Source organism: Elephas maximus, chromosome 16 (assembly GCF_024166365.1).
Source record: "Elephas maximus indicus isolate mEleMax1 chromosome 16, mEleMax1 primary haplotype, whole genome shotgun sequence".
Taxonomy (NCBI): domain Eukaryota; kingdom Metazoa; phylum Chordata; class Mammalia; order Proboscidea; family Elephantidae; genus Elephas; species Elephas maximus.
In genome coordinates this window covers 25,554,376-25,621,753 of record NC_064834.1, presented here as the reverse complement: position 1 = coordinate 25,621,753, position 67,378 = coordinate 25,554,376, and the positions used below count along the sequence as shown (strand labels likewise).

The 67,378-nt window shown below is 40.2% G+C and overlaps 1 protein-coding gene across 1 annotated transcript; it reads left to right on the top strand.

The window, feature by feature from the left end:
• The first annotated feature begins 11,285 nt into the window (after nt 1-11,285).
• Nucleotides 11,286-41,532, top strand: ZNF365 (zinc finger protein 365). Its single transcript, XM_049855587.1, has 5 exons — nt 11,286-11,369; nt 13,226-13,981; nt 28,084-28,264; nt 37,636-37,673; nt 38,594-41,532. Exons 2-5 carry the CDS (start codon nt 13,239-13,241, stop codon nt 38,853-38,855), a joined length of 1,224 nt encoding a protein of 407 aa, XP_049711544.1. The 5' UTR covers nt 11,286-11,369; nt 13,226-13,238; the 3' UTR covers nt 38,856-41,532.
• Nucleotides 41,533-67,378: the final 25,846 nt, after the last annotated feature.

The window sequence follows — 67,378 nt, the reverse complement described above, 5'->3', positions numbered from 1 at the left end:
GCATTTAGATATTCCATGTCTTTATTGAGCTTCTTTCTGGGTGTTCTGTCCTTCACTGAAAGTGGTGGGTTGAACTCTCCTACTATTATTGTGGAGCTTTCTATCTTTCTTTTCAATGCTGTTAGAATTTGTTTTATGTATCTTGAAGCCCTGTCTTTGGGTGTGTAAATATTTAATATGGTTATGCCCTCCTGGTGTATTGACTCTTCAATCATTGTATAGTGTTCTTCCTTATCCTTTGTGGTAGATTTTACTTTAAAGTCTGTTTTGTCAGAAATCAATATTGCCACTTCTGCTCTTTTTTGATTGTTGCTTGCTTGATATTTTTTTTTCCATGCTTTGAGTTTTTGTTTGTGTCTCTAAGTCTAAGGTTTGTCTCTTGTAGGCAGCATATAGATGGATCATGTTTTTATATCCATTCTGTCAATATACTGCTGCAAGTCCCTTTGAATGATCTTCAGCAAAATTTTAGTTGCCTGTGATATTGATGATATTGTATGATAATTTCTGCATTCTGTTGGACCACCTTTCTTTGGAATGGGCACAAATGTGGATCTCTTCCAGTCAGCTGGCCAGGTAGCTGTCTTCCAAATTTCTTGGCATAGATGAGTGAGTACTTCCAGTGCTGCATGTTTGTTGGAACATCCCAAATGGTATTCCGCCAATTCCTGGAGCCTTGTTTTTTTTTTTTTTTTTTTTTTTTTTTTTGCCAATGCCTTCAGTGGAGCTTTGACCTCTTCCTTCAGTACCATAGGTTCTTGATCATATGCTACCTCTTGAAATGGTTGAATGTTGACAAATTCTTTTGGTATGGTGACTCTGTGTATTCCTTCCATCTTCTTTTGATGCTTCCTGCGTTGTTTAGTATTTTCCCCTAGAATCCTTCAATATTGCAACTCAAGGCTTGAATTTTTTCTTTAGTTCTTTCAGCTAGAGAAATGCCAACCATGTTCCTCCCTTTCAGTTTTCTATTCCCAGTCTTTGCACATTTTATTATAATACTTTACTTTGTCTTCTCGAGATGCTCTTTGAAATCTTCAGTTCAGCACTTCTTAATTTTTTCCTTTCAATTTAGCTACTCTGTCTTCAAGAGGAAGTTTCAGAGTTTCTTCTGTCATCCATTTTCTTTCTTTCTCATCTTTTGAATGACCTCTTGCATTCTTATGTATGATATCCTTGATGTCATTCCACAACTCATCTGGTCTTCAGTCATTTGCATTTGATGTGTCAAATCTATTCTTCAGATGGTTTCTAAATTCAGGTGGGATATACTCAATGTCATGCTTTGGTTCTCATGGACTTGTTTTAATTTTCTTCAGTTTCAGCTTGAACTTGCATATGAGTAATTGATGGTCTGATCTGAAGTCGGCCCCTGGCCTTGTTCTGACTGATGATATTGAGCTTTTCCATAATCTCTTTCCACAGATGTAGTTGACTTGATTCCTGTGTATTCCATATGGCAAGGTCTCTGTGTATAGTCACTGTTTATGCTGTGGAAAAAAAAGGTGTTTGCAATGAAGGAGTTGCTGGTTTTCCAATATTCTATCACGCAATCTCCAGCATCATGTCTATCTCCAAGGCAATATTTTCCAACTACCAACCCTTCTTTATTTCTAACTTTTGCATTTCAACTGCCAGTAATTATCAATGCATCTTGATTGCATGTTTGATTAATTTCTGACTGTTGAAGTTCAATTTCTTCATCTTTAACCTTAGTGGTTGGTCTGTAAATTTGAATAAAAGTTGTATTAACTTGTCTTCTTTGTAGGCACATGAATATTATCCTATCACTGATAGTGCTGTACTTCAGGATAGGTCTTGAAATGTTCTTTTTGATGATGAACATGTTGCCATTCCTCTTCAATTTGTCATTCCTGGTGTGGTAGACCACATGTTTGTGTGATTCAAAATGGCCAATGCCAGTCCATTTTAGCTCACTAATGCCTAGGATATCAATATTTATATGTTCATTATTAATGGATGTTTATAGCTGTTTCTTCTTATTTTGAGTTGTGCCACATCAGCAGATGAAGGCCTCAGAAGCTTGACTCCATCCACCTCATTAAGGTTGACTTTACTTTGAGGAGGCAACTGTTCCCCAGTCATCTTTTGAGTGTCTTCCAACCTGAGGAGCTCATCTTCTGGCACTATATCAAACAACGTTCCTCTGCTATTCCAAAGGTTTTCACCGCCTAATTTTTTTCAAAAGTAGACCACTAGGTCCTTCCTAGTTTGTCTTAGTCTGGAAGTTCAGTTGAAACCTGTCTCTATGGGTAATCATGCTGGTATTTGAAATATCGGTGGCATAGCTTCCAATATCATGGCAACATGCAAGCCCTCACAGTACAAGAAACTGACAGATATGGGCGGGGAGGGGGGGAAGCAAACATATAACTAAGAAAATCAGCAATGGCAACAATTGGTTCTTTGTAAAAATTAATAAGATTTATACAACCATGGCAAGATTGTTCAAGAAAAAGGAGTGATGGCACAAATTGTTATTATCAAAAATAAAATAGGAGACATTAGTGCAGATCCAATAAACATAAAAAAGATGATAAGGTAATATTATGGAGACAATTTTACACCAATTTTTTGGGCAATCTGGATTAAATGGACAAATGGGCAAAATATAACTTACCAAAATTGTCAGTAGAAAGTCCAAATAGCTCAATATCTATTAAAGATATTTAATATCTTTTTAAGAAAGAAAATTGTGGACCAATTTCTCTCATGAGCATTGATGTAAAAATATTTTTTAAAATATTAGAAAATTGAAACTATGTAAGTTATCTTTATATATATATATATATATATAGTGTTTATTCTAGGAATGCAAGATTGGCTTATTAATCCAACAACATTAGAAGGGAGAAAAAAAGGTTTAGAAACACCTTTATAGATACAGAAAATAATTTTACAAAATTATTATTATATATTTTAAAAAACCTCTTGACCCACTAGGAATAAAAGGCAACATTCTTAAATAAATAAGGAATATTGCAAATACAAACAAACAAGAACCCATAAAACATCATACTCAATGGTGAAATATTGAAAACTTTCTTTCTATTGAACATATTACTGGAAGTTCTACCCAGGGTAATTTACAAAAAAGAATATTATGATTGGAAAGTATTAAACAAAGCTGTTATTATTTTCAGACTTCACGATTATGTCCCCAAAAAATCCCTAAGAGCCTATGAACTATTTGAATTAATAACTTAATTTACAATGTTGCTGGAAATAAGGTGATTATTCAAAAATCAATTTTATTTCTATATACCATCCACATGGAGAAAATTATATTAAAAACAGATCATTGAGAATATAATCAAAATATCTAACAAAAATGTACAAGTCTTCTACAATGAAAACTACCAAACATCCTTGAAGTTAAATATCTAAATAAATTTAGAAATATACTTTTAATACTTGTTGTTGTTATTGTTAGGTGCCGTCGAGTCAGTTCCGACTCATAGCGACCCTATGCACAACACAACACTGTCTGGTCCTGAGCCATCGTCACAATCGTTGTTATGCTCGAGCTCATTGTTGCAGACCCCCGCGTGTCTGTCAGTTGGTCGTACTGTGGGGGCTTTCGTGTTGCTGTGATGCTGAAAGCTATGCCACCGGTATTCAGATACCAGCAGGGTCACCCATGGAGGACAGGTTTCAGCTGAGCTTCCATACTAAGACAGACTAGGAAGAAGGACCCAGCAGTCTACTTCCGAAAAGCTTTAGCCAGTGAAAACCTTATGAACAGCAGCGGAACACTGTCACATTTTAATACTTAGCAGACTCAATATGACAATGATGTCAATTCTTCCCAATATTTTAATGATGTCAATTCTTCCCAAATTAATCTACACAATCCCAATCAAAATTCTAGCAGAATTTTTTTTACAGAAATTAGCAAGCTGATGCTAAAATTCATATGAAAATACAAAGGGCCCAGGATAAACAGGCAACTGGAGAGGAAGAGCAAAGCTGGAAGACTTGTTCTACCTGAAAACAAGACCCATCATAAAGCTACAGTAATGAAGACCATGTGGTATGGCACAAGGACAGATAAACTAAGCAAAGAACTACATGAGAGAATCCACACATATGTGGTTATCTGATTCGAGACAAAGGCAACAGTACTGTGATGAAAGAACGGCATTTTCAGTAAATGTAGCTGAGTTAACTGGATAAGTGGGAGAAAAATGTACCTGGACCTTCCTACATCATTATTCTAAGGTCATTTCCAAATAGATCGTTGATCTAAGAAATGTATGTGGTGGTGAAAGAACAGATTTGCACTTTGCTAGAAATAAAAACATAAAGAGTTTTATTCAAGGACAAAAACATTTCGAGAAACGGGAGACACACAAGCACCCAGGCAGGATGCTGCAATGTGTTCCAAAATGCAAGGAGAGTGATTTTTATCAGATGAAGCAAACAAAGGGCTGTCACAGACAGGGGCTACATGGCAAAAGTTGCAAGGGGCTTATTAAATTGTAACCTTAAACAATTTTTGTGATGGTTAAGATTGTGTGTCAACTTGGCTGGGCCATGATTCTCAGTGTTTTGGCAGTTGTATAATGTTGTGATCACTTCCCTGTTGAAATTTGATATGTGATCACCCCCATGATGGAATCTGCTGAGCGGTACCAGCAGGGGTGGGGCCTGTGGTGGCTCACTGCCCCCTCAGTCTTCATCTCTCCACCTTCCTTCACCTGCTTCTTTCCTGCTTGCCTTAAAAATGTTGTTGGCTTATTCTGGATCCAGCAGCTGTCTCTTGTCTGACCTCTGGTTCTTGGGACTTGAACTAGCAGCTTACCTGTCCATCTTGGGATTTGTCGATATTCAGGGCCTGTGAGCAAGAGTCTACTCCCCAACCTGCCTATCTTCAGTTCACCAGCCCCTGCAGCTCCATGACTCAGGAGAAACCTTGCGGTCTGCCTGCTAACCTTGGGGATTCCTCGACCTTCACAGCCTGTGAACGGGAGCCCTGCTCTCCAGCCTGCTCACCCTGGGTTCACCAGCTTCTGTGGCTCCATGAATTGGGAGAGGCCTCTATCCTGATCTAAGGACTTGGGACGTTCCAACCCCTACAATTGCATGAGCTGTTTCCTTGATATAAATCTCTCTGTGTATATTTATATGCTTTACCGGTTTTGCTTCTCTAGAGAACCCAGCCTAAGACAATTTTCTTAACATCAGTAAGTCTATTTGTTTACATCCTGGTGTTTGCTTAACAAAGCATTGTCAGGAATAATTGAGTCAATTTTCTGTCACAGCAGCAGGTTGATTTTTTTTTTCTTATCATAAATCAATAAGCTTATGTTTCTATCTTAGTTACAGGTTTAAGAGGAGTCAGCAGAAATGGAGCAAAAGTCTCAGCGAGTGGTTTAGGATGGACTCTAAGTGAAAATGCTCTAATCTGAGGGAGTCAAAATAGAAAATCAGGGTCTACAGGGCTAAATGTTGGTTACAGAGTTATGAGACAATAGCAGACCTCATCTTTGACTTAACGTTGTCAGTTCTATTTCCTAACCTCTGGAAACATGTTTGAACAAGGTATTCCTTGCAGACCAAGCTGGCAAGCATTCTTAACAGACTCCTTTTAACAAACAATTCCTTGTACAAGCTAAAGTCTTAACCTTTGCTCTTTGCTGTGCTATGAGCAGTTGAACTTTTATGAGAATCTGACTTGTCTCTTCAGAACGGTAGAAGTGAAGTTTTCAGTTTAATTCAAAATGGAGTTTTAATTTGGGCTTGAGATCAGTCCTTTTTAAACATGCTAAGTGCCTCAGTTTTAAGGTTTGCTTACTCAACCAAAAGAATAAAGCTTTGAGAGAAAAACATAGGAAGGCATCTTCAAAACTGTGGAGTAGGCAAAGGTTTCTCATACAAGACATAAAAGGCGCTAACTCTAAAGGAAAAATCACTATATGTATATCTGAGAAAGGATTTGTGTTCTAAATAGATGCACACTTGTAATCAATAAGAAAAAGATAACGCAAGAGAAAATAAGCAAAAGATTTGACCAAATACTTCATAAAAGAGGGTACCCTTATGTCCAAAAAAACATATGAAAACATGCTCAGCTGCATTAGCCATCAGGGACATATAAATTAAAACCACAGTGAGATACTAGAACAGGTAAATGAAAGCCTAATTCCAAGTTGGAGAGGATGTATGGTAACTAGAACTCTTATACATTACTGTTAGATTTGTAATTTGCTGTAACATTTGGATAACTATTAGGCAGAATCCACCAAAACGAAATATATACATACCCTATGACCTAGCAATTTCACTCCTGGGTGTATACATCACAGAAATGTGTGCGTATGCTCACCAAAAGACATACTAGAATGTTCATAGCAGCTTATCACGATAACCCAAAACTGAACACTACCCAATGCTCATCATCAACAGAATGCATAAATAAATTTCACACAATAAGTCCCTGAGTGGGTTTGCACTGGACTAGTGACTAGTGACCTAAAGGTTGGCAATCTGAACCCACCCAGTGGCACTAGGGAAGAAAGGCCTGGTGGTCTGCTTCCACAAAGATCATAGCCAAGAAAACCCTATGGAGCAGTTCTATTCTGTAAGGCATAGGGTAGCCATGAGTTGGAATCAACTCAACAGCAACAGGTTTTTGTTTGTTGGTTTGTTTTGTTTTGAAGTCACACATGAAATATTATACCGCAGTGAGAATGAGCGAACTACAACTACACACAACAGAGGTGAATCTCCCACACAAAAGAGTACCCACAATAGGATTCCATTTATAGTCATTTATACGAATAGGATTCCATTAGTAAGAAAAGCCAAATGTAATCCATGCTGTTAGAAGTCAGAATGATGGTCACCTTTGGGGGAAAGGGAGAAAAAAACGATTGACAGCAATGCAAATGAATGTTTGGGGAATTGGTATTACTCTGCTTCTTGATTTGGTGTCAAATTTGTGAATTCATTAGGTTGACACGATATGAGAACTTTTTACATGTATATTAGTCTTCAATAAAAAGTTTAACAAATAAACTTTAGAGACGACTTAAACTAGAAGGCAGAGACCAAAGAATACTATGTATTTTCACCTTTTGACAATAATGTACCAAAGAACCTACCTTTTTAAATCGCCTATGATCTTAGCCAAGAGCCAGCTAGTAAAATTTATCTCCTGGCATATTTAGGAAATCATTCCTGTACTCATGAGGGTAGAGGAGGTGCTTTTTTCTTCTCAATCAGAAGAATTATGTCTATACCCATAAAAAAAAAAGAAGGGTAAAAATGGCTTCAATTAAATGACTCAAAAGTCTGCATTTGAGTATAATGTTAAAAAAATGATTCCTATTATATTGTTGGGTTATGCGTGAGGTTAAGGGTTCAGAGTATACCGTGTGCTTCCTTTATATACAGGAGAAAGGTCTATATATTTTTTATTTTCAGGGTCAGTTCTCTTGATCTTTGGCTATAGTCACAAATGTTCCCTTTCTCCTCTTTGCTTCTAAAAATGAATGACATTTTTCACCTAAAATAGTAGAATAAAATTTCTGATGTATTCTGTGTCCTAGAAAACAGGCCCTATTTTGACAGAACATCAGTTGCATAGTTCATTCTTCACATAATTACATAATTCAAACTCATTATTTAACAGTTCCCATATTTTAACTGTGTCTTTTTTTGTATATTTCCTTCCATAGCAACATGCTTTCTAGCTCTCCCACACCCATTTCTCTGAAGGAAGATGTCTCAGAGGTTTTTCTCTGCATTTTAAACCACCAAGAAAGGAAAGAGCTGGAAGCTTTATGAACCATAGGTACTGAAAACCTTCTAGTATAGCCACCATTCATCCCATGGTTAACAACTGGTTTTTGAGGGCTCGCAGGGTACCAAGCAATGTTCTAGGCACTAAGATATACTGGGATAATGGTTCTAAGTTTAGACAGCCTGGGTTCAAATCCTAGCTATATTATTTACTATCTCTGTAAACACGATCTGTTTTTATTTAACCTTTCTATGCCTCAGTTTATGCATCTAGGAAATATGGATACCAGTAATACCTTTCTCCTAGCCTTCTTCAACTCGAAACCAAAACCGTTGTTGTCTAGTTGATTCTGACTCATAGCAACCCTGTAGGAGGGGGCGGCTGGTGGATTCAAACTGCTGGCATTTTGGTTAGTAGGTGAGCTCATAACCAGGCCTCCTCTAGCCTTCTTGTTGTTGTTGTTAGGTACCATTGAGTCCATTCCGACTCATAGTGACCCCATGTACCACAGAATGAAACACTGCCCGGTCCTTTGCCATTCTCACAATTGTTATGCTTAAGCCCATTGTTGAAGTCACTGTGTCAATCCATCTCGTTGAAGGTCTTCCTTTCTTTTGCTGACGTTCTACTTTACCAAGCATGATGTCCTCCTTCTGCAGGGACTGGTCCCCACTGATAAAATGTCTAAAGTATGTGAGAGAATTCTCGCCACCCTTATTTCTAAGGAGAAGTCTGGCTGTATTTCTTCTAAGACAGATTTGTTCATTCTTCTGGCAATCCATGGTATATTCAATATTTTTGCTTGGACCCAAGTTCACACAGCTAATTAGAGGCAAAGCTAATATTAGACATTGGGTCTCTGTGTTCCTTGTCCAGGCACTAGGCTGGATAAACCTGCAAAATGGAAGATTAGCCTGTCCTCTTGGTCTGACTGACGTCTCATCTCACTAAAGGGCCCAAATAATTCACAAGGCTTCTCCAAGCTGGGGGGCCCCCTTCGCCACAGGTTATCTATTTTTAACCTCCATAGATGCCCTGCTCCCTGCAGGCTCACTCTGGCTAACAGGATGCTGTAGGATTTAAGGCACTCTTCATGGTGGGTAGCTTTCGTTGGTTGCCATGCCGATGAAATCAAACAAAAATAGAGTTTTCTAGCAGATTACTCTGGTGGAGGCTTTAAAGCCAGATTATAGTTCTGACTGTGAACCTTAAATGATGCAAGTTATAAGGACTGGCACATAGTAGGCACAGCATAAAAACTTGTTGAAAGACAGAATGAATACATGGATGAGCTCGGTGGCATCAGGGAGCTGGAAGATGTAGCACCAGAGAACTGATTGGCTACTTTAAGTCATTTTGAAGGAAGTTTACTTATATCCTCCTTGGGAGGTGGCAAAGTCCTGAATTTTAATAATTATCAGTTTGTGGATAAAATGATTTGTCTGATTCCATCAAGCTGCCTCTGATCTTCAAGCCACTTACTAGGCCTGCAAACCAGGGGGAGACTTCCACAGAGTCTCCACTTCACCCAGAGGTGTGTTGCAGGCATGGAAAAGGTAACAGGAATCTGACCCTGGGCCCCCATTGAGGACCTTTTATTTACACCTTAGTGGGTCTGTTTTTAGTTCCTCTAGGGTAGATTTTTGGAGCCCTGGTGGCACAGTGGCTAAGAGTTCAGCTGCTAACCAAAAGGTTGGCAGTTCGAATCCACCTTGAAAACCCTATGGGGCAGTTCTACTCTGTCCTCTAGGGTCACTATGAGTCAGAATCCACTTGACACCAACAGTTTTTTTTTTTTTTTTTTTGAGTAGCTTTTTGGCAAATTTAATCAACACATTTAATAAAATGGATTAAAAAAAATTTAAACAGCCAAGACGTGGGTGGCGCAAACAGTTAAGTGCTTGGCTGCTAACCAAAAGATTATAGGTTCAAGTCCACCCAGAGGCACCTCAGAAGAACGTCCTGGGATCTAATTCCGGGAAATCAGCCACTGAAAACCCTGTGGAATACAGTTTGACTCTGGCACACACAGGGTTACCGTGAGTCAGAATCCACTTGACAGCAACTGGTAGGCGTGTATGCCTGGGTCAGGTTCTCATCTGTTCAAAAAAAAAAAAAAAGCTACCACTCTAAGATAATTATGGAGTTATTTACAGTTAAAATAAAATCAGTGTCCAGGAACAGATGGATGTATAAACAAAATGTGATATATTCATCCAACGGACTATATTATTTAGCCGTAAAAAAAAAAAAATTTAAAGAGAAGTGAAATTCTGACACTTGCCACGACAGGGATGAACCTTGAAAACATTATGCTGAATGAAATAAATCAGACACTAAAGGACAAATATTGAATGTTCCCACTTTTATGAAGTATCTAGAGTAGGCAAATGCATAGAGACAAAAGTTGTTACCAGGGGCTGGAGGGAGGAGTGGGGATGTGAGTTATTCCTGAAGGGCTGCTGGGTTTCTGTTTGAGGTGATGGTAGCACAACACGTGAACGTAATTAATGTCACTGAATTGTACACTTAAAAACGGTTAAAATCACAAACTTTTGTTATACATGTTTTACAACAATAAAGTAAGGAAAAATCAGTGTTGAAATAAGTAATATTAAGCCTCTGAGAACAGAGACACCTTGAGCTCAAGAAGAGGCATCAAATAACTATGTACAGATGAACAGAACAGAATCTCACTTTTGACAAGAAAACCCAACAATTTTCATCCTGTTGTCATATTCCAAGAGTTGGACTAGGAGTTTCTGAAAACTTTTTTTTTTCTTAGAGCTGAGTCATCAGGGTCCCTCAGATGGAAAGAAACATGCTTTAGAACGGGAATCTCCCCTTCTCCAGGGGAAAGGGGCGTGCCCTTCAGAGATGGGGGTGTGGGTGTGGAATCTCGTTGTTTAACTATTTAACCACAACCCATGCACTTCATTAGATTTAGTTCTGCCGGTTAACTTAGCGACAGGTCACTCAAGACGAGAGTAGGCTCCCTAGGTTAATTATTTGGGCGCATCCTCTCTCGGTGGCTTAGGATGAAGGGCTCCTAACATAAACACTGGACCTTCCTGCCAGCCGATTTTCAAAGATGCCCAGCCATGCTTCATCCACATCCGCCTCCCCGCTCGCCAGTAACTGTAAAGTGTAAAAAGCTTGCCAGGGCCTGCAGAAGCGCATCTCCGAGGCTGGCACGCTTCTCCCCTTCCTCCTCCGGGAACGATCAGAGCATCTCTCCCTGTGATGTCAGCGGAATCCTGAGCCAGATCCCGCTCCACGCCAGGGCGAAAGCAGACGGAACTCGCGGCGGCTGGGCAGAGCGGGGGTGCCAGCCCCGGGGTGGCGACCCCGGGACAGCGCGCCCCAGCACCCCCAGGGGCGCCCGCGGAGCCCCGGGTCCCGGCTGCCGCGGCACCGCCCCCGCCGTCCCGCGCCACGCTCCGCCCCGGCCGCCGCTGGGTCCCGGCGCCGGGGTGCGGCGGGGTGGGAGCGGGCCCGGCTCAGGCTGATTTACGGCTCTGCTGAAAACTGCTTCGCTCCCGCAGCATCAGCACCGGCCGCGGCGGCAGCAGCAGCAGCTGCAGCTGCAGCAACAAGTCGGGTAAGTGGTGGCCGCTGGGCATCCGCGCTCGCGGCCCGGCTCCGGGGGCGCGACGCGGCGCAGGGCAGAGGTCCGGCTGGAACTGCCCGTGTTGAGGAAGGGGTCCCCGGCCCCGCAGCCCCGCGGGGAATTGGGAGAGCCAGCTTCTCGGCCCCCGCCTGCAGGAACTCCTGTGCGCACGTATCCACTCTGGCACCGGTGGGCTGGCACGCAGCAGGGGGAAGTGCGGAGGGTTGGGACCCCTGAGGCTGGGTCACTGCCGCGCTGTCCTGCCCCTGCGGAGTAAATGAGGGCATCTCCACCAACCCTGTGGATTGGGGTTTCCGGTGGGCCCATGAAAGCCTGCGTGCCCCGGAGTGCGTGATTCCCCATTTCCTCATGCAAGGATGCTACCCCCCTTTCCCGTTGCCCCCTAAAATCCTGACCGCCCCTTCTTTTACTTCTTGCCAGTGTTTTTTAGTCCTGCGTTGGACCAAGGTTTGCATCCCACCCCTAGAAAACAGCGGTTAAACAGCCCGGTGTAGCACAGGAAGAGGTTCCCCTCTCTGGGGCCCGGAGGCTTACTAACCTGGAAGCTTTGCCCGCGCAGCTAGCTGCATGGGGACTGTTGGCACTTCTGCTTTTAATGAGTTGAGGGCCCAGTGACAACACTTCCAGCCTGAGAGCCCCAGCTCTTTTGGGGGCCAACATTTAAGTAGAAGCCATTCCTGGAGGGACTAGACCTACACTGCTTGCAGAATTTAGTTGCTGGCGGTAGTCATCTGTTGCTAGGGCTGAGATAATAGATTCTTAAAAGGAATCAAGAATTTCCTGTTATTGAAAGAACTATGTTGATACCTACTCGGTTGAAACATTGGCCATCTGTAGAGGTTATCATGTTAAAACAGGATCAGAAAAAGACAAGTGCACCCAGAACTCTCTATTACAATAAAATCTTGGCCATAGCCATTGCCCCGCTTATGTCAAATGATATTTGCTACATTGGGTCCCCAAATTTCAGTAAAGCTACAGTGTAACCCATTGCCAGGTCGATTCTAACTCATAGCGACCCTATAGGACAGAGTAGAACCTTCCCATAGGATTTCCAAGAAGCGGCTGGTGGATTCAAACTGCCAGCCTTTAGGTTAGCAGCCTTAGCTATTAACCACTGCACCACCAGGGTGGCCATTATTGGTATGATAATACATCAACCTGTGTCATCACAGAATAATTAAAAGACAAAATGAAAGGTAAAAATATCTCAGGCTGAAGAATTTTTCATTATGCTTGATGTCCCTGTGCCTAACTTATACTTGAAGAAAGATCACAGAGCTTGCTCTCTTAGGGCCTATTTTGACAATTCATGTGAGTTGTCCACATTTTTTGTATTCATATTTATCAGGGTTGTATCGGTAAAATAGGCCACAATTTTGCATTCACTGTGCTGAATTCTAAAGGGCTGGAAACTTGAATTCCATCTCACCTTTGATTAATGCTTTTACCTCCAGACTCTGGTTTTCTCATCTCGGAGTGAATGTTACCCACTTTTCTTATCCTAGGCAGAGATTGGAAAACTTTTTTCTGTGGAGGTCAGATAATAATATTTTTGACTTTTCGGGCCATAGAGCCCCTGCCTCAACTACTCACGTCTGGCCTGATCGTGCAAAAGCCGAAGCAGACAATACAGAAATGGATGGGTGTGGCTGGATTTGGCTCATGGGGGCTGTAGGTTTTAATTTTAACATATTATATGCAGAAGTCGTTTGAAACCCAAAAGCCTCAGCCCACATGGAATTAAGCATCAACGGTCATTTCAGTGAATTTTTTAAACAGACATGTAAACTACATGATTTTTGTTTCTTTCTCTCCCTGCCCAGGACTTTTAGAGTGATGCAACAGAAGCCTTTTGAGGAAAGCAGATACCCCTGGCAGGAGTCCTTCGAGAATGTTGCTGTGTGCCTGCCATTCCGCTGCCCGAGGTGTGGAGACCATACCAGATTTAGAAGCCTGTCGTCCTTGAGGGCCCATCTGGAGTTCAGTCACAGCTATGAGGAAAGAACCCTCTTGACAAAATGCAGCCTCTTTACTTCCCTCAAAGACACAGACCTAGTCACTTCCTCCGAACCTCTGAAGCAGGGAAAGTGGCAGAGCAGTGGCAACGTGGTCAAGCAGAAACCGAGCTATGTGAACCTGTATAGCATTTCGCATGAACACTCAAAGGACAGGAAGCCATTTGAGGTGGTGGCAGAGAGGCCTGTGTCCTATGTGCAGACCTTCACTGCCATGGACCTGCGTGCAGACTCGCTGGATGGACCACGGTCGAGTCCCGGGCTCCCCACCTCCGACACCAAAGCTTCTTTCGAGGCCCATGTCAGAGAAAAATTCAATCGTATGGTCGAGGCTGTGGACAGGACCATCGAGAAGCGAATCGACAAACTCACCAAAGAGTTGGCCCAGAAAACTGCCGAACTGTTGGAAGTTCGGGCGGCTTTTGTGCAGCTGACACAGAAAAAGCAGGAAGTTCAGAGACGAGAGCGGGCCCTGAATAGACAGGTGGACGTGGCGGTGGAGATGATTGCTGCACTGAGGCAACGCTTGACAGAATCTGAGGAAGAGCTTCTTAGGAAAGAAGAGTAAGTGGCACTGAAACAGGACGGTAACCCTATTGCCTTAGGCATTCCTCTCCCCACCCCCAACCATACACACATCACTAGTATGTGTTAAATAGGGTTCAGTCCTTGTTGCAGCATTTCCCATTGCTATAGTTAAACCCAAGAGACGTAAGGCTTTTGATATTATTTACTCTCTCTGTGCCTGGTCTGAGGTCTACTTCCCAAAAAGCAGCCATTGAAAACCCTGTGGAGCGCAGCTATACTCCGACACACGTGGGGTTGCCATGAGTTGGAGTTGACTGGGGGCAACTGTGGTGGTGGTGCGTGGTCTGCAACCCCGCCATGTGGAAATCAAAACATCTTATTCCTTCTCATCTTGGATAGTGTAAGCTACAGATGTTTTTAGACAGAGGAGTTGGACAGTCTACCTGTAATGGGGTCAGTTTTCACCACCAGCTGGTAAGCAAAGGTGAATGGAGTGGTATGGCAGATAGGACATCCTGGGAGATCCATTCCTTCATTGACAGTCTCCATGTTATAAAGTCCAGAACGTGAGATGTTGCCTTATTCAGTTCTAAAAATGTGCTCCAAATGCAAATAATTTTGACTTAACTCATCTGCCATATTGGATTATCTGCCCATGCTAATTAAATATTCATAGCTTGAGAATCCATTAAACTATATGTGTAGAAGAAACAAACATCAGGAAACCCAGATGAAAGACTTTCTGATATTGTTGTACTATGATTTAGATTTCTGAATTTTCTACTTTTTACAAAATGATGTGTGATAAGTCTTACCCCCTTGCAAAGAGTTGACACTGGTTTCACAAGTTATAGAAGCCATTACTTTAAAAATCATCATACCTGGATGAGCATGCCCTCATCAGTAAGAATGGATTCATCCCAAACCAGAAAAGTATACGTAACAACACCATGTATTTCCCAAATGCAGAATGTTGGATATCATTTTAAATAAAGGTTCAGAATTAATGGAACCAGAGGATTTGAAAATTGATAGACCAAAACATCCTAGAAGGTAGGTTTTCAAATAATTTGAAGTCTATTATGGAGATTGATTTAATTTCATACTTTCTTTGCCCTCTGGCCCTCTTCTATCTCGTGTTGTCTCTTAAAAGGTAGTAATTAAAGCTTCCTCCATTTAGTATGAGGATCAGAAACCCTATATATTAAAGAGATCATCACTCGCTATCACTAAATACTCATATTCTACCTAGAGGGAAAGTCGGCCCTGCTCAGACTAGACATTTTTTAATTACATAGTTAGGACGGATTTGAATAAGCCACTGATTTACTTTTCTCCTAGGGAAATGATCTTTAATGAAAAACGTTTCTCTCTCGGCTTCTGGTGCTTGCTGGTAGGAAGTGTCTTGACACATTGTGGCCAGCGGGATAACCAACCCATCACCACTGGAAAATGGCAGATGAGCTGCCCTGTGTGCAGAGAAAAGTCTAGAATTCATACTTTGGTTCAACAGCAGTGAGCTTAAAAGGCAACCAAATTAATCTCTTGTATTTACTTGTTTTATTTATCAGTTGTGAAAGTAATAATAAACATGGGATTTGGGATTGTGATTGCCAGGGTTTCGAAGAGTCAGTACGAGGATGGGAGGACCATATGGTTAGATCTAGGCTATTGTCAAGAATCTGTTTTTCATTTTTGGTCATGGATCAAGGTGATTTCATGTTAAAAGTAACTGATTAATGAAATAAAAGTGGGCCCCACATGTACCAATAATGATAGTGTGTCATGAACCAGTGGTTATGATTAATACAGTGCTGTCATGTGAGGACCAATTAAAAGACATTGTATGTGTTTTAACACAGAGACATGGTCCCCTCTCATCCTCTAGAGTTCTGTGAATGTCTTTCCAGACATTTCCTCTGCATATAAAATCTTGTGTAATGTATGGACATATATAACCAAAACCAAACCCAGTGCCATTGAGTCGATTCTGACTCATAGCGACCCTACGAGTAGAACTGCCCCATAGAGTTTCCACGGAGTGCCTGGTGGATTCGAACTGCCGACCCTTTGGTTAGCAGCTGCAGCACTTAACCACTACGCCACCAGGGTTTCCCACGCACATATATAGAGCTGTTTTTCTTTCCCAAATGAAATCACGACACATACTTTCTGGCACTTGTGTGGAGTTTGTAATATATCAAAGGCATCCTTCGCGTACTGACTGGAGAAGTATGCCATTCCTTTTGACTATTGCATAGCATTTCATGGTACAACTGCACCTGGATTTATTTAACCAGTGTGCAATTGACGAATACTTAGTTTTGTTCCATTTTCTTACTATTAAAAATAGCACCTCAGTTAACATCCTTGTACTTATCTTTTTTTTGTTTTGGACATATATATCTTTGTGCGTGTTTTTGTGAGTATATCTAAGGGTAAATTATGAATTGATTTTTCATATACCATTTTTGGGTTAACAGAAAAACACAGTAGAAAATACTTTGTATAGAAATAGAATGAAATTATTTAAATTTTTAAACGTAAAATAAACAAAGTCTTCATTTTTTTAAAGCCTTCATTTGGACCCAGCCCATTCATTTTGTGTTCAAGCCTCAAATAATCCCTTTTTCTGTACATAAAATGGGACTGAAAGAGGCTTATTTCTAGTAAGGACACTGAAGCTCTTGGTCTGAGAGAGCGACAGTGGACAGTGCCCTCAGTGTCTAACCAGCCCCACCCCACATCTAAATGGGGGCGCAGAGAGAGCCAGCTGCCATCTGCCACTCTGTCAATAGCTGGGTTGATTTGACTGAGCTGGTTGGCTGGGCCATACCCTCCCCTCCTTACCACTCCCCTGGGGGCCCTCCTAGAGCTGTGCCTCCACCAAAGAGGTGACATTCCCAGAAAACAGAAGACTGTGTTTGGCCAAGGATGTATCAGGAGCTGGTCTCCTCTGCTAAACCAGTTGCCATCCAGTTGATTCCGACTCATGGTGACCCCGTGTGTTGCAGAGTAGAACTGTGCTCCATAATGTTTTCAAGGCTGTGACTTTTGGAACTAGGTCACCAGGTCTTTCTTCCAAGGCACCTCTGGGCAAACTTGAACCTCCAACCTTTCTGTTAATAGACCAGCACTTAACTGTTAGCGCCACCCAGAGACTCCACTGTCCTGCTAAACACCTGCAAATGAGCCATCAAGGCCCATTGAGAGAGAAAATAGGTTGTTAAAGTCTCATTTGAAATTGTGTTAAACTCTGGAGACCCTTTGAAACACAGAGGATAGTTTTCGTTAAACAAAAAAAAAAAGTGCATATGTCTAGTATTTTAACATTTTCATAAGGCTTTCTTGCTTATGGATCCTTTCCTCAACTTTAAAATCCCTTCTTTCAAACTGAAATAAAAGACTCCAGGGCTAATTCTGCCCTGAGCTGTCTATATGCTGAATCACCTCTGCTAGTACATACTCTGTTACAGAGGCGGTGTTTTGAGTTGGCAGTATTTTCCGCTTTGTACTGGTGAGCCTCGTAGCTCAGTAGAGAGATATTTATATGTTTATGTAGTGCAAATCCAAGAAAGAAGTTGCTTATCATCTTTCCAAAGTCAGTGTAACTTTGAAAGTCCTATTGAAACAGGTATTTACTTATTCAAGGGTATTCAGAGCTGATGGGTAGCACTGCCTGTAATCAAGTAAATCAATCCTAGCCAACCTTGCTGCGAGGTATCCCTTAACAAGAAAGGACATACTTAGATCGTAGCAGAGTTCTGGCCAAGTTGATGTCCTGGGCTTTGGAGAACTTCGGAGTAATAATAAAACCAAAACCAAACCCGTTGCTGTCGAGTCGATTCTGACTCATAGTGACCCTATAAGGACAGAGTAGAACTGCCCGTCTAGGGTTTCCAAGGAGCAGCTAGTGGATTCGAACTGCCAGTCTTTTGGTTAACAGCCAAGCTCTTAATGACTATGCCACCGCGGCTCCCACAGTAATAATAGTAATCCAAAATTTGCTTAGACACTCTTCCTCTGGTAAGATTGGAAAATCTGTGATGTGACCAGCACTGTGCTAGGCTTGGGTAGGTGGGTGGAGGTGGGGCCATAAAATTCTTTTTTTAAGGAGTTTATGCTCTAATAGAATAAAATACCCTTGAACATACCACTGTTCCGACTCAGGGCACTTTGAACAAATGCTTAACGCTAAGCCACTGTTTCAAGATGGTCAAGTGTTAGAGAAGAGATTTTTCTGTGGAGAGATTGTACCAAGGGAATGAGGAGAAGGGTGCGATTTGTATTGGTGGCAAGTGGAGGGTGATATTGAAGGGACAGTAGGGAGGGGCTGTTAAAGATGGCCTCTCTGGACCGTGTAACTTTAGAACTGGACGACATCCCTGTCTCCTCAAGATAATACACTTATCTTCCAGCCTGAGAGCCCCAGATGAGGAAAATAAGGCCCAGAGCAGTGGAATGACTCACCCAAGGAAAACAATTTAGTAGCAAAGCTGAAACTGGAACCCAATTCCCTGTCTCTCTGCTGAGTGCTTTTTTTCCAGTAATTCGCTACTTCCCAAACAGACTTTTGAAAATGTGATATTTGCCCAAAGCATAAAGTCTTATGTAATGCTGAATCTGGCCCATTTTGGAATGGGCTGGCTTCTTTGCTATTTTGAGAGTCCTACCCTGGTGACATCATTTATTTTTCAGATGTGATCAAAGAAGATGTCAGCTGGCATCAAAGGTGTTGTGAAATGGGGAAATGGTGGCGTCATAAACACAGTCATGATATTAAGTTTCCAGAACACCCAGCCCAGATTTTGGCCTGGTCTTCCAACAAGGGCTTTTAACTTGACTGTCCGTATTCATGCCCAGTCAGGGTAGGGCCCGTTCCACTGCCAGCCTGTGATTGCATCAGGGGCCTCTTTGTAGTCCCATCTCTAATTTCCATCCTACTCCCTTGTGAGCTACGATATAATCTGTTTTCCTTCTTTCATTGTTTGCCCTGTGGCCAGCCCCGAGTCAGCCAGAAGGAAAATCTTTATTGCGTGCCTGCTGAATGTCAGGTACTATTCTAGGTTCTGGTCACACAGTGCTAAACCAGAAGAGTCTACTTCCTGCCTTCATGGAGTCTACAAACTAGAAAGGAAAGTAGACATTAGACAGATTGTCGTTGTTGTTGTTACTGTCGGGTTGGCTCCAACACGTGGCGTCCCCATGTATAACAGAATGAAACATTGCCTGGTCCTGCACTATCTTCATGATAATCGGTATGTTTGAATTCATCGTTGTGGTTGTTGTGCAAACAGATCACTGGGGGTGTGATAAAAGAGACAAATAGGGGCAGCCTGAGCTGAAAATACACATTTAGGTTTCTTTCTAAAGCTCCCTGTGGAATGTTGACCTTTAGCAGGCAAGTTTGACTTGGTAACTTGTTTTGCACAACTAAACCATCTTGCTATTTAATTGCATCATTTTCCCATTTTTGATCAGCTAAAGCAGTGAATGGACAACCTGGTGTCCAGACTGATCCCTAGCTAGGAGGCAGGAAAAGAAAAATTGTGTTAGATGTAGAGCTTAGAGGAGCAGGGAGAGGCCTGTTTGCTCTACACTGTTAATGCAGATGGGGTCCTTTCTTTCCACACTGTGTTCCATACAGGCTTACAAACTAGTGTAGGATAAAACCAGATGTCTAACATGCTCTCTTAGGGATGGCACCTGGATTTTTGGAGATGCAGGAAATTTTTCTGCTTACTTCTCTTCTCCTCATCCACCCTCCTTCCCTTCCTCCTACCCCTCCCTCCTCTCTTTCCTTCTTTATTTTTTCCAGGCAAAATAACCAATAAGGGTATTTTGACTTTCCCTTTAGAGTTAATTTTTCTTATCGAGAGATGTATACGTCTTGTCAAACAAGCCAAAAAAGAAAGATGAGGCAAAGGGCCAGCAAAAGTCTCTAGGTGACTTGGCTCCAGACATGTGGCTGGGACACAGATTCCACCCCATGGGGCCCTGCGGAGGGCAGGAGCTGACTCCAAGATCCAAGGTTGCAGCCAAGCTCTTGGGGCTGGGAGAAGGCTGACTCCAGCTTCAAGATTTGCCTCATGGCTGACATTACAGTCTGCCTGAGGAGCTCTGTGATCAATAGCTAGGCTATTTTTAGCTGGAGATATTTTTACCATTGCATATACCTCTGAAAAGGTTCATACATCAGTAATGTAAAATGAAATTTAAATATCTTGGTAGAGATTTGCCTTTGGAAGAATGTCAGAGTGTTGTTTAAGAATAGAAGAGAGACATCAATTTTAGATCCCACCCCCAACCCTATAGGAGGTACCTTGATCCCACCCTCAACCCTATTAGAGGTACCTAGGTTATTCATTGATTTTACGCCCTAGTACTTGCCTGGAAAAAAGAAAAAGGAAAAGAAAAAAAATCTACCGATCTTTTAGTCTGTTAAAGATTTTCAGCTAGAGATGAAGTCGTACATTGCATGCATGCGGCAGAAAGTTGTTGAACGTTTATGTGTGTTAGACTCCTGTAAGTTGCTGGGGCTACCATAGTCAGCAAGCAGGTAGGTACCTGAATTCACTGACTTTGCAGTCTAATGGGGTAAATGGCAAAGCTAGTCCTCTGCAGAGTGCTCTGGGAAAGGGTCTGAGGGCTATGGGAGAACACAGCAGGTCATCTGACCCATACTTGGGAGCCCCACAGGGAGCCCTGAGGTTAGAGGGATAACTAAGGATGGGAGCTTGGGAAGGGCAGGGGGGACAGCATGTACAAAAGTAAGAGTATGGCTCCGTGGAAGAATGAAAGGATCTCATTGTGACTGGAGCTCGGGAAGGGGGCGCTGATGTGTGAAGATGTGGCAGGAAGGGAACATGAGACTACAGGAGGGCCGTGAAAGTTAGAAATATGGGTGAACTGACGTGATTAATGGTTTATTGATATACCATCACAATATCTGACATATTCAATGTGTTGTCCTTTGTTAACAATGCATCATTCAGTTGGTTTGCAAAGTTATAGCAAACACGATGCATTAATACACATTTCCATCAATCCCTGTACGTTCCTCTATGGTGTGTTGCTCTTTTGATTTGTGAGTTTGATTTTTCTGAGTAAACCTGTGCCTTCGGGCAACCCCAGAAAAAGTCAGAGAGGTGCTTCAATCTGTATAAAATAAAATATGTTTCAGGCTTTATGGCGACTCGGTAAATGAAGAGTGCCGAGAGTGAATGAATATTTTTCCTAACTAAAACTTTAATTGTACTGAAGGGGCTTTTTCATTCGGTGTCCCCTTCTATTTGTGTTGGCTTCTGACTTCCCGGAATGCCCCTAAGCCTCTGGGTGCTAACAGATTTCCAGGTCTGCAAATCATCCTGTATGATAATGAACTTCAAGACCAGTTCAGATTCTTTCCTTATAATACTAGTATCTTTTCCCTTTAGTATCAAATATTGCTTTAAATAAGCATATTTTCAGTATAGCTTAAAATCTTGGATTTAACAGTAATTGACCTGTTTTATATCTTAAATAAGAAGTCAAAGGTGGGGCCGGAAGTGACCTAGAATCAGTTAAAGATAATTTCCCCAAACTCCAACTGAATTTCACTCTGGTTTGCCCTTATCTTTTCGTCTGACCTTGCAGCTCTCACATTGTATTCTGACTCACAGAGCTGAGAAAACTAAATAAAACCACATGAGTCTTTTACTGTTCTGCCTGATATCATCATATTATTCTTCATAGCATTGAGCTCAATTTTGTAATTATATATTTGTTTTTATAATCTCTGCTTCTCCCACTGCAGTAGGGGTCAGCACACTTTGCCCAGAGTCCACATCGAACCCACTGCTTGTTCATGTACAGCTTTTACATTTTTAAATGATTGGAAAAATTGAAAAAAAAAAAATTTGTAATGTGAAAGTTACATGAAATTAAAATTTTAGTGTCTATAAATAAAGTTTTATTGTTACACAGCAATGCTCATTCATTTACATATTGTCTATGACTGCTTTCATGCTACGATGGCGGAGTTGAGTAATTGTGACAGAGATCACATGGCTTGTATAGCTTAAAATATTTACTCTTTGATCCTTTACAGAAAGAGTTGGCTGATGCCGAAGCCGAACAGTAACTTTCTTGAGGATAGCCATGGATTTATCAGTGTGCCCCCATCGCCAAGCCCAAGACCTCATGGTAGTTGTGTTGTTAGCTGTAGTCAAGTCAGCCCCCAACTCTTGGTGCTCCCTGGTCCTGTGCCATCCCTGTAATCGGCTGTGGTTTGGACCACTGTAGTCCAGACCACTGAAGAAGTAGATCACCGTGCCTTTCTAGTCCACCTTAGTGTAGAAGAGCCACTGAAACCTGTTCAGCATCATAGCAACAAATAAGACTCTACTGACAGATGGGTGGTGGCTGCTCATGAGGTGCATTGACTGGGAATCAAACCTGGGCATACCCAATTGAAGGCAAGAATTTTACCACTGAGCCACCAATGCCCGCACCAATTCCCCAAGGCCTGGTAGCATTTAGTAAATGCTTGTCGAATTAATGAATAATGGAATCTATAAATGAATGGATTGTGCTGCCTTTTACTGGAATTCTAGCCCACATTATCTACCCTCAGAGTCCTCAGAGCTCAGGATCACTCTGGTACACATTATGGCTGCTGACTCAACCTTTTTTTATTTTTTTCCTTTCTTAATATTTTATTGTGTTTTTGGTGAAAGTTTACACAGCAACTTAGGCTCCCATTTAACAATTTCTACCCAGTTTGTTCCATGACATTGGTTACATATTACAGTGTCACCTTTCTCATTATTTCCGTTCTGGTTGTTGCGTTTCCAGTAATCTAGTTTCCCTGCTGCCTTGCCTTCTTGTCTTTGCTTTAGAGTAAAGGTTGACCCTTTGATCACATATAGATGACTTTTTAAAGGAGCACAGTACTCACGGGTGATATTGTTTATTTTATGAGCCAGTCTTTTACTTAGCTAGCTAAAAGATGTCCTCATGGGATAGTTCTGGTTCAAGGTTTAAAGAGTATCTTAGGGAGATAGTCTCAGAGAGTCCTCTAGTCCTCTGGTCTAGTAAGTCTGGACTTTTTAAGAATTTGAGTTCTGTTCCACATTGTGCTCCCATTCTATCGGGATTCATCTATTGTGTTCCTCATCAGATTACTCAGTAGTGGTAGCTGGTCACCATCTAGTTTTTCTGGTCTTAGGCTAAAAAAAAATGGTCAATTCTCAAACTTTTTGATCTCACTTCCCTTTTGCACTCCTAAAAAAATTTGATGACCCCAAAGAGCTTTTGTTTTTGTGAGTTATATGTATTAATATTTACTGTATTAGAAATTAAAACTAAAACTTAGAAATTCAAAAAAAATACTAATTTGTGTAAAATTAACAATAATAAACCAAGTACATGTTAATATAAATAACAAGCTTTTTATGAAAAAATAACTGTTTTTTCCCAAAAACGGTGTAGTGAGAAGGGTGATGTTGTTTTATAGTTTTACCCATGTTTTTAATGCCTGGCCTAATAGGAGGCAAACCCATTGCTGGTTAGTTGATTCTGACTCACGGCCACCCTGCATGTGTGAGAGTAGAACTATGCCCCATGGAGTTTTCAATGGCTGATTTTTTGGATGTTTATCACCAGGCCTTTCTTCTGAGGCCAACTGGATCTTACTAGCTCTTCTGCATTCAATTGCAAATGCATTTTTTGGTCGAAGTATATGAAGAAAATCCAGCCTTCCATAGATACGTAGTAGGAAAATGGAAGAGCAATTTAATACCCATTTCAGGTCATCATGGATATTCTTATTTGATACTGCACCAAAATTCAACCAGTGGTAATTTCTTAAAGGTTAGTTGCCATGTGGAATCTGGAAGCATATCAATGAACATTTTGTTCTCTCTTACATTTTTCTGTTGAAATCTATCGGTCAGTCTTGTACTTTAAATGGATGTTTTACCGGAGTATAGGCATGAAAGATGGGGTACAAACGCAATGTGGTTAAACCTCTTTTCATTTAGATAATTTCCAAGACTTGTGGGGGGGGAGGGTGCATAAGAGGTGTTTCTGGGTAGTGATCATCCACATTGAATAGGATGTAAAAAAGGGATCTGAAGTCACATACCTCCTAATTCTATAGTTAGTCACCTGGTTTTGATATTGTTTTCATCTAACAAGGATACCCTATGACAGTCTCAGAATGGGGAACTTCTCCAGCTCTTGTGTGTCTTCTCCTTTAAAACAAAATCACACTAAATCATTAGGACTGTTTTAACTGCCATTTTTTTGTTTTGTTCTTTTAGCTAACGTGAAACAGCCACAAACTGAAATTAGGTTAGCATTGGTGCCAGGTTGGCTGAAAAATACAAAGGGTATTAGTGTTTCAGCTTCAGGGCGCAAGATAATTGCATGAAGGATGCCAGGAGAAGATTCTTCTCTTCTACAACATAACACTTCATGAACAGCTAGGAGCATTAATATTAATTTTTAAAAGCTTTATATGGAACCAGTAGCAAAACATTACATGATTTAAAAATACAGCCACAGTCAAATGTGTTGCATTCGGATTTGTTCTCTTGCTTCTGTGATGTTAATCCTGTGAGATTAAGCTGTCAAATGTTGCCATCTTCTTATGTGCTAGACTGTATATCCAGAGAACCCAGGAATGGTAAGTATGCACAGAGAAAAAAGACTGAAAAAAATTCACCAAGATGTTAACGGTAGTTGCCTCTGGCTGGCGGGATTATGGGTCATTTGTGTTTTCTCCCTTAACCTTTTTGAACATTAATTACAATACAAACTTAGGAATATTTTTTTAGGTGTCAAGTATTGTACTCAGCCTTTTTGGGCATAGGGTAAAAAACAAAAAGCTGACTCAGCTCTCGCCTAGTTGGAGCCTCCAACAGCTCAATTTTTATATTATAATAAATGTGAACTGCTTTTACAATAAGATAAAAATGTATAGTAAATATTATGAACCAGTATGAGTTTTTTTTTAAAAAAAAAACAGATCTTGCTCTTTCTTATTTTTGTTTTTTAGGGTAGGGGTTTTGGTTGTTTTCCTTGTAAGAGCAGTTTGGAGACTGTTTCATGAGTCATTCATCCTAAATATCATCCAAGATACCTCTACCATGGGCTTGATGCCAAATGAATTGAAGCTTTAATGTTAGAACGGTGAAGTAAAACCATTTTCCTGGGCTGTGTTTTCAGTGGTGCTTTTGAACTGTGAAAATACACCATCAGAAGGATCTCAGCCATAACTGGGAACCATGAAGGGGCTGGGAGTAACATCTGGATGGACCCTCCACTATTTTGCTGCTAGTTAAGTCTTGGGGCTCACTCAGGAGGTAGGCCAAAGCTGAATGACATAGAGCTTGAAAATAGGCTCCTGTTCGTGACCTGAAAAGCTAGTGCACTTGGAAAATGTACGTCTTCTATTTAGCGCTTGTATGGAAACATCTGGAAATAAACTTGAAACATGATGATGAAAGACACTCTTTTTAAAAAGTGCTCTTTTTGGTGCCCTGGCAATGCAGTGGTTAAGAGTTTGGCTGCTAACCAAAAGGTTGGCAGTTTGAACCCACCAGCCACTCCTTGGAAACCCTATGGGGCAGTTCTGCTCTGTCCTATAGGGTTGCTATGAGTCAGAATCAACTCGATGGCAACAGGCTTTGGTTTTTTTTTTCCCCCCATTTGTATGGCTATTTCTTAGCTACTGAAAGATAATAGAATTATCATGCGATTGAGATTTATGGATAGAACACTGGCATAAAGGGACTTGGTATAATGAGCAATTCTTTGAGTGAATCATTGTTAGAACCAATCTCTTTTATATTTTTATATGAATACATAACTCACAAGATTTTGCAGAGATGTGTGACTCCGTAGGAAGTGTCAGAAAAGTTTCAGTATGGCCAAGTGTAACATATTTGTAGAAGAAAAATCACAGCTAGTTGTAAAAGTGTCCCACTAAGTGGTGGTGCAGAAAAAAAGGAACTGGAAGCCACAATCAGCTGTTTTCCAAAGGTCTTATACAAAGCTCTGACAGAACCAACTTCCCTCAAGTTCTAATCTCAAGAAATTATGGAGCCTTAGAAAACCACCAAACCGATTGCCATTGAGTCGATTCTGATTCATAGTGAAAATAAAAATCAAGCGGAAATCGAGATGGAATAGGGAAGGTGATGAATTTAATTTACTGAAGAACTGCCTACATACGGTTAGATTTAAAAATTAGGATTCATTAATCTAAAAAGAAAGAGGCGGAGGGGGCAGCGATCAAAGTCTTTAGAATCTTGGATTTACATTAAGTTGAACAGGGCCAGAAAAGTGAGGGGACATACCTTGAAGATTGAGAGAGATTTTGAAGACGCATGAAAAGAAATAATCTCCAACGGGTAGTAAAATTAGAGAACTCATTGGTCCCAAAGAGAATGGCAAAACATGTAAAGGGGATAGCCAAAAAGACCTCTGTGTTTTCTTATTAATGTAGAAAATCCAATTAAGAGAACTGTGACAGTACATACCTGTTGTTAAGTGCCGATTACCTGGTCCTTGGACTGAAAGAGAGGGTGTGGAGGGAGGGGAATTGGTAGAGAAATAAGGTGATGAAAGGCAGAAAAACTCTGTGTGTGTGTGTGTATGTGTGTTGTGTGTTCATAAAGAGGTGCTCATGAAGATGGCTACCAAAATGTTAGTGGTGATAGTCTGAGGATAATAGGATTTCAGGTGATATTTCCTTTCTTTATATTTTTAACATGGTGTTTGAATTCTTTAAAAAGAACTTATTTATAAATCTGAAAAGATTGTTTTCATTAAAAAAATGAAAATATAAATGGTAACAGAGTCATTAAAAAATTTCTGGATTTGTGAATCCACATAGAATTTTGTAGGTAAGAGGGTTGTTTGAAGTATTTTGCTCAACTTTTTAGGGGAGGGCAACCTGCCCACTGCTGCTCCTATGTCAGAGTGAGAATAGCTTTCCAGATGGACCTTGGACCTGCCTCAGGAAGGTGTTTCTTGGGGTGTTCATTTTTAGCTCAAAAATATAACATTGGACAAGGCGACTCACTTTATACAGTATGGGAATTAGCGTGGCATCTTGCTTCCATACCTTCCTTCCCTATAATCTCCTCTCCCCCGACAGCCAGACATTTAAGATGTAAGTCAGAACTTGAATCAAAAGCATCCAGTGGTTTCCCATCTCATTTTAATAAAATCTGGAATCCTATAGTGACCTACGAGGCTCTACCAGACTCTCTGCTGCTACTGTCCTTTCCTTCAGGCACTCTGCTCTGGCCACGCAGGCCTCCTTGTTGTACCTCAGACATGTCTGGATGTTCCTGTGGTGGCCTGTTTTGCTCTCCCCCCAGACATCTGTGTGGCTTATTCCTCACTTTCTACCCTGGTAGCATAGTAGTTAAGTGCAACGACTGCTAACCAAAAGGTCGGCAGTTCGAATCCACCAGGTGCTCCTTGGAAACCCTGTGGGGCAGTTCTACTCTGTCCTGTAGGGTTGCTATGAGTAGGAATCTACCAATGGCAATGGGTTTGGTTTGGTTTTGGCGCTTAAATGTTTCCTTATGCAAAAGGACATTCCTTACCTTCTTTCTGAACACTCACTTCTTCCCTTCCCTTCTCACTGTCTCTTTACACTTAGTTCCAATTTTTTTTTCTTGCACTTATCACCATTTGACATGTATATGTATTTGTATATTTCATAGTGACTGTGTCCCTCTACTACCGTTAAAAAACCAAACCAAGCCTGTTCCCATTAATTCCAACTCATGGTGACCCCATGTGTGTCAGAGTAGAACTGCGCTCCCCAGGATTTTCAATGGCTAATTTTTCAGAAGTTGATGCTACCTTTTCTTCCGTGGTACCGCTGGGCAGACTCAAACCTCCAACCTTTTGGTTAACAGATAGGATGATAACTATTTGCACCATTCAGGGACTCCCCTCTTACCATTAGAGATTACTTAAAATATAATCTGTAAATGTAATTTATCTCTTGTCATCTCTGGTCAGAGTGCATAGAAGAGTACCCAGCACATAGTTGGCATTCAATACATATGTGTTGAATGAACTAATTCCTATCTCTTTTCTTCTGCCTGTATTCTGATATTTTTGCCTTGCAGAGAAGTTGTTACATTCAACCATTTCCTGGAAGCAGCGGCTGAGAAGGAGGTTCAAGGGAAAGCTCGACTCCAGGACTTTATCGAGAATCTGTTACAACGGGTAGAATTAGCGGAAAAGCAGTTGGAGTATTATCAGAGCCAGCAGGCCGCTGGCCTTTGCCATGACATCAGTGAGCACATGGTGAGTCATGTCAGTCCAGCCACTAAGTGTGAGGTGTGAGACTGAACCGAGAAGTGATGACAGTGCTGACAGAGCTGGGTGGTGATTTGCAGGGAGTCTGTAGACATCATTTCAAAGCACTGCTTAGGCCATGCTTATGTTATGGAAGTGATACCAGTGAATCAAGGCACTTGGAAGTATGCAAAATTCTGGATGCACCATTTCCAGCTCTTCGTTAGCTCCCTACCCCAGGCCAAGCTGAACTGGTAGACATATTTTTATATTTGTGTAATACGGAGTTAAAAGTATCCAAAGAAATAATCTCTCCCAGTCTTGGTGTTCACGTAGATTAGAAGTTGTTATACATTTTTGGATCGTGGAGTACCTGAAGACAATCTTACGAAAGCTTGGGTCTTTCTCAGTAAAGCAAAATCCAACCACATACACTTTTTTTTTTCCTTAATAGGAGATTAAAAGCCATTCTATAGGTGAAACATTGTTTGCAGAGTCTTAAGATTTGGAGAAATTCATAGATGATCGTTCCAGAATAGATTTTTGCATACACTTTTATATATAGTTTCAGGGGCTTAAGAACCCCCCAGAACTGAGATGAGAACCCTAGATATGAATGAGTTTCCAAATTCCCATAAATGGCTTATTCAAGGTTCTCTGGTGTCCTTAAAGATTGCTAGTAATTTATTAAACACATATTTATTGGGGGCAGAGCACTTACTGGGTGCTGAGGAAACAGCTATAAACAAGATAGATGAGGTCCATGCTCCCACGGTCCTTACAATCCAGTGAGGAAGGGGACACAATAAATAAGTAAATAAAGATCTCAAGACATTCCTTGCAGATATTTATTATCCCATCCTTGGGGAAAATGGATACAGACGACCACTTTCTAGGTGAGACAAGTAGGTAGTCATATTTGCTGGCTATACAGTTTCTTTGCCAATGTAAACAACAAAGCCAAAGACAAGACTTTTGGAGGCCCAAAGTAGTTCGTTTATAACATTTCCATTATTTATTGATCTTTACGTATGCTTACCTTCTTCCCAAAAGATTTCACAATGGTTATTCTCCCCCCCTCATAAACTATACAATAAGGAAAAGAAAAATAAGAAAAGGTTATTTATGCTAAGCAGAAGGTTAATAAAATTTATATTAAGCAGAAGGTTAATAAATTTGCTACTGTTTGATGACAAAGTTTAGTTGTGCTTTCTGGAAGTCAAGATTAAAAGGGAACATGATGAAGTGACAAAATGAATTACTGGAAGGAAGTGAAAGGAAGAAATGAAATGAAAGGCAAGTAGATAAGAGAAGGAAGACAGGAAAGGGAGAGAGACAGGAAGGAGGGAGGCATGGAAAGGAGGGGGAAGGAAGAAAAGAGAAGAAATTTAACGTGGAGCTTACTGTAACAATATACACTCAGCCTTAGAGCAGCATCATAATGTAAGTCCCAGAACTTTCCAGCCAGGGACAAAAATAGGCTGAAATGGAGTAAATTTGCTGTATCTGTGAGGAACCTGTAACTCTATTCAAAGCAGTTTCATCTATATGGCACATTAATTGTTTTCGTGTGTAGTTCTGTAAACTCTGCCTTGTACCATAGTGCACCATAGGAGACAGCCTGTGGACCCTAGGACCACTTCCCCTTCTTACCTGGGCTATTTCATTGTAGTAATACACATTTATCCTATGAAATAAAATTAGGGCCATGTCTTTGCTGTAATGAAAGTGCTAACTAAGCCTGGCCTCCAAGGACATCTGTGACTGTAGATACACAGAGTAACTCGAATGTTTTTAACATGAAAAGCTTGGGATAATATCCTTATTAACTTACTTGGCCAGCTTAGTGAATGGGTTGGAGAACCCAGACACCCAGGCTTCTGGAAGCTCAGCCCCACCTGGAATAGCTCCCTGTCCCAGTGTATCCAGCATGGGCCAGAACATTCTGACCAGCCTTGCTGGTCCGCTCGCTTGCACATCTCAGCTCTCTCCTCTGGAGCAGTGAGGATTACCATCCTCAGCCTGACCCAGCTCTCAATTGCCACTAAGGCTGTACTGCAAAGCCAGTGTCAACTTCTTCATGTCTCTTCTTTCATTCACCACCGGTTAAACTTCCTCTTCCCTTTTCACTGTTTTTCTCATTACCACCTCCAGTGAAATTTCTAGATTGACATATAAGCTGCTTCTTTCTAAGGTGCTTTCTAGCTTTAAGATTCTTCTTTGCTCTAGAAAAAAATGCCTTCCCCTCATATTTAGTGCCTTTTCTGAAATAATGTTTCAGCATCCAGGTCTTTCCCTTAATCCCTTTGAGCATTTATGCTCTTCTTCACCTGGCTGATTTCTAAAAATGTAATATGCTTACTGAGATATTTTATCCTTATGTTCTGAAAAATGCTGTCGAATTAGGCACAAAGTGACCTAATATCCCATCTGCCAAAATCTCTCACAGAACTGCTCAAATGGAAGATGGTGAAACAGCTTGGGTAATCTTATTTTAAAGCGTTACATTTATTTCCTGCAGGTTGCTAAGTTAGGACTACCAGTGATTCATTTAACACATATTTATTGGGGGCATAGCGCCTATTGGGTGCTGAGGAAACACCTGGGAACAAGAGAGATGAGGTCCCTGCTCTCATGGACCTTATACTCCAGCGAGGAGGGGGCACAATAAATAAGTAAACAAATACAGAAGATAATTTCAAATAGTGGTAACTAACATAAACAAACAAACAAAAAGATACGTTTGAGATTCCCAGGGTGGAAGACTACTTTAGAGTTAATCTGTTGCTGTGAAGTTGATTCTGACTCATCGTGACCCCATGTGACAGAGTAGACCTGCCCCATAGGGTTTCCTAGGCTGTGATCTTTACAAGAGCAGATCACCAGGTCCTTCTACCACAGAGCTGCTGCGTGGGTTCGAATGGCCAACCTTTTGGGTTAACAGCTGAGTACTTAACCACTGTGCTACCGGGGCTCCTTATAGTGATCCTAAAAAACACCCCAAAGCCGTTGCCTTTGAGTTGATTCTGACTTATAGCAACCCTATAGAACAGAGTAGAACTGCCTCATAGGGTTTCCAAGGAAGCAGCTGGTGCATTTGAACTGCCTCTTGGTTAGCAACCGAACGCATAATCACTGCACCTCCAGAGCCACCTGTGGCCAGGAAAAGCCTTGTTGAGGAGGTACCATTTGAATTGTGGCAGACCTGTGAAAGGTTTGAAGTGGAGCTTTCTGGACAAAGGAATGCCCCATTTTTTTTTTTAGGAGGGGACAAGCTTGGTGTGTGTGAGTGAGTGGCAGGAGATGAAGTCAGAGAGTTGGGAAAGAGCCAGATTGTGCTGGGTCTTATAGGTCATGTAAGGAGTTTGGATCTATTCCAAAGTGCCCAGGGAAGCCATTGGAAGGTTTTAACCAGGAGGTGATCTATGATTTAGCGAGATCACTCTGGCTGTGCTGTGGGGAATTGACTAGAGAAGTGCAAGAATGGGAGACCATTTAGAAGGCTATTGTCATATGGCCATTAAGAGGTTGGCAGCTGGGATGAGGTGGAGGGGGAGAGAAGTGATGGGTATTGGATGTATTCTGCAGGTAGAATTGACAAGACCAATTGGCCTTGCCGAGGGATTAGATCTGGTGGGAGAGGGGAAGAGAAATCAAGAATGAACCCAAGGTTTTGGTCTGAACAACTGGGTGTACAGTGCTGTTATTTACAAAAAGAGGATGTTGGAGGAGAGCTAGGTGTGTGGTGCCAAGCCTATAATAAGCTGAAACACCATACTTCTGTTTTAGAAGTAGTCATGTTAGCTCTCAGTATAAGATTATTTATCCTTTTCCAACCTGAAACCCTGATCAAGGCTCTCTTAATCCTCACCTTAACACCCTTTTCTCTCTAGACAAAAAGAAAAGTAGTTGGATTAGGAGAAGTAGAGGCAGGTAGACAGGTTAAGTGGGGAAAGGTAAGGCTGGAGCGGCCAGGAGAAGCAACGGCTACTTGTGTAGCTAAGGAAAACCTACGAAATTCTGTGCTGGCCGTGATGACAGATGCTGGCTCCACTTCCAGACCTCATAATTTATCGGTTTACTGTAGAACTTCTAATCCAGCTAACAATTCCACTTACTGTACACACACTTTCTTGTCCTTATATAACAAACAGGTATTTTTTAGACAGGACCACATGAAGGCTTGGAGTCTACCAACTTGGATTGGGAGCCCAGCCTTGACACTGGTAGAACATTGAGGCTTCGAGGCAGTTATTAAACTTTTCTGCTTCAGTTTCTGTATCTATGAAATGGGAATGACAATGTTTAACTCATTGGGTTGTTTTGAGGGTTAATTGGGGCTGTATATGGTAAGGGCTTAACCCAGTGTATGACCTTCAGACATGCACAATATATGTTGCTTATATAATGTGTGGAAACCTTGGTGGTGTAGTGGTTAAGTGCTATGGCTGCTAACCAAGGGGTCAGCAGTTCGAATCCACCAGGCGCTCCTTGGAAACTCTACGGGGCGGTTCTACTCTGTCCTATAGGGTCACTATGAGTCGGAATCAACTTGACAGCAGTGGGTTTGGTTTGGTTTTGGTTTTATATAATGTGTATATGTGAGGTTCATGGCCATCTTAACCCATCTTTATCATGCATTTCTCTTCCTATAAGACACAGTTGTTAGGTGCCGTTGAGTTGGTTTCGACTCATAGAGACCCTGTGCACAACAGAACGACACACTGTCTGGTCCTGCGCCATCCTCACAATTGTTGCTATGCTTGAGCCCATTGTTGCAGCTACTGTGTCAATCCATCTCATTGAGGGTCTTCCTCTTTTTCACTGACCCTCTACTTTACCAAGCATGAAGTCCTTCTCCAGGGACTGATCCCTTCTGACAACATGTCCAAAGTATGTGAGACAAAGTCTCACCATCCTTGCCTTTAAGGAGCATTCTGGTTGTACTTCTTCCAAGACAGATTTGTTCATCCTTTTGGCAGTCCATGGTATATTCAGTATTCTTCGCCAGCACCACAGTTCAAAGGCGTCAGTTCTTCGGTCTTCCATATCCATTGTCCAGCTTTCACATGCGTATGAGGCGATTGGAAACACCGTGCCATGGGTCAGGCACACCTTCCTCCGCAAGGTGACATCTTTGCTTTTTAACACTTTAAAGCGCTCTCTCGCAGCAGATTTGCCCCATGCAAAGTGTCTTTTGATTTCTTGACTGCTGCTTCCATGGGTGTTGATTGTGGATCCAAGTAAAGTGAAATCCTTGACAACCTCAATCTTTTTTCCATTTATCATGATGTTGTTTTTCAGTCCAGTTGTGGCGATTTTTGTTTTCTTTATGATGAGGTGTAATCCATACTGAAGGTTGTGGTCTTTGATCTTCATCAGTAAGTCCTTTAAGTCCTCTTCACCTTCAGCAAGCAAGGTTGTGTCATCTGCATAACACAGGTTGTTAATGAGCCTTCCTCCAATCTTGATGCCCTGTTCTTCTTCATATAGTCCAACTTCTCAGATTATTTGCACAGCATACAGATTGAATAGGTATGGTGAAAGGATATAACCCTGGTGCACACCTTTCCTGACATTAAACCGTGCAGTATCCCCTTGTTCTGTTGGAATGACTGCCTCTTGATCCATGTACAGATTCCTCATGAGCACAATTAAGTGTTCTGGAATTCCCATTCTCTGCAATGTTATCCATAATTTGTTATGATCCATACAGTTGAATGCCTTAGCATAGTCAATAAAACAGGTAAACATCTTTCTGGTATTCTCTGCTTTCAGCCAGGATCCGTCTGACATCAGCAGTGATATCCCGGGTTCTACGTCCTCTTCTAAATCTGGCTTGAATTTCTGGCAGTTCCCTGTCAATATACTGCTGCAGCCACTTTTGAATGATCTTCAGCAAAATTTTGCTTGAATGTGATATTAGTGATATTGTTTGACAATTTCCTCATTTGGTTGGATCACCTTTCTTGGGAATAGGCATAAATATGGACCTCTTCCAGTCAGTTGGCCAGGTAGCTGTCTTCCAAATTTTTGGCATAGACAAGTAAGTACTTCCAGTGCTGCATCCGTTTGTTCAAACATCTCAATTGGTATTCCGCCAATTCCCAGAGCCTTGTTTTTCACCAATGCCTTCAGTGCAGCTTAGACTTCTTCCTTCAGTATCATTGGTTCCTGATCATATGTTACCTCCTGAAATGGCTGAGCATCTACCAATCCTTCTTGGTATAGCAACTCTGTGTATTCCTTCCATTTTCTTTTGATGCTTCCAGCATCATTTAATATTTTCCCCGCGGAATCCTTCAGTATTGTAACTTGAAGCTTGAATGTTTTCTTTAGGTCTTGGAGCTTGAGAAATACTGAGCATGTTTTTCCCTTTTGGTTTTCCATATCCAGGTCTTTGCACAGGTAATCGTAATACTTTACTTTGCCTTCTTGAGCCACCCTTTGAAATCTTCTGTTCACCTCTTTTACTTCATCATTTTTTCTGTTTGCTTTAGCTACTCAGTGTTCAAGAGCAAGTTTCAGAGTCTCTTCTGACACGCATTTAGGTCTTTTCATTCTCTCCTGTCTTGACGACCTCTTGCTTTCTTCATGTATGATGTCCTTGATGTCATTCCACAACTTGTCTGGTCTTCCGTCATTAGTGTTCAATACGTCAATTCTGTTCTTCAGATGGTCTCTAAGTTCAGGTGGGATATACTCAAGTTCGTACTTTTGCTCTCATGGACTTGTTCTAATTTTCTTCAGTTTCAACTTGAACTTGCATATAAGTAATTGATGGCCGGATCTGCAGTCAGCCCCTGGCCTTATTCTGACTAATGATAGTGAATTTTTCCATCATCTCTTTCCACAGATGTAGTTGATTTGATTCCTGTGTATTCCATCTGGCAAGGTCCAAGTGTATAGTCGCTGTTTATGTTGGTGAAAAAAGGTATTTGCAATGAAAAAGTTGTTGGTCTTGCAAAATTCAATCACGGGATCTCCAGCATCATTTCTATCACCAAGGCCATATTTTCCAACTATCACTCCTTCTTTGTTTCCAACTTTCACATTCCAATCACCAGTAATTATCAGTGCATCCTGATTGCATGTTTGATCAATTTCAGACTGCAGAAGTTGGTAAAAAGCTTCAATTTCTTCCTCTTTGGCCTTAGTGGTTGGTGAGTAAATTTGAATGATAGTTGTATTAACTGGTCTTCCTTGTAGGTGTATGGATATTATCCTATCATTGACAACGTTGTACTTCAGGATAGACCTTGAAATGTTCTTCTTGACAATGAATGGAATGCCATTCCTCTTCAAGTTGTCATTCCTGGCATAGTAGACCATATGATTGTCTGCTTCAAAATGACCAATACCAGTCCATTTCAGCTCACTAATGCCTAGAATATCGATTTTTATGCTTTCCATTTCATTTTTGAAAATTTCCAATTTTCCTAGATTCATACTTCATACATTCTAGGTTCTGATTATTAATGGATGTTTGCAGCTGTTTCTTCTCATTTTGAATCGTGCCATATCAGCAAATGAAGGTCCTGAAAGCTGGACTCCATCCATGTCACCAAGGTCGACTCTACTTTGAGGAGGCAGTCGTATTTTGAGTGCCTTCCAACCTGAGGGGCTTATCTTCCGGCGCTATATCAGACAGTGTTCTGCTGCTATTCATAAGGTTTTCACTGGTTATTTCTTTTCAGAAGTAGACCACCAGGTCCTTCTTCCTAGTCTGTCCTAGTCTGGAAGCTCAGCTGAAACCTGTTTGCCATGGGTGACCCTGCTGGTATTTGAATACTGGTGACATAGCTTCCAGCAACACACAAGCCCTCCCAGTATGACAAACTGACAGATGTGCGGGGGATAAGACACAGTAATTTGCTCCGGTTTCCTGAGGTCTCAGCAGGGTCCCTTATTGACACTCATAGGCCCTAAGTTTGTATTTCCTAAGCTTTTTTGAAGTCAGGGACTCATTTGAGCATTCGATAACACTGTTGTTCCAACACACAGGCACTTAATTTTTCATCAGATTCCAAAGGGTATTACATAAACACATGCAACAACTCATCAAACTGTATACTTTACCATGAATACAGTAAAGTGAACACATTTGTTATACCTCAGTAATAAAAAAAAGAAAAATGTAAAGGAAAAAACCCTGTACATTTTTACACTTTATATATCCACTAATGTCCATTCAAAAATCTCAGCTAAGAAACCTTTATTGGGGTGGGTGGAGGGGGGAGCAGGAAAAAGGGAAATGCTGTTGCCTGCAGGTCCCCCAGAAGCCACCAGCTGTCCTACCTTCCTTCTACATTGTATAACATCAGCACCCCTATGCCCGAATGGTGTTTTTTTCTGTTAACAATTTGCTAATCTCATGCCAAACCCAGCCAGCATGAGCAGGGTCAAAAATAATGCCAACTTCAGATTGTATAAAAAGGCAAGAAGAAATCTTCTTTCTCGTGTGCCGTTGACTAAAGCTCAAGCTGTGGACAGGAACTGGGGCAATGAGCCCATGTGGCTAAGCTTGGTTTTCCAGACTATTTTAGTATAGTGGGGATACATGTCTTGGCCAAACTGGGCCCAACACCAAGGTGGCCTTTTTTTTTCACTTTTCCGTTGTCATCCACTTCTTCTGTCAGTCTTCCAGCTGACGTGACACCACTTCTTTTAGTGCAGGCTACATGTGGGAGGGCAGGAACTGAAGGCTGGGATTACACTGAACTTTGCCTGTAAACCGGATGGCGACAGCTGGATCACAAAATGATAATTATCAATTTATGCTGCAAATGCAGTTGTTCTGAGCCCAGCCCCAAAAGTGCATGCAGATATTCCATTGCGTGATTTATTGGGGATGGAAGATAATCGCAATGATAGATGGTCTCAGGGACAGTTGTGGGGCTGACCTTCATATGCTACCATTTTAGAAATGATGTATTCTGGGCCGTAGACATTTTATGCCAATTTTCCCTTTAGTTGATACACGCTGACCAGCCACAGCTGTAGTGAATTAGCTGCAAATGCAGCCTGAATCCATCAGGAAATAACAGCAGATCATTCCAGTGTGTAAAAACATGCTTCTTCAAAGGTTACTCTGCTGGGGGGCTCTTTGACTTTCTGCAGTTGTTGAGATCTGCTGATGGTGGCTTCTCAGGAAACACAGAGCAAGTGTACACAGAGGCTCCCCGAATAAGCAGAGGCTGGGCACGAGACGTTTTTGTCCCCAGATGTGATGGATGACGCCGTGGGTAATGCCACAGATACCAGTTACTGACTTCCGTAATACAAATACAGTTTCTTAAAAACATAAGTAAAACAAGATCTTCGAAACTGAATCCAGCCTTCTGGTGATGTGATTTTTTTTCTGATTTGTTTCCTTTCAGCTTATGGATATCTCCTCAAACAGGAAACCCAAATGCCTGTATGTATTCCGTTTTATACTTGGGCCATTTTATAATGCTAGTATAGTATGTTTTCGTGTTGCATTTTACGTAGTATATGTCATATAAATGCATTTGAGAGTCTCAGGTTAAAATTTACCTGCGTGTGTACTTAATTTGTAAAATGTTGACATGACTTTTAACTCTACTAATACTCTATTAGTTTATGGCATTTTATAGTATTATTTAGTATAACTCTTTTTATTGAGATTTTCTTCTTATTGTTGTTAGTTGCCGTTGAGTAGATTTCAACTCATGGTGACTCCATGTGTGCAGAGTAGAACTGCTCCATAGGGTTTTCAGGGCTGTGACCTTGTGGAAGCAGATCTCTGGGCCTGTCTTCTGAGGAACCTCTGGGTGGGTTTGAACCGTCAACCTTTTGGGTAGCAGTCGAATGGTTAATTGTTTGCACCACCCGGGAACTCTATAGAGTAGCCGTAATAGCTCTATAGTACTATTAATGTAGCATGCTTACTGTATTATATATATATGAATATTTCTACTATAAATCATAAACTCTATAATAGCATACTACAGATTTGTTTGAGTCCCCTACTAGTCATTTAAAGGGTCAGGAGATAGGCGTTCTGGTCCCATCTTCTCCATAGTTGAGCTGTATGTATCATCCTCGGCAGTCATTTAAAATTTCTGTGCCTTGGTTTCTTTACCAGTAAAATAGGACTCACACTATCTCCTTGGGAGTTTAGTATCATGAGATCATTTCATGAAGGCCACTGAAGTTTTCGAAGAAAAATTCCAATATATATCGTTTGTTTTGCTGCTAGTATTATCACCACTGTATCATGCAGGAGCGATTGTGCCGTGAGGGGTTACTGTTCTCTCATGGTTTTGAAGAAATCTTTCTTTCTGTTCACCGCCCACCCCCCCCAACCATCCGTAGAAGCCGAGGGCACGCACATTCTGTGTGTAACCACTCTGATCTCAAGACCCATTTTCACCCAAAGGGAAGAAACTACCTGAAAAAAGCCAAGGATGACAGAACCAGCATGCAGCCTGCTAAGTCCATCCATGAACAGGCCGAGTCCTCGAGAGAACTCTGCAGACCACCGAAGAAAGGGGAGCCACTGGGTTTTAGCCGGAAAGGCAACATCAGGCCCAAGATGGCTAAAAAAAAAACAACAGCAATTGTGAACATCATCTAAAAGGGTGGGTGGCTCTGAATCACCATTGCTGGGCTTTGGGGAATGTTGTTCCAGGGGCCAATAATAATGTCCTTTTGGACAGGTCCCATAGAATGACACATTGGAAAAGCAATAGGGCATAAATACATTTATCTTGTGTCTATACAGGAACCTTGATTAACCAGAATTTAACAAGCCAGAATTTTGGTGAAGCATAACTTTGTTACAGACCCCTTTTAGAAGCAAGAGGCAAATTACAGAAAGATTTAACAAATTAAGCAGTCTCACTCCAAGGTTTGAGTAAAACAGAGCTCCAACTTCTCAAATAATTAGCCTAGTCTCCAGTCATTTCTACATCTGGGGTTCTGTGCAGTGCTCATTAATTCTCAGACCCAGAGCCACAGAAGAAACCAGGCACCAGGAGAAAATTGTCCCATGGCTACTATTCTCTAAATTGTCAGGCAAGGAATGGGCATGTAAAGTTCTGTCAATAGGCATAAAATAAGAATATTTTTGTTTGCATTTAAGCTTCCCCTCAATGAATTTGAAAGCCACCCCTACCCCCAATTAGGATTCCTGTTTCCCCCAAGTATTCTGGTTTAATCAATGTTCCAGTGTTTGAGTTGCTCAAGAGACTTGTCCAGGTTGACTTCAGTTTTATCATTTCAAAGGCCCGTTTTTCAGTTCATTGGACTTCGGATTTCTGTTTCCCCAAGATGCACGTTTGTTCAGACTTTAGTGCATCTCTGCTCTTTCCTCTGGCCGAGCATTATGGACCCTCAGAACGCAGTGCCAGGCTGCACCTTACGCACTGCTTCTGTTGCCATGCTTGGGGAGGGCACTTCAGCCTTTCTGGTCCCACCCCTCCTCGGTGTGGCGTCTGAGTGACTGGAATGCCAGCGGACCGCACATTCAGTACGTTGTCAGCCCTTCTGGAAACACTGCAGATGTTGCCCAGGCTTTTTCACAGCCCCGCTCCCCTCATGCTGATGGCGGCCTCTTTCTGTGAGCTGTGGGCATGACCTTCTCTTCGCTGGCCTAACTTTTCCACCAGGCAGCGTGCTTTACGTCCTGCTGCTGCTTTGCTGTTTTATGACTAAAATATATGTTCTTAACCTTTCAGCCAAGCACCTGAAATGTTCACTGCACACTGCTTCTACAGTAATTTCGGAAATAAACAGTGCATGTGGGATCCGGAATCCGAGGCTGTCCTCCCCTCCCTTCTTAAAATGGCTTTTGTTTCCACAAAGAATTGTTAGGAACCTCCTGCTTTAAGATTTTCTTCTAGAATGAATTTCCAAGTTCCTTTTTTTTTTTTTTTTTAATTAGCAGTATCATCAGGTCTCATGCAGAGTTTACAAGTGCTGACATCCTTCTGGAAACAAGGATAATTTTGTCCACAAATATATACATACATCTATATATAACATACATAAGATATATATATATGTCAGGTATATTAATAATTTATTTTTAAAATACTCATGAAAAAGGTGTGTGTGGTGGGTGGTTTTTAAACTCTATATGTTAGTTCATGTAAATTGCATTCTCTTATTTTAAATATTAATACTGTAACCTAAGTAACATTAGTAGAACTATGATTATTGCAATAAGCATCGGACTAGCAGTGTATTAAAAATAGGTAATAAAGCAGTTAATTAAAATGTCAGTAAATCAAAAGTTGTTACTTATACAAGCAGTTCGAACCTCTCATAGTGAAAATGTTGATTTTTTAAATCTTCATCTTGACTTTTGGCTGATAGAAGTGGACCATTCATGTCCAAGAGAGGAAAAAACATTGCTGTGAATAAATATCACTGTTGAGGCTAACAGTGTAAAAATTCTAATGTAAGAACTATTTGGAGAATTATCCTACTGCAGAGATTATTTATTATTGATGTTTATACCATGATTGCACTTTAGTCTTTTACACATGAAAAAAACAAAAACGCTCTGTTAGTGGTATTGCATGCCCTCTGTTCTGTAACTTGTGTGTGATGACAACTTGGTTTTGACAATGGTATAGCCAAATTTTTTGTTCATTTGTTTTATTTAACCTTACTTAACATTTTCAATTTTTTTAAAAAACATGCCTGGAGGGCAAGACAGCCCTCTTCTACTGTGGTACCCAGTGAGCTTCAGAAAGCACCAAGATGTCATATCTATGCTATACATATTACACAAGACAAATGATTTTGAGACTCATTTTGTATTAAAAAATTTTTAATGTCCCAACTAAATTCTGATCCACATAAAAGGAAATGTGTCATGTATATTGTGCTTGTTTAGAGACATAAATTTGCCACTGAAATACGGGACCTGGCTCACTCTACGGGATACTCCACATCCATGCCATGACCCAAGCCAGGTGCCATGTCCCACTTTGTGTCTTATTTCTAAATTTTTCCTTTTTCCACAGGGGTGGTAGATTTTAGAGTTAAGGAAGTTGCTTTTTTGAAGAAATCACCAATGTTTCTGGGAAAACAAGTTGAAAGTTAAACTGAAGTACAGATCTAATTTTATTATTTGTTTTGCAGGGAAGAAATCTTCATTTGAACTTTCTTTGTCCTTCTCCTCCAAAACTAGGTTACAGATTCTTAATGGCAAAGTTCAGACTGCTTAGTCTGTTTTTCAGTATTCTGCAGGGCCAGTCAGTTGTACAAAAGTTGGGCATTCTGTTACCAAAATTAAAAAAAAAAAAATGTTTTTAGATTATGAAATATTCTAATAATAAAGTTATATTTCTGACTAATGTGTTGCATTTTTTTCTAGTTGAAGTGTTTATGGGGAACCATGTATGTTGGTCCATGAACCAAATGGTCCTTCATGAATACACTGTTCATTGTGCATATAATTACCATCATCTGGTACACCTATAGGCTTCCTTGAAAACTTAGCTTGATCATTTTTGTTTCTCATAATGCCTATATCTAAAAGTTCTTTTTGCATATGCTCACAATGTGAAGTCCTCATTAAAAGCCCATTTGGCAGTTTTTGCCCATCTTCCCCCACAGCCATGAGTAATTTTCCTACACTGTATATTTAAACTTGTCAGCTCTGAAAAAAGACTATGAGCAATTTCACACTGTATATTCCAACTTACGTGTGCTGTGTATCCTAGTCATTGTGAAACCCAGGGAGCCTATCGGGATAGATAACGTTAAGTGCGTTGCTGGTAGAATTACACAGCCATCAGTCTTTTAAGTACCATGGAATCAGGAAAACACAGGGACTCCATTTGTTCAGGATCTTTTGGAACTATTGAGAAGATGATCTTGGACTGCTCTTAAGCTTACCTCTGTTAGGGTTAATGGGTTCACCAGGTGATAATATTTTTTAGAAACAACTGTGATATTCTAGATTATCTTTGTACATTGGAAAACAAATCCCAGTATCTTTATGCTGCTCTGTCTGGGTCCTTGAAAAAGGAATTCCAGAAATGGCATGCAGGATCCCAAACACAAGCCTTGGAGCAATTTCAAATATTTAAATGATGGGGATTTTTGAAGTTGGATTCCTTTGTGTTGAATCAAGGTGGTGGGATTTTTTTCTCTTTTTTTGACTATGTTCTGTGTCAGTAAAATTGACACTTGAAAATTTCCATTTAAAAAAGGAATCTTCAAACTGTAGCCCTGTGGTGGACTTACCCTGTCTTTGTAGCTACTGAAATCAGTTTTTCCACTAAAGGAACCTCATGTATAGGCAGGCTAAGCTCTCTTGCCTACACTGTAATGGGGTCACCGAAATTCTGCAGAGGAGGCTGGTGCCTAGGATGGTCAATGAGGACTTCGGTACCCATGAACCTGTGAGCAGAGGATGTGATCACTGTCCTCTGGTATCTGAAGGATCATTACATGGAAAAACTTACTTTGTGTGGCTGCAAAAGGCATTCAAGAAATCGCCGAAGGTTCCAAGGAAGATCTCAAGTCATTGAATGAAAAATTTCTAGGGGCAATATAGAATGGCTTACCTTGTGAAATAGTGAGCTTCCTGTCTCTGGAGCTACTCTTCCCTTTATGATAGATGAGATTATATTTTAGGTAGGGAATTGGACTGGGTTCTTCTAAGAATGCTTTGACCCCTGGAATTCTATCCTTCTATACACTGATAATTGCTTTATTGTAAATGCTGGCTACATAAAACTTGGTGTTGATGTGGCAAATTGATTTTGGAAATGTTATTTCACTTACTTGGACATGTCTTGAAGGTTTTGGTAATACGTATTCACATTGATCCTCATAGAATCATTTTGAGGTAGGGAGAAAGGAGGAGGTATAATTTTCTTCTCTTCCCAGGTGGAGAAACCCACCAAAAAAAAACCCACTGCTGTCTAGTCAGTTCCGACTCATAGGTGGAGGAACAGTGGCTAGGAAAATAGGAGATATGCATCTGGCACTATTATCTCAGAACTACGTACTTCTTGGAACAGAAGCATCTCACCTCACTAAGTATGGTTTTAGTGTTTAAAGAGAAGGTGCGTTTTTTGTCTCAACATGGCTCCGGAATGTAAGCCAGCCACGTCATCTGGTGTTCCCTTGATTCAACAGCAACCCTTTCCAACACAGACGGAAAAATTGGCAGTGTTGCACTCAGTGAGAGACGGGTGCACGGTGTGTCAGGCTCCAACATCATGCCTTCCTCAGCCATTTTCCAGGTAGTTACGGTTATATTTTTTGTCTTTCTTATGACAGTACTTAAGAAGGTGACTCCACCATATTTTATGATGAAGATGATGGTTTGAAAAAGTTGTGTGGGGCCCAAGAGCTCCTTCTTGACAGTCTGAGAACCAGAACCTTGTTATCCTGAATCTCAGCCAGTGCTATTCTTGTGACATGCTTACTCATTGACAAAAGTTCAAGAATATGTATTTAGATAAATGCATTTGTTGATTTTGCAAAAGTACTCAAAGTCCCAAAATTCAATTTAGTATTTATTATCAATCATTGCACTTATTTTATGCAAGCACTATGGGGGATATAAATGTTACCATTCTTTAATCTCTAGGTCACCCTCCCCAGGCCCACCCCAACTTGCCAGGGAATTCCAAAGTTTCAGATCTAAGTCTGTTGGAGTTCAGTGCACACGGTTCTGCTCATTTCACATGGCAGTTCACTGAATGACAAGAGTGACACTGCATTCACCTTGGTCAGGCGTATCACAGAGAAAGAGAAAGCTGTTTATGTATCTCTATCCCTCCTCTTCCCAATTCCTAATCCCTTTGTTCAAGATGGAAACTCTTGCCACCTTCATTTGTAGAAATGCGACATTTTATTTTTACCCCTGTTTAAGTTGGCCTGCAATTAGACACCATAGCTAAGATTTCTCGTGTAACGCTAAGCACAGAAGAAACCCGGATTCTTACAAGGTGAGGGTTCCCCTAGCATAAACACAAAGGAGCTCACAGCAGCTAAGGGCAAATGAGTGGACACACAGATAGTTATTGGGATGAACAAAGCCCCTACCTTGCCCTGTCACTCTGGCTACAGCCTGCCTCTTCATATCCTCCAGCATTTCACCTGCTGACTTGCTCTGCTCTGGCCACTGACCTCCTTTCAGAGCATCACAAATATCCTTCCTCCCTCTGCATTGCCTTTATGCAGTTTATGCCTTCTGCGTGGAATGCCTATTTCTTTCTTCTTCACCTAGTTAATTCCTACTCAGCTTTCAGATTTTGGCTCATCACTTTTCCAAGGCAGCCTCATACTCTTAGAGCACCGTGCGCCTTTTTACTGTAGGACTGATCCCAAGTGTACCTTTATATTATTTGATTATTTGGGTAATATCTGCCTCCTCCACCAGCCTGTTATTTCCATGAACAAAGGGACCATGTCTATATTTTTTATCATCTTTCATGCGCAGTGCCAGGCACAGTACCCAGCATAGAGTGGATCTTCTATGTATTTGTGGAATGTGTGAGCAACAGTGGTTTCAGATATGTTAAAAAAAACAAAAGTACAGTGGGAGCCTAGAGAAAGTAGATTCTCTTCCTGCTGGAGAGGATCAAAGAGGAAGTGGCATCTGAAGAATGAGTAGAATTAGAGCTAGCAGAAGGGAGAAGGGTATTTTAGGCAGTGTGAGCAAAGGTGTAAAGGTGGGACACCACAGGACAAGCAAGGGCCTGGTAAGTAATGTAATTTCACTTTGTGTGGCCAGTTGTTTGCCTGTCTGCCTCCTTCTCTAGAGAGTGAGGCCCTTAGGCACAGAGAAAGTGCTGGAACTGTCTTGGTGTCTCCAGGACGTAGCAGGACCTGGTGCTGAGTAAACATTTGGGAGATCAGGATAGATGGTCACAAAGGATGGGATTGTTTCTAGAGCCTGGTATCAGGCTTAGCCTGTCAGTTAGGGACAAGGAGCTCCAATTAAAGGAAGAGGACTGTTAGATCATTGGAACACTACCTTTTTAATGGCCCCTCTAGCACATACATGGATTGGCTGATTACCCTGCTTAGCAGCAGGCGTTTTGAAACTCTCCTTCCTTTAACCTGCATCTAAGGTAGGATGGAAAATACATGCATTTTCTTTTGAATACACGGTACAAATTGCTCCTAGTTATCTTTCCTGGTGAGCCCAGACAAGACCTCAGAACTCTTCTCAACACAGCTGTTACCAGTAGAATAATGGTCCTCCAAAGATGTCTGTGTTCTAATCCTTGGAATTTGTGATTATGCTTTACATGGCAAAAGTAAATTAAAATTGTAGATGGAATTAAGGTTGACTTTAAGGTGAGTTTATCCTGGATTATGCAGGTGGGTCAAGTGTAATCACAAGGGTTTTCTGATATGTGAAAAATGGAGCTGGGAGAGTCAGTGTCAGAGACTACTTGATGTAAATAAATCTAGCAGCCATTCATTGCTAGCTTTGAAGATGAAAGGGGGCCATGAATCTAGGAATTTGAGGAATTTCTAGAAGCTGGAAAAGGAAGGAATAGGGATTCTCCTCTAGACCTCCTGGAAGAAGTGCAGCCTTGCTGACAACTTGATTTTAACTCAGAGAGACCCATTTTGGACTTCTGAACTAGAGAACTGTAAGAAAACAAATGGTGGTATTTTACGCCACTAAGTTGTGTGCCATAAAATACTAATACAACAGCCAAAACAGATTTGGCACACAAATTGCAGCCCATCTGAATTGCAACTTATATTCGCCATGACTATGTGTCCAGTTTCCTCATCGGGAAAATGGACAGAATGATGCCTTGGCCATGTACGTGGAACAACCTTGAAGTCTTCCATCTTCCCTACCAACTCCCTACTCTAGAACTTGAAAACAGAAAAGATTCTTTCGTGTTAAAAACCGAAATGTATATATATATATATGTGTCTGTATGTGTGTGTGTGTGTGTATTTAAGGGAGAGTTGGGTAGACATGGAAACTTAAAAGGGACTATCAGAAAGACAAATATTAGCATCATCAGTAGGGGATCATGGGCCAGTTAATAAAATTCCCCCCCTAAGTTCTGAACCAACGAAGAATTGTGATGTGCAAGTCCAATAGACAAAGACCAAAATATCGGTTACTGGTAGTGTGGTTGTTGTTGAGTCGATGTTGACTCATAGCAATAAGTGTGACAGAGTAGAACTGCCCCATAAGGTTTTCTAGGCTGTAATCTTTAGGGGAGAAGACTGCCGGGTCTTTTCTCCCTCAAAGCCACTGGTGGGTTTGAACTGCTGACTTTCCAGTTAGCAGCCAAGTGCTTAACCAGTGTTCCACCAGGGTTCTTAGTGTATGAAAGCTTGCATGTGGAACACTCTTTGGACCAACAGCCAAATAGTGTTAAAGAGACTCATAGCTCTATACATTGCTTTTGGACTTAAATGCAACTGCCTTGCTTTGGTTCTTGAGGTCCTTTGTCTTCATTCCCCAGCAGGGACAAGACAGTGTCCCTGGACTTCTTTTCTTGGCAGTGTCTACTCAAACCCTAGTTAACATCTGTTATTCCCTTTGGATACCCAGCATTTGAACCCCTTTCCTGTGTCTGCAGGGAGATTTCCCACCTAATGAGGTAGAGCCATCTACATTCTCATTTTTCCACTCTTTTTTGAAGCTCTGGAATGGGCAAGTAGCCTAGGTCCTGTCATTAGACGTGTCTGCCCCAGTCTATAATCAGGAGGAATTGACTAGAAAAGGCAGAGGGCACATAGAATCCAGTCTGGTGACAGAAGATAGTGCAGACAGCAGCTCCATCCAGTTTCCTGAGGGAGAAGGAGAGAGAGAATACAAATTAACCAGTGCCAAAACTACTTGTGATTTTATCATTGTTTTTGGACTTCTTAGCACAAGTGGACAAAGACTAAAGCTCAAGGTATTCTATCTAGCTCTTTATTCTTAAAAAAAAAAAAAAAATCTTAAAGCTCTCACTAAAAGAAAAAAAAAAAAACAAAAAAAAACTCTGCCCAAGTGTACCACCCAGTGGATCATTCAGGTAATCCATCCTCTTTTTTTTCTGCTATTAGTCGGAATCAACCCGACGGCACTGGGTTGGTTTTTTTTTTTTTTTAATATGGCTTTCCCCCAGTTGCTGGCTTTTTATGATGTACCTGGATTTTCTTCCTTGTCTTGCATTTTGGCTTTTAGCACTTTTATCATGATGTGCCTGAGTGTGATTTTCTTCATATTATGTTGCTTAAAATTTCTTCTTGAATGTATGGCAGAGTTTCATGAATTTATGGATTTATATCGTTCTTCAGATTTGGAAAATTCTTGACTGTTAATGTCTTCAAATATTATTCTACCTCATTCTCTCCTCTACTTCTGGAACCTGTACTACATAGTATGTTACATTTTTTTCACTGTGTCCAGCACGTCTATTGTGTTCTTTTCTATATTTCTCATCCTTATTCTCTCTCCGTACTTCAGTTTGGATAGTTTTTATTGACCAGTATTCCAATTCATTAATCCTGTTTTCTCCTGTGTTTAATCTCTATTAAGTCCTCAATTTCAAATATTATGTTTTTAAATGATAGAATTTCCACTGGATCCTTTTTTTAGAGATTATAATTCTCTGAGAAAGTCTCCATTTTAAAATCTATGTTCTCTCTTTCTTGAGACAATATTTTAAAGTCCTTGTCTGCTAACACCAATATCTAGGTCACTTGTGGTTCTGTTTATATTGTATGTTTTTCTCTTGGTTTTCAGAATTACAGTCATGACTCGCCACAGGTCTAGAAATCTTACATTGAATGTTGGTCATTGTGTATAAAAATCATATAGGCTCCAAATGACTTTTTCTTCCTTCATAGAGAGTTCAGTCTTTCATCTGCTAGGTAGGTGAAATTGGGACTGATCATTACTAACCTATCAGCGATTGAGCTGTGTTGAGGCTGACATTCAGTTTTGTCTACCTCTGATCTGTTTCTATTACTAAGCTGTTTTCCTCCAGGGTTTTCAACTGAATTCCTGGTGTGTTCACTGGAGTCCTCCTCTCCTCCTCACCCCTCTTTGTGGGATCTAATCTTTGTCACTTCAACATCATGAAACAGTGGAAAATGCATCTCTGATTTTTGGGCGTTTTTGGCTAATTTGCAAGTAAGTCCTAAGGTCTAATCTTTGTCTCCCCAGTATCATAAGACTTTGGAAAATTCTATTTTATGTCTTAGAATTTTTCTGCTTAGCTTTTTGCAATTTCATAATTTGGCAAATATTTTGAGGGGTTATGTGTTTGTGACGCCTCAAGTCTTCAATTACGTCTCTACAGCCCCACAAGACCAATAAAATCTCTGCTGGTTTCTCTGTTTCACAGCAGTCTGGGAAAATCTCAGACTGCTATCTCTTAGACTTTGCAAATGCCCCTAGGGAATAAGTGGCTGCAGATTGTTGATTTATCTCTCTGAAGTTCTTGCCCCTTGAGAATTTTAGCCTTTCTTGTCCTTTTTGGTTCAGCAGCTCTCTGATGCCTTTGAACAGATGAATTTCTATTTTATCCACTTTCTCTAGTTGTTCTTGAAGGTAGCGTTGGTCAGCCACAAATTATCTGCTCATAACTGGCTGTTCTTACCTTGACTTTTGGATTGACACTTTGCTCACATAATTTCCCTGACTTTTCACTTTGTTTTCACCTCCGAACGCTATTTCTTGGATTACCCTTAGCTCTGAGCTGTAAAAGCTTCTTAATCCCTCTCCCAGCCCAGGTACTCAGTCAAGGTCAACTGTCTCAGTTTCCACTTTATCAGATGAGAGATGACCAGAGATATCTACTATGAAACTAAGACTCAGTTGAAGCTGAACAAAGAGACAGCTAAATACAAGAAATGACTTTTGAAGCAGGAACAATTATTTGTACCCAAGCTTATATTCTCCTAACAAAAGAATGGGAAGTATTTTCACTAGGTATTAGTTCTCTGAAAAATGTTTTTTATCTGCAGTAATCCCAGGTTTTGCAAATACTGAACCCAAACAACAAATATCTGATCTCTTAAATGGAGAACATATCACTCCTGGTTTCCTGATGACGGAAAATAGGAAAAATAATGATTTAAAGATTTTTGAAAGGTGATGGATCCTAAGATATTAAGTTATAATAACCAGCTTGAAACAAACTTTTTCTGTACACATTAAAACCTTATAACAACAGAGAGAGCGAAAGAGAGAGAGAAATGGAAGTTGAGCAGGCATGTAATCATAGACCATGGGGTTATTACAATAATTTAATGTGCTTCTCCAAGCCAATTAGAAGAACCCTTGAAGGCAAGTTCCTCTGTAGCTCGGTAACCCAGAGAATTTCAGACAATTTGAGATCTAATAGATCTATTTTGTTAGCATCAGTCATTGGAAATAATACTAAAATATCTATTCCTATTTAGGAGAGTGGACATCAATAAGTATACTTACTTTGTTTATCAAATGACCACTTATGTGGTTTCTGAAAATTTACAACATTGGTCATCAACTCCTTGAGCCTACTTAAGCTGAACATGTCATTCTGTGTCCTTATTTTGCGTCACCGTACTGTTTGGGTATGCATCAGTTGAATGCTGGTTATTATTGTGCATCCTGTCTGAAGTGCTTGAAATAGACTATTTTAGTACTTTGTGCCCTAGTAGTAATTTTTTTTTAATACCAGTAATGATCCCAGTGGATAAGACATTGAACAGTCTTTCATAAAAAAACCTATCATAAATATGAACAAAATGTCCATTCTCATTTCTTTGCTAATGCCATATTTGATTCAGCTAAAGTTGTTTCCTGTACCTTTTACCTCTGAAGGATTGGCATAGAAAAAGCAGAAAAGTGAAAATCAGCTCATCTTAATAAAAACTTTGGAAGAATTGCTAATATTCCTCAGATCTATTTATCCAACTCAAGCTAGATGTGCTTCAACATCCACAACTCAGACCCTGTTGGTACATCTTTGCCTTGGAGAAGGGCTGGACGTTAGGGATCATTTAGTCTCTTTTCCTTTTTTATACCTGGAGAAACTGAGACTCAGTTCAACTGAGTGAATTTCCAAAAATCAGCTAGAGAGTTAACCAAGAAAGAAATAAAGCCTGAGTGCCTTAATTTGCTTAAACTTGATACTCCTTGAAAGCAAGTAACAAATTTACTCTTCTTTAAAAACTTGCTTTTCTCTGTTGTTCGTTGCTGCTGTTAGCTACTGTGGACTCAACTTCAACTCATGGTGACCCCGTGTACAATAGAACAAAGTGCTGCCTGGTCCTACATTGTCTTTACAATCACCAGCATACTGTGGCTACCATGCCGACTCATCTAACCGAGGGTCTCCATCTCACTGATGGTTTCCCATGCCCTGACTGGCCTTCAACTTCACAAAACATGATGTCCTCCTCTAGTGACTGATCCCTCCAGATAATATGTCCAAAGCAGCAAGTTGGACAATGTTTGCTTTTCTCTATAAAATATGTATATTGCATCTATGTGTATATTACATAAATCAGAAACAGGTTAGAGGAGACAGGGATGAAACTAAGACTTTTCTGAATTATTTTATGGTTTTAATTTTGACATCATGTAAATGTTTTACAGAATCAAAAACCAAAATTTACCAATCCCTAAATATTGAAAACAATGACAAAAATGCAAAAATAACTAAAAGGATAAAAAAAAACAGAATTCAATATGATTATAGTATATAGTTAGGCATGATTTTAAATGGCTTACCTTGCTGTAGTGATATTTGACCATCACAATGAAAGACTCAACTCTGATCAGTATTTCTAATGAGAGGAAAACCAACAGCACATGTGTGCGTTCTGCTTTGATACAGCCTATTCCCAAAGATAGTGTAACATAGGTTACATGACCAAATCTCAGGACTGGGTTGCTCTTAAAGATAGTACTATGTACTGGTTCTAATTAGGGCTCTACCATCAGATTGTTTGGGTTTTAGTCTCAGATTCACTACTTACTAGTCTTGTGACCTTAGGCAAGTTACTGAAGTTCTCTGAGCTTCCATGTGCACATGTAAGAAGTACACATAAAAATATTCTTACATCATGGAGTTGCTGTGAAGATTAATACAGATAATCCATGTAAAGAGCTTAGCAGTGCCTGGCATAAAGGAAGGGCACAATACCTTTTAGCATTTAAGTAAAGAAACACTGCTTCAACAAGTAAAAACAATTGAAAATTAAAAGTAAATTAATATATATTTTACATTAAAAACGTAAATTACATTATACACACAAAAGAGTATATTTCATATATATGTATATTTTTAAAAAAAATAATAAAATGAACATCCAGGTACCACCTACCTGGCTTAAGATACAGAATATAAGGGATTTTGAAGCTGCTGCATGCCCCTATCATGTTTCTAGAGGTAACCACTATCTTGTATTTAGTGTTACTTATCCCTTGCTTGTTTCTGTAGATTTAGCACCTATGTGGCGTCCCTGGGTAGTGCAAGAGGTTAACATGTTCAGCTGTTACCGAGAAGGTTGGAGGTTGAGGTCTACACAGGGGTGCCTTGGAAGAAAGTTGTGGAGATCTACTGAGAAAAATCAGCCATTGAAAACCCTGTGGAGCACAGTTCTACTCAGACACACATGATTCCATGAGTTGGAATCCACTCCATGGCAACTGGCTACTGGTTACCATGTATAGCTCTAACAATATTATCTTTAGTTTTGTTTCAGAAATTTTTTTAAAATGAGATTTTACTGTGTATATTTTTCTGCAATTGATTTTTTTTCTTTTTTTCTGAACATTTCTTAATTTGGGATGCATCCTTACCAGCTGCAGTTCACTCTATTTCAATACTTAAAAAGTCCATTCTACAGTTGATGAACATTTGCACTGATTTTAGTTTTTGCTATTGCTAGCACTGTTGATACCAACATTTTAATACATTTTTTTCTTGGTGCAAATGTGTAAGAATTTCTCTAGCATGTATCCCTAGAACTGAAACGATTGTGCTGTGGAATGCACGTTCAGCTTTACTGGATAACTAAAAGTTGTTTTCTGAAATGGTGTACTAACTTATAATCACACCAGCCATGTGTAAGAATTGCTGTTATTCTCCTTTCAGGCCAGCACTAGGTATTGTCAGTCTTTTTAATTATAGCCATTCCCGTGGGTATGTATTGGTATCTCGATTTTGGTTAAATTTGCATCCCATGATTACCAATTGGGTTGAGATTTTTCTTATGTTTTGGGCCTTTTGGATTTCTTCTTTTCTAAGAACCTCTTTATAAGTCTTTTACCCACTTTTCTATTGGTCAGTTTTTCCTTTTTTTAAAAAAACAAATTATTTACTTGTAGAAATTCTTTATCTTTTCCCACTTTCTGATTGTTTTTCTTGTATTTTTTTTACGTAATCTTTGAGTGAACAGCAACAGAAAACCAAACCCATTGCCATCCAGTCTATTCTGACTCATAGTGACCGTAAAGGACAGAGTACAACTGTCCCATAGAGTTTCCAAGGAGTGGCTGGAGGATTCAAACTGATAACCTTGTGGTTAGTAGCCAAGCTCTTAACTACTGTGCCACTAGGGCAAACTGAAGTTCATAATTTTAATATAGTCAAATGTATCAGTCCTTTCCTATATGCTGAATGTCTCATTTCACATTTATATCTTTAGGTTTCTAAGTTTTTCTTTATGCATTATTTTGGATTGTCTACTGGTACACAGCACCATTCCTGCTCATCTTCTCTGTTATTGCTATGTTGGGTACTTTGCTCCAGATAGTTTTTTTAGGGATTCAGGATGGTGGAACTTCCACTGTCTTTGTAATTGCACAAACCAAAACTTGTATCTGTCTAAATAACCATGCCATGGAAAGAGAGAGATTAGAAAATTACATGTGGGGTTTTCTCTGTCTTAAACCATAAATTATACACATATCTTCTTACAATTAACTGGTCAGTATGGAAACCCTGGTGGCATAGTGATTAAGCGCTACGGCTGCTAACCAAAGGTTCGGCAGTTCGAATCTGCCAGGCGCTCCTTAGAAACCCTATGGGGCAGTTCTACTCTGTCCTATAGGGTCACTATGAGTCGGAATCGACTCGACGGCACTGGGTTTGGTTTTTTGGTTTTTACTACTTACATGCTGCAACACAGTTGCAGGAAGCCTAGGAAATATAGGAAAGCAAATGGAATACTTGGCAAGCATTATTCCCTGGCAACTTTCTGAGTTCCTGGCCTGGATTGCAGAAGGAATATTTGTAAGTTGGCAATGAATTGGAGAACAAGTGATGGCTTTCCTTGACTCCTGTCTTCTAGCCCTTCCAGTAATGGTTTTGTAAACACAAATTCCCTAAGTAGGTTTGTAGGTACCTAGTTCTTCTAGAGTGGTTTTTATTTTCCGATTGACTCTTGACTTATAAAACATTTTGTATCAGAACTAGTTCCTGGAAAAAACGCAAAGGTAGGTTTAATTGTACTGAAAACTGATATGGGTAGTACATGACATACAGTGACTAAAAATTTATTTATCTATTTGTTCATTTATTTTTGCTTGGAACAAAGTAGTTGAGTTTTTGGTAAATCAAATGGCTATGTCAAAGGATTGTTCTGGTAGGAATAAAAGGAACATGGCAAATTTTAACTGAATTGACAAATCCATGTCTTAATTCTTGGATTAAGACATAGTTAAAGAAACATAAGTATGACTGTCCTAAAAGAATATATTATCTTTTGTAATTATGGTGCTAAACCACAAAGTTTGATTCTGCAGGCTGCTGAATTATAGTATAAATGTAGATGTGTGTGTATGTGTGTATGTGTGTGTGTGTGTGTGAAATTTAGATCATTCATAGAGACCCAGAGAATTGGAATGGAGAAATTTGGATGAGTATGGGTATATCTAAATTCCTCAGATCCCAGTGAACCTTCCTCCTTTCCTGTTGAAAGATGCTAATTTCTCCTTGCTCGAAGATTCAATTATAATTTTACTTTAGGCTATCACTATGAAAGGGGATGCTGATTTTCCTTAAGACCTAGCCCCTACCCCACATTTTCTCCAGATCCATAACTAGAGTGAGATCACAGCATTCTACAGTGACTAGCTACCAAGTCCAAACAATAGGGGATAGATTAAATACCAAAGAATTGCATGATGTTGCTGATTTATATTGGCAGAAATTTGGAGAATATGAGTGGGATTTGGCTATAAGTGTGCTAGACCAGCTGATAAAGTAGACGGCCAGGGAAAAAGAGGAAGACCCTCAACAAGATGGACTGACACAGTAGCTGCAACAATGGGCTAAAAATATAGCAACAGTTGTGGGGATGGCACAAAACCAGGCAGCATTTTGTTCTGTTGTGCATGGGGTCGCTATGAGTCAGAACTGACTCAATGGCACCTAATGACAGCATCAGACCAGTTAGGAATAGGCCAGTGTTTTCTCATGATGTTCTTAACAAAAATTCTGAATTGTGTTAGCTCAAATAATTGGGAGTGGTTTTACAGTGTACTTGGTTGTTACTGGACTCAGTGGTAACCTACAGTAAATAAAGTTGAAGAAGGAATCCTTGCAGAAGAACCCATCGGACTCCTGTAACCAATGAGAAAAACATTGGTGAATGGAGGTTAAGTGTTGTTGGAAAGTTCTGCAGTAGGTATCCTCTGCAGTTCAGGGATGAGGGTGGAAAATACCATCACTGAAAAGAACTCTTTAATGAGGATGATGGGATCCTGAAGTGGTAGCAGTCAAGTGACAGACTTAACTTTCAGAGACAAAGTAGATGTGGTCACTATAATGGGTAGTAGGGCAACAGCAGTAATCAGAATCGTTTTACCCACAGACACCTTGGGCAGTACCTAACTGATTATGATGGCTCTAGAACTGAAAGAGGTAGGTGACCATTTGGTTTTCCCAACCTGAGCCAGTTCACAGAGCCCTGTGAATGGAGAGAGTCTAGTCACCTTGATGAAAGATCCTACAAAATTGGCACAATCATGTACAGTAAACTTTTCCCAAAATGAATCTGTGGCTGTTTACCAGGGTAAACTTACAGTGGGGAAAGGGAAATACCTAGACTTTTCAGAGGTTACTTTTCAGTGAACCTGAATTGATGCAAATGCCTGAGGACCCAAAATGCCCCTGTGGTACATCAGAGTGAAGGCTTTGGAGTATAGTGATAAATGGAATTTTAACCTGAGTCCCTATCACCGTGGGCCTTATCACAGGAGGTCTGCAAAACCACACTGCTCTTACTTGCCCAATCTTTTCCTGTGGTTGGAATAGATTTAACTAGCTACTAGCAGGATCCCTACATTGAAGCAAAAGCTATTATGATAAAAAAAAAAATTATTTTATTATGATAAAAAAAATTATGATAGGAAGGTTCAAGTGAAAATCCTTGGAACCTCTCCACTCAAATAGTAAAAAATAAATAAATAATTCTACATCCTTGGCGTAATTGCAGAGATCAGTATCGCCATCAAAATCTTGAAAGATGAAAGGCTATTGTTACCCTTCACATCAACATTAACTCATCCCTTTTACCCATGTACAATATAGACGAATCTGGTATAATGGTGGTGGGTTATTGCCCAAATAAGTAAGTTCAAATATAATTACAGATGTTATAAAAATGTGGGCTCTTACTGAAACAATAGCCGGTACTCAGCTATTGATCTGTATAAAGTTTTTCTTTTTTTTTTTAATCTCTATTCTGCTTAGCAAAGAACACCAGAAGCAGTTATTTTTTATCTGCAAGGCAAAGTGTTGTTATGTGCTGTCAAGTCAGTTCCAACTCGTAATGACCCTATAGAACGGAGTGGAACTGCCCCATAGGATTTCCAAGGAGTGGCTGTTGGATTAGAACTGCCGACCTTTTCGTTAGCAGCCATAACTCTTAACTATTGCACCACCAGGGCTCCGAAAGCAAAGTAGTATACCTTTATCATCTTAGTTCAGAGCTATGCCAACACTCTGGTTTCTCCAATAATCTAGTACACAGAGACCATTATTGTTTCATCATTCTATAGGAAAACATGCTAATCCATTATATTGATGACTCATGCTGATTGGATCAGTGAGTAAGAAGTAGCAAGTGCTTCAGATACCTTGGTAAAATATATTCATGTCACAGTTAGAAATGTCCCCATGAAAATTCAACGGCATGTCATCCTGGTCATCTTAGTGAAATTTCTAGGTGACTAGTGGCCTGTAAAATGTGGCTACATTTTGGATCCTTATCACTACGAAAGAGCTCTGCACAGTATTTGATGGGCTTCTTTGGATTTTGAAGGCAACACATACCACACTGATTGTGCTGCTCCTACGCATTTACCAGGTAATACCCCGCAAGTTTTGAATGGGCGTAGAATAAGAGACGCTCTGCAGCTAGTCCAGACTGCTGTGCAAGCAGCTCTGCAATTTGGGCCTTATGACCCAGCAGATCCAGTGATGGTCAACATGTCTATATAGGTAGAGATGCTGTATGGAGCTTTGAGAAACCCCAGTGGGAGAATCACAGTGCAGATATCTAGGATTTTATAGTAAAGCTATGCTCTCTTCTGCAAATAATCATTCCCTGTTTATGAAGTAGCTCCTAGCTTTCTACTAAGTCCTAGTAGAGATACTGAATGCCCGAAATAACTTAGCAAATGACCATGCAACCTGAGTAGCCCATCATGAACTAGGTGTCATCTCATCTACCAAACCATAAAATTGGTCTTCACAGAGCACTCAATGATCACAAAAAAGAAAGGGCTGTATATAGATTGAAGTCAAGCAGATTTTGAAGGTTTAACTAAATTGCTACAGAAGCTGGCTTAGACTCCCATGGTACCTCCTCCTGCTGCGTTGCCATCTCTCAGCTCACATCTCTGGCTTCCTAAGGTGTTCCCTATGACTACTTGTCAGAGAAAGGAAATATCTGGGCCTGTTCACAGATGGTTTCAAAAAGTATGTTGGTGCCAGGCAAAAAGGGACTGTTGTAATTATTAAACAAATTTGTTGTAAGAACTAACATATATAACTGATGGTCATAAAAGTTAGTATCAGCAACTTCCAAACTGTGTTCTGTATGATGTCACTAAATAAAATACTCAAAAATAATCCCTAATCGAGTAAGCTTGAAAACATTTGAATCAAAAAATTTTTTTAATAAAAACTGCAGGGGTTCTAAAGAAGTTAATATACTAAGATATATTTTGAATTTCAGCGTTTCTCAAACTTGCCTACCCCCTTTCTTCACAGAGCATTACATAGAAGTAGTGCTTTGCAAAATCTACTTTGGGAATTGTGGTTCTAAATGATTCAGTCTTTGACAGAATATTAGTTTTGATAGCCAAGAGTGAAAGTGTTAAATCTTTATGCTTACCCTAATTAGAATGTAAAATGTGCTCGTCTTGGTAACTCTAAATGACTAGAATTTTCAGAAAAGGTTTTCAATAGAAAATCCTTGCCTATGAGGGCGATATAGATGACACTACCCAAAAGGAATGTGTAAACCAAATTTAATGATGATTTTTCCATTTTATAATAGGGATTAGGGTTACAAGGAGATCACAGCTCTGTGAATCAAATTAGGATGTAATGAAATGCACTCTTTGAGCTTACAAACCAATTGATTTAGGAAGAGAAATAATTATAATAATATGCATGATATTTGGGCTATGATTATGCATTAGGTTATTCAGTTTATTAAAATCACACTTAATTTCAAAATTGGATGTTCCTAGTTTTGTACAATGCATTAAAATTCATGGAGTGTGAATTATATTTCTTTGAGACAATAGGTGGAGGAAAGAACTGTGAACAAGATAGGGAACATGAAGTTAGGATAAAGAAAAAAAATGAGATCTTATTATAAATGACTTGCATTATAGGACATAGTAGAACTGCTCCATAGGCTTTCCAAGAAACAGTGGGTAGATTTGAACTGCTGACATTTTGGTTAGCAGCCAAGCTCTGATCCATTGCACCAACAGGGCTCCTGCATTATTAACGAGCTTTTATAACAGACCATCAAACATTATTATCTGTAGAAAGAATAAAAAATGATTGGTCAGGACAAATTGATGAGAACTCTATTACTTTTGTTATTGGAACTCACCCAGTGGCTCCTTGGTAGAAAGACCTGGCAATCTGCTTTAGTAAAGATTGCAGTTAAGAAAACTCTACGGGGCAATTCTGCTTGACTACATGGTGTTACCATGAGTCAAAATTGACTCGACAGCACCTGACAACAATAATACCACCAACAAATTAATTTGAGAAGCCCACAAATAAATGTATCTGTCCAATGAAGCTTAGTTTAATTTTGATCCTATTATCCACCCTTGCTATCAAATTCAACACTTAATGTTCTGTTTATAGGGAATATGAGATGAGGAGGTGGTAAGGTATTAAAAAAAAAAAAAAAAATTTTTTTTTTTTTTAGAGGATAGAAATTTTTTGTGTTGTTGCAAGCACTATGTCTAGCTCTGTTGCAGCTATCACATGATATTGTAGACCAGCCCTCCTCAGTGGGGGTTCTGGTAGAGAGTTAAACTGTAACGCTCTCAGGAATCCATTGTAGGTAATGAATTAACTTCTCTCTCATGCCTCTAAAACGGCAGTAGCTATGCTCCGTCTTTGGAAAATGAGAATCGAGAAAATAGTCACTCAAATAATTTTCTGTAGAGTTTAATTTTCTCCTGGAACCTTGTTTAAGAGTGGTTGCTCTAGATTACTTATTTCCAAACACCAGTCAATGAGAGCTTAAAAAATTCCTGCGTGCCATTCTCACTGATTCTGATTCAGTTGGTTGGGAGTGGGATTCAACAATCTGCACTGTAAAACTCTCTCTAGATATTTCTGATGTAACCAGGTCTGGGAACCACTGCTCCAGATATGGAACGCTGATTTCCAAAGTGTCTTTTAAACAAAGTTTCCATGGCCAAATGTGCTTTGGAAACAGTGCATAATATGTGCTCCTTTTGCAGAGTCCCAGTGATATTAGCATAAAAAAGCATCTCAATTGTCCTATAACTAAAAACATCAACAGTTTTCTCAAGTTTCTCAAACTTATTTTAACATGAAAAATTTTTTTTGCTAAATACCTGTGGTCATCTGGCAGAACTAAAGTGCCACAGAAACACTTTGGGAAATGAGATCCTAGAAAATGGCTGGGGGTATCTGAGAATGTAGGCTTGAACAGGATTCTTTCCAAGTGTTATGGATTGAATCGTGTCTCTGTGTGCCAACTTGGCTCGGCCATGATTCCCAGTATTGTGTGATTGTCCACCGTTTTATAATCTGATGTGATTTTTCTATGTGTTATAAATCCTACCTCTGTGATGTTAATGAAGCAGGATTAGAGAAAGTTATGTTAATGGGGCAGGACTCAATCTACAAGGATAGATTGTATCTTGAGTCAATTTCTTTTGAAATATGAAAGAGAGAAGCAAGCAGAGAGACAGCTGGACCTCATACCACCAAGAAAATAGTGCCAGGAGCAGAGCGTGTCCTTTGGACCCAGGGTCCTTGTGCAGAGAAGCTCCTAGGCTAGGGGAATATTGATGACAAGGATCTTCCTCCAGAGCTGACAGAGAGAGAAAACTTTCCCCTGAAGCTGGTGTCCTGAATTTAGACTTCTATCTAGCCTACTAGACTGTGAGAGAATAAACTTCTGTTTGTTAAAGCCATATACTTGTGGTATTTCTGTTATAGTGGTACTAGATAACTGAGACACCAAGTAATTTCAACCCACGCTGCCTGCTATATCACCTTTAGAAATATATTCTTTCTGGGTAATTAAAGTTTTTCTATTTCAAGAGTTTCTTGTTCTTTAGACAGCAAAAAACCAACCAAAGAAAGAAAGAAAAAAAACAGTTGCCATACAGTCAATTCTGATTCACGGTGACTCCATATGCATCAGTGTAGAACTGGGTTCCATAGGGTTTTCAATGGCTAATTTTTCAGAATTCGATTGCCAAAACTTTCTTCTGAGGTGCCTCTGGGTAGACTCAGACCTTTCAGTTAGCAGCTGAGTGCATTAACCATTTACACCACCCGGAGACTCCAAACAGCAAAAGCTACCATATTTACTATACCAAAATAAATTCCAGATAGATCAAATCTCTAAATGTTACTACAACAACAACAAATATCCATAAAATTAATAGATGGGAAAAGAGAGTGATTTTTTTTAATTCTTGGAGTGGGGATGACCTTTCTAAATAAAAGACATTAAAACCTAGAAGCCACAAAAAAAAGGTTGATATATTTTATTACATAAAATTTAACACTTCTGTATGGCAACTATATCTAAATATATGACAAGGAGCTATATACTCGCAATGTACACAAAATTAAAGCACAAATGACAAACTGAGGATAGATGGTTGAGTGGAATGTCTTTGGTTATTTTCCTTCCTGCTGTAACACCCAAACATAAGCTATCTGACAAACAAGATGTAATACGACAAAGTGTGGCCTCTGGTGTACTCCTGAATGGTTGGTTGTCACACCAGTCTTCTAAGGAGGTGGAAATCAGGATTAAGAGTCTAATCCTATCATTTCAATGCTGTTTTTATTTTTAGGTAGGGTGTAATTATAGAGTTTCTCTTTTAAATGGCTCTTCAGGTGTTTGGCCAAAGGGGAAAACCAAAGCATTGGGTAAAAGACAAATGCTTCACCATCTGTCCCCATCACATTTTCCTGGTTGCGGTCCCAGCAGTCCCACCTGGGAAGACTAACTTCATTTTACAAATAGGTCAAATCTATTGATTTTGGCCAACAACCCTAAACTTACAAAAACACAATGGCCTTTTCTGTTGTTCGGCTTTTTTTTTAATTACTTATGAAATTATTAACCAAGTTATAATGCTAATAATAAAGAGTATTTCCCTTCTGTATCCTTCCAGAATTTTCTATGCAGAAACAAAGATATGTGGCATGTATGTGTTTAAACATTTGTTTTTAACTCACATGGAGTCCTCCTACATACATGCCTACTGTTCTTGTTTCCTTTATAATAGATCATGAACATCTCTTCATTTCAATAAGTAGAGACCTTTCTTTTTCTATTTTAAATAGCAACGTGGCCCATGCATGTCTCTAATACTACTTTTTTAAATTAGTTCCCTCCTATTTTTGATCATTCCAATCAATGTCATAATGCAGATTCCAGTATACTTACGAGAATGTATGTCTACAATAAATTTGTAGGCCAAAGGGTATCTGAAACAAAAACTGTTTCAGTGATAAGAATAAAACAAAGAATATGCTTCTGAATTTAAGAATGGGTAATATTTTACAGAGGATTTCATAAAAAGAACCATCTGAAAAGTTTTCCCTTCTATCATTTTCATAGAGAGGCTTTAAATAGCACTTTTGTTGTTGTTTGTTTGCCATTTTTTAAAGTACCCAGTGCAAATAGAGACTCCAAAAATGATATTGAGATTCAAGAATGACGGTTATAAAAGAAGGTTTGGTGTAGAGGAAAGAATAGGATACCCCAGGTCATGTTATGGTTTAATACTAACACACAATATGATCTTGGGCAAATCACTTTTGAGATCTCAGCATTTTCATCTGTTAAAAAAAAAAAATTGGAAGAGTTGCAAGAGTTTTAAGTTATCTTTTAAGTTGGTTTTCTGTGATTTGTCTGGTACTTAGGTGGTATTGTGAATGAGCAGATGCTGGGTAAACCTGGAATTCATGGCCTTGTATGCACAGGCTCTGTTGGCAAGGAGTCCAGCCTTCGCTTGCCCAGATTAGCACTGCTGAGTGCTGAGGGACAAATATAAGATATTTTGGGAGAATGTTTTGCATGTTTCCCAGATTGTCTGTTGTCATTCTGGCCCCAGACATTTGCTCATCTGCTCCAGGATGAATTTGGGCCAACACTCAGAATCTTCCCTAGTAAGGAGTGATCCAAGGAGCCCTGGTGGTGCAGCGGTTAAACCCTCAGCTGCTAACCGAAAAGTCAGCAGTTCAAACCCAAGGGAGAAAGATTTGGCAATCTGCTTCCGTAAAGATTTACAGCCTTGAAAACCCCTGTTGGGCAGTTCTGCTCTGTCCCATAGGGTCACTGTGAGTCGGAATCAACTCGACGGCATTGGGTTTGGTTTGTTGTGGTTTTTTTTTTTTTAAGGAGTGATCTTAGGAATAACTAATTGTCAGTCTGGCTTCTATGGTTTGAGTAACTTTGGTCTTTTCTATTTTGGAGTCTGATTACTAGAAAATATTTCACCGAAATGGGCACCTTGGTGTTTACAAAGCTAGCATGGATAGATTGACCACTGATATTTTCTGTGTTGTCTTTCTAAATCCCTCACTTAAACAGTTTCTAAAGATTCCTTAAAAGACAACTGCCTTTTTAGACTACTGTGAGTAAAATAGTCATCTATATTTTTTATTTAGTCCAATGCTGGGTAGGAAGTAAATGCTCAATAAGTGATAAAACCAAAACCCATTGCCACTGAGTCGATTCCAACTCATAGCGACCCTATAGAACAGAGTAGAGCTGGCCCATAGAGTTTCCAAGGAGTGCCTGGTGGATTTGAACTGCTGACCTTTGGTTAGCTCTTAACCACTGCAGCACCAGGGTTTCCCAACAAGTGCTAGTAACTATTGTTATTATGACAGAAGAAGAGCAATTTTGCAAGGCCCTTCTAAGAGCAGAAAAAGTTTAGAGCCTGAAAGACTTTAAGACACATCAATAAGATTTAGGAGAACTGTGATAAGAGCAGTAACTTCTTTATCTCAAAAAATATTTTAAAAAAAGAGTATTTTCCCAGAATATTCTATTCTAAATGTCAAAATCTACACTGATCCTGTTCCCAGGAAACCCAAACCAGGCATTTCTACCTACTGACTCTTCATTTATCTAAGAACCTATCCTCAGCAAAACCACTCCTCACTTTGGATTTCCCTTGAAAGTCCACATTACCAGAGAAATCAAACAAAAGGAAGCACACATTCATTCTAGATTGTGGGATGTTCCTCTTAGACCTTCCTGGATTACTTTGAGAAGGGATGAACGCTGAAAGCGAAAGAAAAGACTGGACTAACTCGAATAGAGCTGATGAGTTACTAAAGAGCTTAAAGAGCTTTTGGAGGCCCCCAGAATTTGGGTTCCCGAAATGAATTCCCCGCAGGCAGTAGACGAATGACTCACCAACTTTGGCCATCAAGGCAGGCTGAGTCATCCAAAGGCAGCTGAATCATCTGCTTTCAGCTCTGTTTTGTAAGAACTGGGGCTGGCCGGATATTTCTGTCTCTCTGATTGCAAGTATTAAGCATTTAAATATATGGAGAATATGATGTCCTTAAGAACAACCACACAAATTGCTCATGAACAGATGGGCTACATTAGTGAACACAGATTAGTAATCGCTTTTAGTTTCTGATGATGAAAAAACTGATCTGAGTACCTCCCTGGCTGGATTCTTTACTCACCAGATGATCCGAGTGATACTTGGTCAGGATCCAGATGAGGACTGCAGAAAATGGTGGCCTGACTCCACAGAGTCACAAGACAGGTCCGCAGGGCACCTGGAGTTGCTATTTGCAGAATTTCCTTTTAAAGTTTAGATGATAATCTAGGCCATATACACATTACGATCAGAGAGGTTTAAAAAAAAAATTTCATAGTGAGGAAATATTCCAAGAAGTCAGCTAACATTTTTCACTGGAAAAACAGAGGAAGCATAGGGCATTTTTCAGTCCTCGTTTCTCCCACAGAATGTGTTCCTATAGTGTTTTAGGGAGATGGAGGTTTAGTGGGAGCAGACTGGCATAAGGGAAAGAATCCAGGTCAAGGAACTGAAGATTTTTATCGAGCTGTGTGACCCAAATAAACATCTACATCTTTCAAGGCCTCAGTTTCTTCATCTACTAAATGAAAGAGTTGTATTACATTGGTGTTTCCCAAGCTTCTTAGAACATAAAGATCACCTGGGGCACTTGTTAAAAATACATCAGTCTTACCCAAGCCGCTGAGGTCTGAGAATTGATATTTTAACCAGCATTTCGGATGATTCTTATTTTCAGGTATGTTTGGGAAACACTGGATTAGATGATCAGTAAGGTTTCTTTCAGCTCTAAGATTGTTCAATAATCCTTCAAAACACTCCTTTTTTTTTTTTTTTTCTCCCCAAATTGGTGAGTTAAAAATCAAATGGAAAACAAATTCAGTTAGGTTATAGGTGGAGAGATATTAGAGGGGCTGGTCTGCAGCTGGAGCCCTGGTGGCACAGTGGTCAGGTCTTGGCTGTTAACCAAAAGGTCAGCAGTTCAAATGTATCAGCTGCTTCTTAGAAATCCTATGGGGCAGTTCTACTCTGTCCTATAAGTTGCTATTAGTTGGAATCAACTTGACAGCAATGTTTTTTTTTTGGGGGGGGGGGAGTTGGTCTGATTAAATTATAATTCATGTGAAGATTATGCAGGGTATACCCAACCTTAGCTACAATGACTGCATGTTCCCTCTCCTCCCAATTAACACCTCTGTTCAGGAAGGGCCTGATTAATTTATTCACCCTGGATAATTCATAGCTCAGGAGCCTCGTGCAATTTTTTTCTGGCACATGAAGGACCTGAAACCAATGGAACTGAGACATCAACAATGTCAGCAAGCAAGACAAGTACTGAAAATATCCAACGACCTCACCTACCTGAAGAAGGGGAGCCTGCATGGGTACAAGGAGAGTGAAATAGGAATTTCATGCCCCAAGCAAGGAAGCATATCAGAAATTAGAACAAAATCAGTGCTGCCATTATAGGACACGAGCTCAGGGCTGCCTCCTTGCGCAGTTTTCATCTCTTTCCAGGCCCCATCTGCTAACAAGGGCCATTGGGGAAAACTTGTTTAGAAGAACAGAAATTCACAAATCGTAAATTCATTCTTTCATGTATTCATCATCATGCAGTGAGTCCTCCTAAGTACCAGACATTGTTCTAGGCACTCTGTATACATCAGTGAACGAGATGAGCTCCTGGGTGTATGGAGCTTGTATTCTAGAAGGGGAAATAGGCAATAAATAAGACCATTTCAGAGGATGGTAAGTGGTATGATGGAAACAAAATACAAAAACAGTCTTTGTGGTTGGGGACGGTGGCGATGTAGAGCCTACTCCATCAGTCTTGCTAAGGAGATTCGGGAAGGCACGTGTAGACATGACCTCTGCCACCCCCAGATGAGTATATGACTATGCTTCTGGTGAGCGAAATAACTGAGGTCCAGAGAGGAAAAGCACATATCCAGAAAATGGTAAGACTACAGTCCAGGTTTCCTAGTATTTGGAGGGAATTATTTTTTTTTTTCTGATAAACTTAACCTGAATGATGCTCCTAATGAAATGGTTTCATTTTTGGCTCACATGGTTCCTTCAGTGTATTTCTCTGAGTTTTATCGTGTTGGTCACTAGCTGGGGTTTGGATGATGAAATGAACTTAGAGCGCTGGAGCAGTGTTAAGACTGAGGAATCTTAGTGGCCCATTTTTTGGGAAATTGAGGGACAACGATGAGCTTGAAATAGTGAGATTCTCTACATATTTAACATCATCTGACAAAAACTATGGGAAAAGTGGTTTTGTTTCCAGTCAAAGGAGATCTGGACTGGTTTGACCACCAAAAGTGAAATCAGTCCCAATTCTTATCCATTCTGTTAAGTAGCATGAGAGTTGTTGTTATCACAGGCCTTTATAGTAACACTTTCATCCAGACTCCTGGCAATGCCTAAATCCTTCTACTACAAGAAAACAAAGCAACTGATTTCTTTTAAAATGCATTGACTCGATCTGCCCCGTTCTGTGGCCCATAAGGAAAATCAGCAAATGGCATACTCACCTATAAGGCTGTTTCTGACACATTTAACAAAAGGTTATTTGTATCAAAAATGATTTTTTTTTTTTCACCATTGATAGGAGATAAGCTGCTCATTCTAGCGAGTTCTATGGTACTTTGTGATTTTTTTTCTTTGATGCTTAGCAGGTGGAATTTTACACTTGTGAGGCTCGTAGAAATTATTGCCTCTTTGGTATTGGGATTGCTTTAAGACTGTACCTGTATTTGGATTTGTAATACTGTAAGACTGTATCTTTCCTTCCTTAACTAGCCTTACTGATGCACTAGTCTGAACACATTTGCATAGTTTGTTTACACACATTTAAAGGAGCCACCGCCATCTGGTGTATTATAGAGGGTACTGCAGTTAGCATGTAGTTTGCAATCCCATCAGGCAAAAACCTGTTGCCGTTGAGTCGATGCCAACTCACAGCGGCCCTGTAGGACAAAGTAGAACTGCCCCATAGGATTTCCAAGGAGAGGCTGGTGGATTCAAACTGCCGACATTTTGGTAGCAGCCTTTCCTTAACCGCTATGCCACCGCCAGCCCAATTTTTCAGCTCCTGAAAATTTTCTTCTAGAGAGAAGGGGAAAGTTCCAATGGCCATAATGATCTAATAGAATAAAATCTAGGTTAACTGGTACTGAGCTAACTAAAATTCTGAATTAAAATGAATTATTGACTGTTGAGAGTTGAAAAAAGGCACAAGATGTCATATTTTGTATTTACAAGGGGAAAAAAAAGCAACTGGAAAGTGATAATTGAGATTTAGTTAAGCAAAAAAAAAATCTAAAATCTATCCTGGTTACCTATAATAGCACATAAAAGATGTAAAGTTCAGAAGGATATTTTGATGACCTACAAGACATTAGATTCACTGCTTCTTAAGGCAGAAATATTTTCATCAACCACTTTTTAATCAAGAGAGAAAAATTCCCTGAAGCCTTTTGAATCCTCTCCAGCTCTCTTGCTGACCAGTGTCATTGTACTTGCTAAGTTCCTGGACTGTTGTTGAGTAAAACCAATTAACTAAAGAAGTCAACGCTAAAACAATAGCATGCTGGAATCCAATGAGATCTAACCCCACGGTTGGAAATCTTGTCGCAGGAATTTAATATCTCTGACAGACTCACATGTAAAATGGTGTAATAATGCTCTATTTCATCAGTAGGTTTTTACCCAGTTGCTTTCAAGTTGGCTCTGACTCATAGCAACCCCACATGTGTCAGAGCAGAACTGTGCCCCACAGGGTTTTCAGTGACTGATTTTTTGCAGCTAGATCACCCAGCCTTTTGAGGTGCTTCTGGGTGGACTGGAAGTTCCAAACTTTCAGTTAGCCAAAAAACAAACAA

Excerpts from the sequence above, each read along its gene's own strand:
- ZNF365 (XM_049855587.1), top strand. The coding sequence starts at position 13,239 with ATGCAACAGAAGCCTTTTGAGGAAAGCAGATACCCCTGGCAGGAGTCC. Across the intron at positions 13,982-28,083 it reads GAGCTTCTTAGGAAAGAAGA|AGAAGTTGTTACATTCAACC; the intron begins GTAAGTGGCACT and ends TTTGCCTTGCAG. Across the intron at positions 37,674-38,593 it reads AACAGGAAACCCAAATGCCT|AAGCCGAGGGCACGCACATT; the intron begins GTATGTATTCCG and ends AACCATCCGTAG.